Below are 72,089 nucleotides of genomic sequence, written 5' to 3'. Positions count from 1 at the left end.
CCTAGGTTGTGATCAATGAAGACATCCTCTACAATCACTGGCCAAATTTTGGGTTTGAAGTATTAACAGTAACCTCTCTGACCAAATCAGAAGGGAAGCTCTATAGAACATGTGATTACATGTTTGAAAAAACAGCCATTTGGATGATCTGCTTTGAGTTCTGTATGGGCAGTCCTGAACACCAATCATTAACAGCCATTATTTTTGGGGTTTGGTCATATATATATATATATATAAATAAAATGGAACAAGAGAGTAGACTAAGTAATGCGTGTACCTCTCTCCTCCTCGAAGGTGATGAGCGCCTGTCCTCCATGCAGCAGCACGCCGGCTCTCTGGCTGATGGCAAACACTGCTCTGATTGGCTGGCTGTCGCCATCCTCCTCCTCCTCTTCAACCCGAGCACTGAACTTCACCTCTGTGTCTGGGATCTGAGCGTAGATCTGCACACAAACAAGCGGTTGTAGCTATCATTCTCTGATTAGCATGCGTGGTATTGTTACCGATCGGTATGTAAGCCATGGCCGCGTGTGGACCTTGAACTTCTGCTTCAGTTTGGTGGACTCAGCCCTCCTGGCCTCCAGCTGATCCTGGCATCTCTTCAGTTTGTCCTGCAGGTCCTTTTTGCGGCGAGCCAGCTGCCGGATCTCGTCCTGTAAGAAACAGCTCCTGGTTATCTGTCCCCAGCTGCCGCAGATGTTACACAGGGCGGGGGGAGACTGGACCGTACCTGCACTGCATCCATGCTTTGACTGAAGTCCTTCTGACACTCCTCCTGCTTTTTAACGTAAGCCAACATCTCCTGCTGGGCCTGCGCCTTGGCGTCGTCTTCTTCCAGCTTTTCCAATATCAGCCTGGCTTTCACATCGTCAGCTCGCTCTGCTTTAGCCTGAAAACACATGAGAGTTCACAGAGACCCTGGCTTTCTAAGTCAACTACGTAGTTCCAGGTCCACATGACGACCAAGGGACCACCACATCAACAGGGACATTATTTCTGTTGCTGCTGAAGTCTGCCACACTTTTTACATTAAGCTCCATCAAAGTTATTAAAATAAAGTACATCATAAGGGATGGATTGGATGTGATGGTGTTGTAGGCTGGCAAACAGTTGTCTGGATGACATGTTTCCTCCACAGAGCTGAGCCAGGCAGCACACACCTCCTGCTAATATGGTTCAGTAATATGATGTAATGGCGCCCTTGCTTCATGTATGACAGGAGCAGACTAGTGATGCTGTGTATATATGTGCTCACGTTTCTGACATAAATATGTCAGCTGAAAGGCTAGAATGAGGTCATGTCTGACGTCTTGCTTAACGTCCGTGCACGCTAAAGGTGAAGGTTGCCCTGCTCAACACCTCCAAACACAGACCCTGGGTCAGTTAGAGGCTCACTCAGCTCTACTACTCAGCTGGTAGTACACAGTATACAGTAAGTACCACTCAGCTGGTAGCACAGTATACAGTAAGTACCAGTCAGCTGGTAGCACAGTATACAGTAACTACCACTCAGCAGTACTACACAGCTGGTAGTACAGTATACAGTAACTACCACTCAGTAGTACTACACAGCTGGTAGTACAGTATACAGTAAATACCACTCAGCTGGTATACAGTAAGTATCACTCAGCAGTACTAAACAGATGGTAGTACAGTATACAGTAAGTACCACTCAGCTAGTATACAGTAAATACTATACAGTATAGAGTAAATACCACTCAGCTGGTATACAGTATACATTAAGTAACACTCAGCTGGTAATACAGTATAAGTACTACACAGCTGGTAGTACAGTAGAAGACCAGCTGTCCTTGGCTTTTTGGTTGCATCATATCTGTTATATCTGTTATTGTATATATGTATACAAAAGGCTGACTGTAAAACAGGCTTATAGCCTGACATGAGTTGGTGGTTTGGACATTTGAGTGGTCTTTTCAACAGTTCTACGGAGCCCCCCTGGTCCCACTTTGTCAAAAAAATTAATTATGACTATCTCGTGGCCACAAGATAGTATCTCGTGGCCTCAAGATACTATCTCGTGGCCAGGACATAGTAAAGTGTCTGACACATGGAGCCTTTGTATTAAACTGGACCCTGTAGTGTAGTGCAATACTTCACATTCTGTGCAATATTCTCTGTTTTAATATTTAGTGTGCAATATAGTTTGCTGCAGTTCTACTTCTATTTAATTTACTAGTACTGTTCATCACAATTCTGTTAATACAGTAATGTAAATCTTGTAGGCTGCATATCCATAGTCCTTTATAATTATTCTTCATATTTTATAGCCTATATTTATACTTTTTACATGTATATATGTCACAAAGTGGAGCCAGGCAGCCAGAGTTTTCTTATGTTGTATATAGTGTGGTGTTTCGGGTGTTTTATTTTGTATATAGTGTGGTGTTTTGGTTTCCCTGGCACAGAACGGAAGACTCCACCCAGCGCACCTGAGGCAGATCTCACCAGGAGAGATGCTGGAGGAACACGGAACGCGCTTTCCATACAACACACCAGGAGCGCATTTTGATAATGAATGGCTGAGACACAAGGAGGAAAGAGGAGCGGATATAGAGCGAAAAAGAAACGTTGGGGACGCTACAGGAGTGCAGGACGGAGCACAGATAGACGGGCAGGACAGCGGAGCCGGAGGACAGCTGTGGATGTTTGGCGGATCGGCGCGTTGGCGCTGGGAAAAGCAGAGTGGACGTTGCGTGCTGCTGGCCCTCTTCCCCCCTCCCTCAAACAGAAAAGGGTAAAGACTGTAGTCCCTTTCTCTATAGACTGGTTGGTTGAAATCAGATTTTCTATTTTTGCCCAAATCGCACTCGCACAACGCCAATGCGCCGATCCGCCAAACATCCACAGCTGTCCTCCGGCTCCGCTGTCCTGCCCGTGTTCCTCCAGCATCTCTCCTGGTGAGATCTGCCTCAGGTGCGCTGGGTGGAGTCTTTCGTTCTGTGCCAGGCAAACCAAAACACCACACTATATACAAAATAAAACACCCGAAACACCACACTATATACAACATAAGAATACCCTGGCTGCCTGGCTCCACTTTGTGACACATGTAAAAAGTATAAATATAGGCTATAATATATGAAGAAGAATTATCTCGTGGCCACGAGATCGTAGTTATAATTAATTTTTTTTTTTGACAAAGTGGGACCAGGGGGGCTCGGCTCCGTAGTTCGCCTACTACTTACTGTAGGTTATCTACGTCAGTGTCGGGACAGAGTGTAACAGTGGGGCTAGCTGTACTGAGCCAGATGACGTAGTTAGGTTTAGGATGGCCCCTGTGGAATGTTGTAGAGACAGTCCGCCAGTAGGTAGGCCTCTTACCTTCCATGTCTCCAGCTCTTTCCTGGCCTCCTCCAACCCGCTGGCGTCCTCTTCCAGACCACCGTCCGTCTGACAACATGGGACATTGTGTTAAGCATATCTGCCACCGACATATAGGTACCGAGCCCACTCTGGAGGCTAATCCTGTTCAACAATACAGCTCACCTGGCCGTTCATCGGGCGGGTATCGCAGAAGTCAGCCATGACCTGACGGACGAAAACACAACTCGGTTAACAAAGTCCAGTATTTAACAAATGAAGCCAGTCAAATACTAACAGTAACCCGCCTAGCGTTACGACCTCTTCTGTATTTCGTTGCCGGTTTTATTTCCTGTCGAAGTGAGAAAAGAGACAAACAGAGAACGCTCGGAGCAGCTGCACTTCAAACCAAGATCAAAAGTGAAAGTTAAAACTCAAGTTGACGCAACACTGCATGACGTATGCAAGACGTAAAGTTGGAAAGAATCACACATTCTATCTCGCGGGATCAATAACTCATTAGCGAAACGTTATTAAATCACAAAGATGCATCTTTCCTACTGCAGTAAAGTAGACAGCGAGCTACAGCAACAGTGGTCTCTACGAGCAGTGCTTAGGGACCGTCTACAAAGTGCAACAACCGAGGAGAGATACAACAAAACTACGTATATAACAATTACACTGAGTAGGCTAATGTCTACAAAATTACTCCACACATAGAAGGATCCCTGCTGATTGTAGGCTACTCAAAAAACTACCTTTGAAAAATAAGCATAGGCTATGCATAGTTTCGGTGAATATTTGTTAAAAATATTTAATAATTTAAGAGGCAAAGTCCCTCCCCTTCCGGTGGACTGCCATGGGACCTTAACTCGGAAAAAATATGAATGGGAGTCAATGGGGAAAGGCAAATTATGTTTTTATCCTGTTTGAATTGAGCCATGAATTACACATATGATGTTCAGTGTAATAGATAATTTTGCAATGTCAAGAAAGTCTCAGTTTATTGTTAAACTGTTGAAGTATAAGACAGTGAAAATACCTAATTAGAAAGACTACACACTTCAAAGGGGGACTGCCCATTAGCTGCCAAAGCCGATTGGTCAGGGGATAGAACCTGTACAAATGGGGTTACATTACCTTGTGTAAGCATGGACGCCTGGCCAATAAATGCTATTGAAGGGCGGGTCTTGGCATTCGGGACCTCCGAATTAAGGTCCCATGGGGTCCACCGGAAGGGGAGGGACTTCGCCTCTCTATTACTTAGAAAAATGTCTCCAAAACTACACAAATATATTTCCATTGAAAAATGCTATAAATAATGATATACATGTTACAAATAGAGGTAGGGCCTACAGACAGCTAAACATTTACAGACACAAATCACGGTGGCACAGACACAAATCATGTGACATTTTCCAAGTCACATGCTCACTGCATTTGTAGATTTTGTGTGACAGCATGTTAAAACAGTCTCAAAAGAATCCACACAAATAGGGGGAGATTTACAAATATATTTCCATTGAAAAAATGCTTAGTTGATTTACAAATGATGATATACAAGTTACAAATGACGCAACTAAACATTTACAGACACAAATCACTCTTCATGGAGAAATAACTTGCTACGAACCGCCCGGCGGAAAGAGGACTGCTTAGGGACCATCTACAAAGTGCAACATCGAGGAGCAATACAACAACAAAATATTTAACTATTTAACAGCAAGCTCCCAGCAGTTGCACATATTGGCACGCAAACTGATCCTCAGAGCAACGCACATGCCGGGAGCCTAGCACGTTTTTATGGACACCCTGCAGCCAATCAGAATCCAGTATTCACACAGACCATGGTATAATCTAGAATACTGGTTATAAGGTGAAGCGTGGTAAAGTGGGGGACAGTTAAGCTTTATCATTTTTTATCTTTCCAGGTTTATACTTCCATTACTAAAAATACACACCGCTCATACAGCCTTGCAGTGAACAGCCATTTTTCAGACCTGAATATCTGAAAAAGACACTATTCACCTAGATTGGAATTTCATGATAGACATTTGGAACTATTAGGCTATGCAGGAAAAAAAAAAGAAGAAATAATGTATAGTAGCCTAGTCTCATTCTAATGGCCAAACAGTGTATCCATACAAGTAGATTAACCTACTTTTACTTTAAAAAAATCTTTTTTAAGTACATTTTTAACCTTGAATGTTTATGAAAACTTTTACATTTGACCTCTATTTTATTTCTAGCTGGGTTTTTTATATTGTTGTTTAGATATTTTATATTATGTAATTGTATTATGCCTCTGGGATTATTTATGTATTAAGTGTTGTGTGCATTGTGCTGTCGGTTTATTGGACCATGAGTCCGTAATAAAGTCTTATATATGTACTGCGTACCTTACCGAAAAATAATTCGGTTGGTACACGTCACGATAAAGTTGTGATTTAAAAAAAAAAAAAAAAAAGATAATGATGACGATGGTCACGTGATCCCCGTGGTGTTTGTTCCCGAAGTGTCTCCGCTGGCTACTGATCAGCGCAGGGCTCCATGTTCAGGTTGGAAGTAGAAACTGACAGGCTCACTTCGCTTCATCAATGTACGGAACGTTAACGGGAGTTTAGCTGGTTAACAGTGTCGGCAACGTTAAAACAGCTCCTAAAGATGATTTGGTTCGAGGGCTCGATCCCTGACGCCATTAACTTGGCTAAACAGCGGAGTTCCGTCTTTGTCGTTGTCATTACAGGTATGTGTGTGCGTGTCGGTTAGCCAGCTAGCTAACGCTATCCTGCATAGGTTACAAGTGATAAAGAAGCCATAGCGCTTGCGCGCTAGCCAGCTAGTCGTAGCCATTAGCCAGCTAGCATAGCCAACCAGCTGTCAAATAATTAAGACGTGTCATTACGCATGTTTAAGTAAAACGGCCCAAGAAGAAAGAGTCATTGTAACCTAAATATGATGTGCTAGCGTTCTATGTTAGCTGTAGTGTTGTGTGGCCTGCGTAACGGTGATTCTAAAACAGCGCCTGGTGTCCCTAATAGCCTAACCAGATTAATTTTACGATAGAATAAGTGGACAGGCCAGTGGATTGCTAAATGATTTAGCACGTCAGTTATTGACGTGACATTATTCACATTATGCAGTGGGTTCCCTCGCTGACAATCGTAGCCAGGTTAGTTACAACCTTACTAGGACAGGAGAGTGTCATGTGTCGGCAGTCAGCTGAAGCTAAATGACGTGTGTGTGTGTGTGTGTGTGTGTGTGTGTGTGTGTGTGTGTGTGTGTGTGTTTAGGGGAGGATGACCAGTCGGCCCAGCTGATGTCCAGCTGGGAGGATGAGCAAGTGTCAGAGGCAGCCCACCGCTGCTGTGTGGCCATCCGAGTGGATGCCAAGAGGTACTCCCCTGCTTACATCAGTGCCCAGTGCATGGGACTGGAACACTCCCCACTGGCTCCCATTAGCCAACTAGGATGTCCCACAGCACCTCATCTGTCCAGTTTCCTGCTCCAAATAGTTTTGCAGTGGACATTGTCCTTCAGAGTATTCAGTGTACAGTATTCATGATTGTCCTGTATGTCTTAAGTGGCAGGATCAGAAGTTTAATTCCAAAGTCAACATTTTAAGTTAACTTGCTATGCTGGCTTTTGTTCACGATGCACATACTAGATAATACCACTGCACTCCTATTGACCCATAATACACACCTACTGAGAGTACTCCAAACTACTGCCAAAGGAGGAAGCCATGCACAATGGATCGTTTTTGTTAAACATGAAACGGCTCAGAAATCCCAATCACCAAACCCACCAGACTCCATGTAAAAACTTTTAGCGTGTATAGAGCCAGCATATCTCCACCAGACTCCATGTAAATAATCAGGACTTTTAGTGTGTATAGAGCCAGCATATCTCCACCAGACTCCATGTAAATAATCAGGACTTTTAGTGTGTATAGAGCCAGCATATCTCCACCAGACTCCATGTAAATAATCAGGACTTTTAGTGTGTATAGAGCCAGCATATCTCCACCAGACTCCATGTAAATAATCAGGACTTTTAGTGTGTATAGAGCCAGCATATCTCCACCAGACTCCATGTAAATAATCAGGCCTTTTAGTGTGTATACAGCCAGCATATCTCCACATGTAAATGGGTGAATTAAGGGTTTATTTCAACCAAACCAGAGTGGAACAGTGGAAAGATGAATCAAGACAGCTTTTGATAGTTTTATTTTGTTTCTGTCCACTTGAATGAAGTGTGTTTTACGATGATAAAATTACTGATTATTTACATGGAGTTTGGTGATGGGGATTTCGGAGCTGTTTCATGTTAAACTAAAAGGATCTTACTCTTTAACTAAAAGGTCTATCTCTGTAGGGATCCTTTCATAATGTTGTCAGACACTTAGAATAATAATCTGAGTCGGTCAGCAGCAAAACAACTTTTAGTGGACGCTGACTGACGCTGAACATTTGTCCTATAGGGTTACATTGCAGCTTGTTTCTTGCTAAATACTGGACCAGTTTCAGAGATTGTTGTTCTCGTCAGTCATTTAGTCACAGAAACATGGGAACATAGGGTCCAGGTTGTATAAAAACGAAATTACCCTTTTAAGTAACATTTATGAAACTGATTGTACCTAAAATGGCATGTGTCCAAACTTTTAATGTAGAATTGCTTCTTAGTTTGACTGAAAACATTCCTGCCTGAGTTGTTCAGAATAGTTTAATACCAAGATTCCCATGTCGTCATCACTCATAACCTCAGACCACCTGTATGACACTGTCAGTACGCTCGCCCTGCTAGAATATCAAAATAAGATGTTATTCACACTGACTGACAATTGCAAACAAAACAACCAGGGCTCAACCTGAAGTTGTATCAGGTCGACTGAGGAGTTACTGACGGATAGTTGGACAGGTGGACTTTGAGGGGCATCCCCAGTAATACACAGCTACACGTGGATCACTCTAGCAATGCATTTAGTGCAATAGGTTTGGCAGGTGTATGATGTAACATGTGTAAAGAACAGATGTGTTGGTGTGTTTGGAGATTGAATTGTGTTGTAACTTTTTGTCCACAGCGAGCCCTGTGTGCAGTTCTCTCAGATCTGTATCTTTTTTATGTTCTTGGGTTGTGTTGGTTATTTTTTATATATATATATATATATATATATATATATATATATATATATATATATATATATATATATATATATATATATATATATAATATAAGGAAATTACTTCTCGACTGAGTCATTACATTACATGGCTGACAACTGTGTGAGGGGTTAGACCATGTACATCTTTGTCAGCCTCAATCACTAAGCATCTAAAAATATGCATACCACTAGATCACCTTATTAATGAAATGATTCAACCATTAACAATCTAATTTTATCTGGCAAATTAACAGAAAGTATCTTTTAAAGGTCCTATGACATGCTGCTTTTTGGATGTTTTTATACAGGCCTTAGTTGTCCCCTAATACTGTATCTGAAGTCTCTTTTATATAGACCTTAGTGGTCCCCTAATACTGTATCTGAAGTCTCTTTTATATAGACCTTAGTGGTCCCCTAATACTGTATCTGAAGTCTCTTTTATATAGACCTTAGTGGTCCCCTAATACTGTATCTGAAGTCTATTTTATATAGACCTTAGTGGTCCCCTAATACTGTATCTGAAGTCTATTTTATATAGGCCTTAGTGGTCCCCTAATACTGTATCTGAAGTCTCTTTTATATAGACCTTAGTGGTCCCCTAATACTGTATTTGAAGTCTCTTTTATATAGACCTTAGTGGTCCCCTTAATACTGTATCTGAAGTCTCTTTTATATAGGCCTTAGTGGTCCCCTAATACTGTATCTGAAGTCTCTTTTATATAGACCTTAGTGGTCCCCTAATACTGTATTTGAAGTCTCTTTTATATAGACCTTAGTGGTCCCCTAATACTGTATCTGAAGTCTCTTTTATATAGGCCTTAGTGGTCCCATAATACTGTATCTGAAGTCTCTTGGGGTTTTATATAGACCTTAGTGGTCCCCTAATACTGTATCTGAAGTCTCTTTTATATAGACCTTAGTGGTCCCCTAATACTGTATCTGAAGTCTCTTTTATATAGACCTTAGTGGTCCCCTAATATTGTATCTGAAGTCTCTTTCCCGAAATTCAGCCTTGGTGCAGAATTACAGCCACTAGAGCCAGTCCCACAATGAGCTTTCCTTAGGATGTGCCATTTCTGTATCCGTAGCTTTAAATGCTATTGAGAAGGAGAGAGGGGGTGCAAGGTGGAGGGTGGGGGTGTGGCCTTGACCAGCTTGCTGTCATGGTTGTAGCCATATTTCCTCATGGGCGGGCCAAATTCTCTGGGCATCTGTGACCGGTGGGCAAAGCAGAGAAAGGGGAGGTGACCTTTTCCCCTTATGACATCATATAGGGAAGATTCCAGATCGGCTCATCTGAGCTTTCATTTTCTCAAAAACAGAGCAGGATACCCAGGGCTCGGTTTACACCTATCACCATTTCTAGCCACTGGGGGACCATAGTCAGGCTGGGGGAACTCATATTAATGTTAAAAAAACCCTCATAAAGTGAATTTTTCATGCCATGGGACCTTTTTTAAAGGATCAGAACCAAAGTGTGTGGGTGAAACGCAGTAGAGTAATACATGTACGGCTTTTCTTTTAGTTGATACTGATCCATTAAAATCAAGCCGGGTCGTGTCTCTAACCCTCCTAATTCTACTTTAGAGTAGGGCTGAACGATTAATTGCATTTGCGATAATATCGCGATATGTTAAAACGCGATTTCCTAATCGCAAAGGCTGCGATTTGGTCTCGATTTGATGACTCGCAAGAGCAAATCAGTCTGCACTACGCAGAGAAAGCATCAACTTAGCACGCTAACGCTACACTGTACCTTGAGCTGATCTCTGTCATTCAAACAATTCTGAGTTGAAGTTTAAAACTTTTACAGCCATTTTAATAAAATGAAGGGTTTTGTTTGGGCTCGAGTCCATACATGCAGTTAATGGATACAGGCACGCAGAACTGAAGGCTCGGTTGGAGCGAAGCGCTAGCTCTGATTAGCGGTTAGCTCCGGTTAGCGGTTAGCTCCGTTATAAAGATATAAAGATATGGGTGGAGGAGCTGCCACTGAGAGGGGTAACAATCAGACTGATAAATGACGGTTTGGGGAGCTTTCACGCACAGCGTGGCCGCGGTGTTTCAACGGTTTTATTAGTACAATTAATCCCACGGCAAGACCACAGCAACTAACGTAACGATAGCCTCTCTGAGCAAGTGCAGTGTGGACGGTGTCGGACGCAACTTCACGAGGGGAGGGGCTGAAGGCAGCTCCTCTCTGTGCACTGTAAAAAATATATATATATGTATATATATATATATATATATATATATATGTATATGTGTGTATATATATGTATATATGTATATATATGTGTATATATATGTATATGTGTATATATATGTGTATGTGTATGTATATGTATGTATGTTTTTTTACTTATTTAACTGTCTAGTGTGTAATTGTGTGTTGTTCATACTATACAATGATTTATTGTTTGTCTTTGTTGAATAATACAGAAGACAAAGAGCTTAAAAAAATAATCGAATATCGAATCGCAATCGCAATATTTGGGGAAAAAATCGCAATTAGATTATTTTCAAAAATCGTTCAGCCCTACTTTAGAGTCAGACTTTTGAGTGTGCCTCCCATAGCATGACTACTATCATTTTGATCATTCCTTACCTGTCAGTGTCTTCCCTGACTATGGTGGGAACGCATGTAACCAGTGCAGGGTGCTGTTTCTACTGATTCTATTAACACTACACACGGTCAGTGTCTGGGAGCTTGTTCCTTAACCCCCCCCCCCCCCTGTGTGAAGACCCCGTGGTGTGCATCCCCTCCAGCTTCTTTATCGGGGAGAATGGGATCCCTCTGGAGGTCATCGCCGGCAGTGTTCCTGCTGAGGAACTGAAGAAAAGAATCCACCGAGTGAAGCAGGTACGGCAGTGGGATTAGTAGGGAGCTCATGTGTTGTATGTAGATAAAACCCCCCCGCTGAGTGGTGGTAACCATGCTAGCAGCTGCTCTGGTGGCTCTGAAATCTGTCAACAATTCTTATTATTTTCTTGTTATTTGGATTGCCATGAGATTCTGTCCAGACATGCCCAGACAAAGTATCTGACTGACTTGGCCGTATTTGAATGACAGTATTTAGAAGTGCAGATGTGAGGACGGCCCTCTAACACCGGGACTGGTTTGTGCTAATGCTGCTGTCCCTGTGTTTGCCAGATGCATGCCCAGCAGATGGAAGGTGGGGCAGTGTTACCAGAGGCAGGTGTTCCTGTGGAGGCCAGCCCAGCTGATAGCAGCGCTCCAGCCTCACCTCCAGCCTCAGCTCCAGCTTCAGCTCCAGCCAGCGCAGCTGCAACAGGTGAGTTAACCTGGATCACACAGCCTGGCCACCGCCATCTGTCAGGATTGTTTCTGTTAGAGTTGCACCAATCAACTGGCCGGGGACCGTCTGATCAGCCAATGATTGGGGTCCAAGCAGATTGCAATGAGCACTGGACTAAGATGTGTTTTTGAACATTTTGAGGTGAGCAGACCTGCCAACCTGTACGCATTTTGCGTAGTAGATACGCATTTTGACATCAAAATACGGTGATACGATTTGTCACTTTAAACTACGCGAAAATCAGGTTGGACCGTCTCAGTCTAACACTTGATGGTAGTAGGTGGCTAAAACCTATGGCTAAAACAGCGTAGCAGCCACGAGCATGCTGGAAAAAACTAAAGAAGAAGAGTTTGACCAATCACAGCGTCTGGTTCCTTCCTCTAATGTCAAGCGGGGATATCGGCTACTGATTGTAAAACGAAAGCATCAGATGCAAGTGTTATTCCTCCCTCATTCCCGTTTAGTTTGGTTGGTTTCCCCCATATATCTATGGGTTTCCCCGAGGGAGGACGGTGCTTGCAAAGGTAAACTGATTGGATGTAGAAAGGTGAAATTGTGAAATGAATTAATTTACGTAGCCTACCTGTCAACTTTGGGGAAATATGATTTATATTATATTAATAAAGCCTTGCATTTGGTATACAAAGTCTTTGATTTCGTTACAAAGGTCTTATATATGTTTTGCCTTTCCTAGGATTAAGTTCATACCGTAACAAAATTAACTGTTACTAATGTAGGCTAATTAAAAACTGACCGGAGCCCGTCACTGGACGCACCGGAGGACCAAAGTAAACACGCCTCTCTGACCGGTACTGGGGGGTTAGCGGTTAAACTGAGCTGAGGATGTGCGGAATGTGCCGGTGTCTGTCGGACCTTGGCTGGCCGCTCGGCGCTAACAGGCTAGCTAGCCAAACACTGAGCGGTAACATCTGCAAAGATTGGCTCTCTGAGCGCATTAATCTGCTCGGTGTGCGTCTTATAACAAACAGAGCGAGCAGCCGCCGGACTCTAACATCTGTTGATCCGTGCAGGACTTCACTGTGAGCGGACTGTTTACAGACGATGTGATGGCAGGTAACATTAAAGGTTATCTGCTACTGTAGCAGAGCTGCAAGGAAACGCTGAACTGAGCTGTGTGTTTTCAGTGTCTCATGTCCAGCTGTGTATTCATGCATGACTGTTGGTGGTGATTTCCAGAGGTGGAAGACTCAGGTTATGTATTGCAGTAAAAGTAGAAAAAACTGTGTTGTAGAGTTACAAATTACTTGTCAGTTACAAGTCCTGCATTCAACAACTATGTAATAGTACAAAAGTATTATCAAAATATACTTAAAGTACCAAAAGTAAAAGTGCTCATTATGCAGTGTAATATATTTTATTGGATTATATTATGATCCAATTAATTGTATTTAATATAAATAATGTTTTATTTAATTCAAGTAGCCTATTGCACATAATTATTTTCTAGGGTTTAAAATTTATACAGCTTTGACATTTAATGGCATTTTTTCCACGTGTGTGCCGCAGTGTTCATGAGCCAGAACTTCGACAATAAATCAGTAAGTTGCTACTCAAAAAAGTTTTTCAGGGTTGGCAGGTCTGGGTGAGAAATAGGCAAAGCAGTAACAGAATCTTGCTTATTTGTTTAGCGCCGTCTAGTTTGACAGCTTGATCAGAGTTTCGTGAGCCTGTAATTGGTCCACTGGGCCGTGGCTTGGTAGCGTTGCATTTCCCCGGACCCATTTCCTGGTTCTCCTTCTCCATAAACAACATGAAATCAAGGAGACACTTGGCGGGAGACAGTCTTGCATCCGATGCAGCGCAAAGCCCGACGCAAGTGTCTTTGCTAGTTTAAGACCGACGCAGTTGTCAGTTTCCCGTTCAGCGCCCATGTCGATTAAATAGCAAATGCACCTGCACCCATCTGTGGCCCCTGGGCGTGCTGGTCTTACAGGGAGGTGTGTTCAAGGGGGATTCTTGGCGTATTGGTATCTTGAGGCAGCGGGGGCGAACCGCCCAGGTAGATTGAGACCCTGCTGGTGGTCTTCCTGTGGGATTACCTGTACTGATAAACCGTAGAAACACTGCGGTCACGGCGCTGTAATAGCTCCCTGAACATCATCAGAGTCTGGTTGTTACCCCTCTCCGCGGCAGTCTCATCCGCTCCAGATCTTTATACCGGAGCTGACTGGAGCTAATCGTTGCTAACCGAGACTTCAGTAATCCATAACTTAAGGTTAAGTTAACACATATATCATTTGGGCGCTGGGTAATCAGGAATTTTATCTGCTGAACGGTAACATTTGATAAACCAACCAGATTTAATTGACAAGGCACATCATGGCTACACTTCATCTGTATCACCTTTTTAGTGTGGTTTGTTTAATATCTTTCTTTCTAAGTTATTTGTTATAGTCATTGTTTTCAATAAATGGTTCATAAACCTTTGACTAGTTTATTACTGAACCCAGCCATCACATGTTGCACCGTCGCATCCTGCACCCCCCACCACCACAAGTAAACTCTCAACCTGTGGGAAACACTGTTCACTGCGCCTCTAGAGTCGTTACTCGCTCCAAAGATAATCAGCATCACTCTCTCACTCACTCTACCACACACACACACACACACACACACACACACACACACACACACACACACACACACACACACACACACACACAGGCACACAGGCACACACACACCCTGCTGAGCAGCTTCTTTGGAGGCACACTAGATATTCTTCCAACCACCCAACCCTCGTAAACTACTTTTTAATTAGCCAGAATGTGTAATAACGACAAATGCCAGTTTAGCTGCTTTGCATAGAATCAATGAGTGAAGTATAAGTGTGGTGATGGTGGCAGCCCTATGGATGTATACATTAACCGTGGTTGGTGCTGACCTGTTGTGGATAATCTAGTTAACCCGGTGCTCTCTGCTTGTTTCTGTTCCACGTAGCGTCCGTCTCCAGCACAGCCCCAGGGACAGCCGATGCATCTTCAGACCATGCTGCCCCCATTGAAGAGAACCTGGATGCTAAGGTGGACAGGTAGGAGCCTACACACATGTCCAGCTGTGGAAAGTTAGGAGCCTACACACGTGTGGACAGGTAGGAGCCTACACACATGTCTAGTTGTGCACATGTGGACAGGTAGGAGCATACAGTCATAAGTAGCAGCCAATGGGAGGCAGAGTATCAAATGCACTATTCATCAGTATGGAACTAAACTAAAAGATGTTCCTAAGATCCAGTCCCACACATTAGAAAGGCCTTGACAGTTTCCAGCCACACCTGTCTCTCATATACATGTTACACAAACATTTCTCTCTGAAAACAAATTTAACATTAGCTTCATAAAGGTGATATTTGCTACTAATGCTGGACAATGAATCCTATTGTATTAAAGCCTCTGAACAGCCACATGGGGGATTTCACTTCTTCTGGCTGACTAGACTCTGCTCAGGTTAAAGTGGGCGGAGCTCAGATGGGAATTCATTACATCACAAATCTTTTCCACCTATAAGAATGATAAAGGTGTCATTTGTCCCTCCCTAACAGGTGCAGCAAAGCTAACAGGAGACTGAGGAAGATGTCAATCAGTCAGTCTAACCATGCCCACACAGTCTGGGAGAGCTGTCTTATCAGCCAGCTTAACTGTTCAGGGCCTTTACATTACTGACATAATTCTCACACTGACCTTATTTTATTTTTTATTGAAGTTTTCAATAGCTGGTCAGAATCCCAACTCATTAAACACAGTGAGCTCTAAGCTGAAGTCCAGTCCACACTCTTCTAATTGCTGGGATTGTAATAAATTACAAGATGAGGAAGGAAATATCATGCAGAAAATGTGATAGTGTGTGATAGTTCCATTTATCATTCTCCAGGTAAAAGTGATGTGTTATCATTGTGTTGTCCCGTCAGGTTAACCAAGAAGCTGGAGGAGAGACGAGAGCAGAAGAAGAGAGAAGAAGAAGAGGTGAGAACATTAGCCATTCCATGGGTCACGTCCCCCCACTGTATGTAACAGCTGTAATATTTGTGACTGACACTGAGGAGATTCCTCCAGAAGCTGAAAGACGGCTCATTTGTTGCGGTAAACATTCAGTGGTAGGGTGTGCTCGATGAGGGTGAATATGTCCATGCACTGATCTCAGATCTGAACCCCAGCCTCACTGATGCACATGTGGAGTAGATCCCCGGGCGGTGCTGGACAGGTGATCAGTGTGATGTCACTCAGCCCGTTGTCTTTTAAAAGTGTCTCTGTAGTAGGCCTGTGCCGATTGGCCATCGCATCGTATATATGGCCGACTGAAGGAATGATGGGTGATTGGTTTTAAGCCTATATTAAAGCCATTTGAACAAACTTAGTATCAAAACGATAATGTCTAGAATCTGAGCCCTACTGTTTACATCCTGAACAGGTGAAGCAAACCAATATGTTATAATTCTGCGAAAACCGCGATGAAAACGCCCACCACCTACTATATAAGTGCACAATATCTATCTATCTTCTATCTATAATCTATCTATCTATAATTTCAGGAACGTCTGTCTGTCTGGGTGTTAAGCGCATATCTCTCAAACAGTTAGTCCGATGGATTTCAAACTTGACATGTGTCTTGCTATGGGCACGAGTAAGTATAGTGCCAAGTTTGACGTTGTTTGGATTAAAAATGATGCTTGTTTGGATTAAAAATTGAAAAGATATCGTTAAATATATAGGTAAAAGAAGCACACATTGGCTTTTGCCGCTCTAGCCGCTGGCCCCTCCACAGAGAGAGAGAGAAAAAAGAAAAAAAAAAAAAAAAAGAGAGAGAGGGAGAGAGAGAGGGAGAGATTGATTGATTGATTGATTGATTGATTGATTCATTCATTCATTCATTCTGGTGGTTGATTATCGCAGGTATGTGCTCTTTAGCTCGGGCAGGGTGCGTAGCACACTGCCATGAGTCCATGACGCTATGTCTGATTACTCCACATTTTAATTGTGATATTTTGTGATTACATTCTGATTCTGCAATGTTCTCTGTCAGGTAAATATAGAAGCACAATGTGTTCCTCCATAGGCGCCGATTTATGTTTTCCTCCGTGGGTGCTCACGGGCGCATGTCCTTTTAAAACAAAAAAAGTAGTCAAAAAATGTTTGCATTTCAGAACCTTAGGAAACGGACAGCAGCCGATACAAACACACTATTAACTCGATAATAAAGCCGTAAAGTTTCAACTCAGAACAGCGCCACTTCTCACAAATACAGATAGGATTGGAGATGAGAAGTTTACCTGACCACTAGAGCTTAGATCGGCCCAAAAAATCACGCCCGACCCAGCCCGAGCACGTTGTGTCAGAGCACGACACATTAACTGTAATTATGAGCTCGGTATTTTCCATGGGTGCTCAAACTCGTACCCACGGTACCCACGGTATCGGCGCCTATGTCGTCCTCTGATGTAGACGTAGCCTACACTAAGTCAATAGATAGTAGGCTATACAGTGGAGTTGCATATTAAGTGGTTCAGGGTACTTCTGTAAGTCATTTTGGGGTACACTTTGGTTTTGATACATTCTACAAGCAGCAACACCACAGGCCAAGCAATCAGCCCGTTTTCAACAGGCACAGCACTAGTAATAATTAGTTGATGAAGAACGTACAATATGTGGCTCCTACACATGGGCTTCCTTTCCTCTCCCTCTTGTGTGGTTCTGTTACCCGTCAGATATACGTAGTAGTGTGTTTGAATAGTGTGCTCCCTGTGCGTTGGATCCTCGGGGAGCGTTCAGTCCTGTGAGTCGGGATGTTTACCGGAGTACGTTGTGTGTTTGTGTGTGTTGCCTGTGGTTCAGAGCGAGATCAAGAAGGAAATGGAGCGGAGGAAGATGGGGAAGGATGTGCAGGACCTGAAGAAGAAGCAGGAAGAGGAGAAGATGAGGCGCCTGCTGGAGGAGAGGAACAGGGAGAAGGCTGAGGAGAAGGCTGCCAGGGAGCGAGTCAAACAGCAGATCGCCCTGGTAAGATCATCACCGCACCGTTTGCAGGGTTAAATCTGGCGCCACATCAACGCGTGTCAAAAATACATCCAAATGAGCCGAATAACCAGGGATCTGGTGCTCTGACTTTTCCCAGAGATTGAAACTGTTTTTGTAAGAATCTCAGCTCAAACCCAGCCCTCTTTGGGGCCATTCCGCTTCACCACATTTTAACATAGAAAAATTATTTAACATTTAAACGGGTCACAACAGTTGGGACTCTATTAGGCTAAACAGGCTTTTTGACAGCTAGCATGGCATTCGCAACATCACAGTTTAAGTTCAATGCTTTTTTAAAAACCTCCTTTTGTATTTTCCAGCAAGAACACAGACAATAGGTGAGACTAACCGTTTCCATCTTGCACTTGAGACGCTCTGTTGTCAGACACAGTACGTAAAAGCTCTGCACTTGCAAATGATTATATTCAATCGGAGCGCATGGAAAAAAAAATCCCCAAACTAATGAGAAAAATTTACACTTGAACAGACATCAGCGTGATCAGACCGACCTAAAAACCACCTTTGGGGAACATTCATATGACGTGTAGTTAGATGTTTTAGGTCCGTGTCGGGGGCTTCTGAGCTCTACTGCAGCGGCCCCGCATACTAGTGCATCCATTGAGCCTTTGTGTGTTGTGGTGCAGGACCGCGCGGACAGAGCCGCCCGCTACGCCCAGACCCAGGAGGAGGAGAGGGCGTCCCGGCAGGCGGCGCTGGAGGCTCGGCAGGCCCAGCACGACGCCCGCAAGGAGTCAGCACTCAGGGAGAGGAGGTACAGCGCACGATGAATGACGATGAAAACATTTTGAAACGGTGAACCGTTGGAGATGCATCTCAAAAACAAACACTGAGAGAAGCTCAAAGAGCTGCTGAACATGAACCAGACAGAACTCAAGTCCAGTTACCAAGAAATGTTGAATATTTCAATCCGTTTTAATGCACATGTGGAAGTTTGAGTGAAGTTTCCATGTGTTATGTATCTGAAAGACAAACATCCAGAATAATAATAGTGTGTGTGTGTCTGTGTGAGCAGTACCATAGCGAGGATCCAGTTCAGGCTCCCAGACGGATCTTCCTTCACCAACCAGTTTCCGTCCCAGAGCAGACTGCAGGAGGCCCGGGACTTTGTTGATCAGGTGGGTGTCAATCAGCAGGTGGAACACGGCTTGGGTCTGGACCGGTTGTTGCTTTTACACACACACACACTCACACACACACACACACACACTCTACACTGCTAGACACACTTACCGAGTCCAGAGAGCCAATGAGAGGAGACTGTGGACACAGCTGTCACTTCCAATGTTCCATGCCATAGCACTGTCAACCATGTCCTACACAACGACTGAAGTGTTTGGTGCTTGTGTGTCTCAGGAAGTGGGGAAGCGCTATGGGAAGTTCTCCCTGGCGACCATGTTCCCTCGGCGGGAGTTCACCAATGAGGACCTGAACAGGACTCTGCTGGAGCTGGAGCTGGCTCCCAGCGCCTCCATCGTGCTGCTGCCGGTGAGTTCGACCCAGTCACTCAGTCCACACACAGAGCCATGGGGCTGCTCTCATTCACATGATGGTCACGCATGGCCTGAGGCCACTGTCTATCCAATTCACAAGTATGACCTTTCCTTTTATAAACTAGCATTTTTTAAATTCATCAGTAAAACCATTTAGAATACATATGACGTTCTAGATTAATAGCTAAGCGTTTATCAGTTCCCAGCCCTATAGAAAGTGGGTGAGACTACCTGTCTCTATCTTGCACTTGAGACACTCCTGCTGTTTTCTTGGATGAAGTCGACTAGCATAAAGACGTACTGAACCTATGTCACATACTGAACCCAACGTCCTGTACCAGAACCGTCGGGGATCCTGCACTACCCTCTGATCCTCCTACACACCCCATTTAACTGTGATGTTCACATCCGCCTCATGTCTGGGTGTTAAGGGGCGTTAACATGTTTTGGGTGCTCTCCCTCCCAGCAGTCGAGCAGGCCTGCTCACACAGTGGTCCAGTCCTCTGCCGGGGGCGTCTGGGCCCTCCTGGGCACACTGCTCTACCCTCTGCTGGCCGTGTGGAGATTCCTCAGCACCTTCCTGTTTACCAGCCCCACCCCTCCCGGGGCCGGAGAAGCACCCAGAGGCCCCGGTCGCCCGTCCAGCTCCTACACCAGCTCAGCATCGGCGTCAGGATCGGCATCGGCATCAGCCTCGGACAAAACAAACAGGTGCTCCATTTCACACATAAACACATGGGGTATACACTTTGCCTTCACTTATCTGCAGCCCGACAGACATGTACAGAACTGATACACAACCGCAGGTCCTAACCAAATGCAAACTTTACTAAGCCGTCAAATGTGATCTGAAATGGGACTGCCCGGGTCACTGCCTGAGTCACCTGTTGTTTCTGTAGCAGTGAGTGCTGTGTGTGTGTGTGTGTGTGTGTGTGTGTGTGTGTGTGTGTGTGTGTGTGTGTGTGTGTGTGTTTGTGTGTGTGTGTGTGTGTGTGTGTGTGTGTGTGTGTGTGTGTGTGTGTGTGTGTGTGTGTGTGTGTGTGTGTGTGTGTTCATGAATTCCCTGTGTGTGCGTGTCCTCTCAGAGAAACTGTCTCCAAGCACTCTGCAGAGAAGCGGCCCAAGGACTTCAAGAAGGACGGGAAAATCTGTAGGCTGCGGAACCAGGAGGACAGCGAGGACGACACCAACACCTGGAACGGGAACTCCACCCAGCAGATGTAGTCCTCTTTGACTTCCTCTGGCTGTCCCGCTGTGTGATTGGTCCGGCGGTTTCCCTTGTCCCTCCTCCTGCCTGTCGGTACTAATCAACAGCAGCTGTTTTTGTGTTGACGATGCCATGATTGTGTCCGGTGGCCAGGCTCTCTCTGTGTGCGTGTGTGTAGCTCCTCCTGTAGTTGACAGGTGTAGAGAGCGCGTGGACTGCTTGTGTCTGGCGCCCCCCAACCCCCAGTCGACAGTACACCGTCGGCCCGAAGACGACGCAATCTGAGCCTGGCTTCACATTGCGCTAAAGAGTCTCTGTATTTTGGAGACGTGTAACTTTGAAAAGTGATGGGCCGATTGCCAGTGACTCCTGCAAATTATTAAAGTGCAATGAAGATGTTTTTGTTTAAAATATATCAAATATTTGATAACACCTTGCAGCTGCTAGCTGAGGATGGAGTCTGTAGGTGTTCTACTAAGGTGGTGGTGACACACACACACACACACACACACACACACACTGGTGACTACTGTAGTTCTCCTCATCCAACGATGAAAACAAATTAAAGCAGTCTTTTTTTAAACCTTAAATTGTCTTGCTTGTTTTTGTTCTTCCACATGATGTCATCATGCTCCAGATGTTGAACATAGCTGGAGCTTTGCTATCTTAAATCATTTTTCTGTTATTTTGAAAATTGATCAATCAATCAATAGAAAAATAAATGCTCACTGGACCTAACGAAAGAGGAGCTGGCCAAAACTCGGGCAGTGATGAACACTCTACACCCAGAGGTGACAGAACATGTTTCAGGGGGAATCACCGAAGTGCATTGTGGAAAAATGTGACAAAAATATTGAAACTTATAAACGTGAATTGGAACAACAAAAGCTTCCAAAGTATGGTGGTGGTGGTGCTCTGGATTCCAGAGATGACAGTGTACCCTGGCTGTCAGGCAGGTAATCCCAGATCTGTAGCCACGCATAGGCTAAATGAAGGTATTCCCACTGTAAGTTTGTGCAAAAAAATTTCCCTGGGGGAGGACACCCAGACCATACCTGTCAAGTTTTGGATTTGAAAATAAGGGAAATTTTCCGGCGCCCACCGTGAGCAGTCCCACCACCCCAACCAAGCTCCCCATTACATTTTAAGACAGGTGTACAAGAAAGCTAAAATCACCACTTGATGCAGAATGCTGAAAACATTTACAATTTATAACATTGCTTGTCTTCACATTTACATTTTATTTTCATTCCACACATTCTTTTCATTTCATATTGATTTTCTTTTACAGTTTTTCTTTTCATTTCACATAACCTTTCTTTACTCTTTTAGTGAGTTATTGTACAAATGTGTTGCAGACTTTGCATTCTGTAAGACTGTTTTGGAAGGAGTGTATTTGTGGGCGGGGCCAGAGTGGTTCATGTTACCTGAGAGTAGAGCGCAGACAGTTCTGTGGTCTAACGTCCTCCTATTCTCTGGAACAATCTTTCGTACCATGCTAAACACCCTTTCTCAACTTGCATTGCTATGGGGAATGCATAGTAAAGCCTTCAGAAGTTTTGGCAGCGCACCGTCTCTGTCGAAGCGTCCATCATCTGTCTGTTTTTTTTTCTGTTTTTTCCCCCGCGTTGTCACTCATCATCTGACCTCACACACTAACCTCGCGACAACTGCCACCTACAGTACCTGTAGTAGGCATAGATATATGCTGTGGTAGGCTACTGCCTACTGCAGGTTATCGCGAAGCTAGTGACAGAGCTCAGATTGGGAATGTTTTAGTTTTTTTTACTCCGCTCGGGCCCGGGCTATTATTATTTTTAATAACGCAGGTTAAAATACGGAAGATTTACGGGAAAATACTAATACGGGAGGACGGCGGGAAAGAAGAGTAAAATACGTGACTTTCCCGGCCAAAACGGGATACTTGACAGGTATGACCCAGACCCCCCACTTTGATATGTCCAGTCAGATCCATATATCTATATAGTACAGTATACAGTACCTGCTAAAATACATAGACTATACCACTGGTCTGAACGACCCACACGGAGAGCTTTGGAAAGGATGCAGCGCGTCAGTCAGTCCTATCAACTAGGAAGCTTACAGACCTATCAGGAACAGTTCCACCTTGTCTGTCTGTCTGTCTGTCTGTCTCTCTGGGCCCTATCTTGCACCTAGCACAATTGACTTTGTACACCGAGCATGCCGATTTTGTAAGGGATTGCTATAACTTACAAATAAAAGAAAAAGGGACAAGAAATTGTAGCGATTGGCAAGTGTAAGTGTGCTAGTCCCCCAACACATTAAATACATAACTTGTATTCCAAACTTGCTCCACACCAAATAGTCACTGCTCCTTGGATTTCTCCTCAAATTGTGTCTTGGATTCTGCTTGTGCCAAAGTTTTCTATTTTCTACCACTTTGTTAATTCTCTCCACTTTGAACCTTCTCCTCCTCAGCTGATTCTCTCACTTGCAAAGTTTCTGCTCTCGTCCCTGCGCTTGGATTTTTGTGTTATAACCCTGTCAAAGCAACACCAATACAGCTGTAGTGTTACCAATGAAATATCCCAACCGTGGGGGCGTACTTACTTAGAACTCTGTTGGCGGCTCACTACTTAACCAAGTATATATCGCCTTAACTATTATAAGTATATGCAACAATGTGCACAGAATGTCACGCACCACCTGCACCCGTCAGAAACGGAAAGAGTGATAGGTTATGCACAACACGTAGTAACAACTAAGACCTAGCTAGCAGTCTAAAACAAATAGGTTTAATGTAAAATGATCAATATTACAAATTTCTCTCCATATTGTCCTCATAACCACTAAAACTGTCAAAATTAAAAAATATTAACTACTAAAATTTAAAAACCGTAAGCTTTCACGTTAAAGTAATCTGTGTTAAACTAGCTAACCTGGCTGACTAATAAAAAGAAGAACAATAATATATAATAAACATATGTACTTATATTATTTCGGGAATTATTCCTATATAACTTAACAAAAGTAAAAAAAAAAAAAAAAATAATAAAATCAGCTAACCTGCCACAACTGGACACGACAACCACGGCGGACAGCTATGCAGCCATTGTTAGACCAGCACGTAAAAAACAAAACAAATAACATTATTAAATAAAAATAATATACACAAAAAAAAAATAGACTTAAATGTATAATAATAAAACAACTACAGAAAGCAAGTTTTGTTTGAAAAATGAATCACCAGTGTGAGACGAGAGCAAACAAAAGATAAAAATTTAAAAAAAAATATATAAAATAAAATAACACATGAAAATACAAAAAGTTAAAAATATGTAATAATATAATACGATATGATTGTAAAACTATAAAAACAATATGGATGGTCTGCCCAAAGTCCAGATCTACAACTACCTTCTGCACATGCGTATAATCAAAGTGATAAAGAAGAACAAATATTGTTTTCTCTGTTATGGTTTAAATATAACTTATTAATACAAAAATGTTTGCAACAACCCACGTTTAAAAAAAATTTACTAATTAAACAATTAATAACAAAAATCCAAATTTATACTACAATAAACAATAAGTGGGGACAATAATATACAAAATAAGGAAGTAGAAAAATAAAAATAATATACTGTTGTCTACTAATATAACACAAAAAAAAAATGTGAGTAGGACAAAATATGCCCATATGTTGATGATGTACTACAAAATTATTTGTAGCAAAGTAGTATAGATTGTAGTGTACAAGCTACATTATGATTGTGTGTAAAGATTCTGGTGTGTTGTGACATACAGCATAAGAATGTTGTAATTAGCAAACGGAGCAGAGTTGTAGTGTAGCTACAGTAGTCTGAAGTTGTTGTAGCCTCGCAGCAAGTTGTATGTAGAGATACAGAGTACTGGAGGTTGTAGTCTGTACCACACAGGAGATTGGGCAGATTTGTAGTGTAGAGCCATACCTAGGTAGTCAGGAGCAGATGGTTGTAGTCTGTACAACATACAGCAGGTAGATCTGGAGTAGCAGGGTGAATTCAGCTATCATGGGTTGGTGATATACACACAATCAACAGGAAAACCCCAGCCCACCTGAAAAGAAAGTAAACAACTTTTATCAGTTTGCTTTGTATCAATTAACAAATAACTACTATTTAAGGACAAATAAACATAATTTCTAGATCTGTTTTATTATAGTGATAAAATTGAACTTAACATTACGTTTTATACAGATTGCTATGAATCTATTTTCAAACTAATGTTATATGAAGGAATGAGGATAAATTCTGATGAACAACAAACAACAGTGATGCAAAACGACACAAACAATCCAGTTTCTTGTGTTCTTTCATTATATTACAGTTTATGTTTTACTACTGGCTCTAACATGAAATAAAATCCAGGACATGGTTAACCAAACGAGGAAAAAATACAAAGTAGTCATCACATATACACACACTGTCCGTCATATGTCTTCAATCTAGCTAGCTATACAATAAAAACATATATTTGTTCTGGACATCAAGCAGGCTATATGCTAGCCATAGCTAGGTAGCTAGGTGCTTAAGTTATGTTACTCACCTCGTAGTTGTGGACATAACTTCATACGTCCCACTTCAAAGCTTTCTCCCGTTTCTGACGGGTGCAGGTGAAAGCGTCACCATCTGTGCACATTGTTACATATACTATAATAAAGCTATATGCGGGGGATATATAAACAGTAGGTTACAGGAGCCGCTCAACAGACTTCTAAAGTAAAGTGAACGCACCCTCAACGGGGTTGGGACACATTGGTCAACACTACACTGGCATTCTATTGGTTGTTGATTTTGATAGGGTTATAACACACAAAAATCAGCGCAGAGAAACGAGAGCAGAAACTTTGCAAGTGAGCAGAATCAGCCTGAGTCCGGAGAAGGCAAAGCTGAGACAGGAATCTGAACAACACATACTGGTCCAAGCAGAAAGTTTGAGTGCAAGCAGAGCAAATCCAATGCGAGCACAAACTTTGAGCACAAGCAGAGAAAATCCAAGCGCGACACAAACTTTGAGCACAAGACAAACAAAGCGAGCAGTACTATTTGAGTGTGAGAGCAAGGTTTGGGGAAATTATTACAAAATCTGAACGTAATATCAGTGAGAAATGCTCTCAAATTGAAAGAATCGCTCTTGATTAAAGATAGGAATATAACTCCATACAGTGAGGTTGGATGGAGCGTTTGTGAACAGCAGTTTTCAGTTCTTTCCACAGATTCTCGATTGGATTCAGGTCTGGACTTTGACTTGGCCATTCTAACACCTGGATATGTTTATTTGTGAACCATTCCATTGTAGATTTTGCTTTATGTTTTGGATCATTGTCTTGTTGGAAGACAAATCTCGTCCCAGTCTCAGGTCTTTTGCAGACTCCATCAGGTTTTCTTCCAGAATGGTCCTGTATTTGGCTCCATCCATCTTCCCATCAATTTTAACCATCTTCCCTGTCCCTGCTGAAGAAAAGCAGGCCCAAACCATGATGCTGCCACCACCATGTTTGACAGTGGGGATGGTGTGTTCAGGGTGATGAGCTGTCTTGCTTTTCGCCAAACATAACGTTTTGCATTGTTGCCAAAAGTTCGATTTTGGTTTCATCTGACCAGAGCACCTTCTTCCACATGTTTGGTGTGTCTCTCCCAGGTGGCTTTTGGCAAACTTTAACGACACTTTTTATGGATATCTTTAAGAAATGGCTTTCTTCTTGCCACTCTTCCATAAAGGCCAGATGTTGTGCGTACTCTGACTGATTGTTGTCCTATGGACAGAGTCTCCCACCTCAGCTGTAGATCTCTGCAGTTCATTCAGAGTGATCATGGGCCTCTTGGCTGCATCTCTGATCAGTCTTCTCATTGTATGAGCTGAAAGTTTAGAGGGACGGCCGGGTCTTCATAGATTTGTAGTGGTCTGATACTCCTTCCATTTCAATATTATCGCTTGCACAGTGCTCCTTGGGATGTTTAAAGCTTGGGAAATCTTTTTGTATCCAAATCGGCTTTAAACTCTCCACAACGTTCCAGTTACGGACCTGCCTGGTGTGTTCCTTGTTCTTCATGATGCTCTCTCGCTTTACACGGACCTCTGAGACTATCACAGAGCAGGTGCATTTATACGGAGACTTGATTACACACAGCTGGATTCTATTTATCATCATTAGTCATTTAGGTCAACATTGGATCATTCAGAGATCTTCACTGAACTTCTGGAGAGAGTTTGCTGCACTGAAAGTAAAGGGGCTGAATAATTTTGCGCCCACTTTTCAGTTTTTATTTGTTAAAAAGTTTGAAATAGCCAATGAATTTCGTTCCACTTCATAATTGGGACCCACTTGTTGTTGATTCTTCACAAAAATTACAGTTTTATATCTTTATGTTTGAGGCCTGAAATGTGGCAAAAGGTGCGAAAGCGTTCAAGGGGCGAATACTTTGCTAAGGCACTGTATCATTCCTATTTTGCACCCGACGCACAGCAGACTTTTCCCTCCACAGACCCACGTCGGTAAATTTGGGAATGTATTTGAAATTACGAATCTTACTATGGCCACACCAAGACCCGCCCTTCAATAGCATTTATTGGCCAGGCGTCCATGCTTACATGTACAGGTCCTATCACCTGACCAATCGGCTAACCCTAACCTTAACCACTCAAGGTCAAATCAAGGGGTTAAGCCGACGCTGACGCTGTAAATGCGTAAGTCACAACAATAATCAATATCACTTCCCCATCAGTCAGGACCAAGATCTGACCATAATTACACTGGTGCTTTCCATAAACTGTCGTTGCTTTAGCCTTTTATTTCAGTTGCAACCCTGGCAGTGGTAAACGATCGTGAGAGCAAATAAAAAATATATAAAAACATAATTCAAACCAATGTGCGCATTGGCAACACACGGCTCAAGAAGCCGACAAATAGCCGATATGTAATTCCCTCTGCTGAAAATCTATATCTTTCATAAAGATACCCATCAGGGAATGTTAACGGGGTTGTCTAAACTAAACTAAACTAAACTAAATGTTTTAACTTTTATGAGCACACCCCTCTCTCTCCCTCTCAATATCAATAGCAAACTGTAACTGAACAAAAAAAATACAAACGGGAAATGAAAAGTTGAAAAGATTTAAACAGAATAACTAATTCTTTTTCCCACCTCTGATAGACATGCGACGCGCGCCACGGTGGGATTGGACACGTGAGGGTCCGGGAGTGGCATGCGCGATGTGCTCCTGGTGGAGCGGGTGGACGGAGATGGAGTGGGGGGAGGAGGGAGGGGCACAACAGGAGCAGGTGGTGCGTTTGGAGGCCCACGCTCCATGGCTGCAGCAATCCTCTCCAGACTTGAGGAGATGCGCCCGAGAGGCCGCAGCAACATCGCCACCCGGTCAAGACGGGCATTTGTTACTTTGCCGCATCCCGGACAGCTCCCGCTCCAGCCCTGACGAGAATGTTGGTCTCCTCGGCTGTGAACCGCTCCTGGCGTGCGTCTGGCAAATTATATAATAACAATCTGCCAAGGAACAAGCGCGCCTGCTTTTAAAGGGGTGATAGAATGATTATATAAGATACCTATATAAATTCAATTTATTATTATTAATTTATTATTATTTCACATTATTCCTTAAGGTCTCCTAATAGGGTATGTAACATTGGTTGGGCTGAAAATGGCCCGAATGCTATTTTATGAGCCCTTAACTACCCTGTGAATATCGCCCTATTTGGAAGAGCTTTTCTTCCAAATATGGTATGCTCATGAATATTTAGATGAGCTGTGCGCTGATTGGTTGAGCGAACCACATACACATACATTGGAGACGAGACAGCAGGTCTCATATTTCAGACACTGCAAAGTTATACATTGTTTGTCTGCTATTTCGTTATTAAATTCACTTCTGAGACTTTTTTATGTGAAAAATCAACTATATAAAGCTCAAATATGGTCCATTTTACGAAAATGTATGGCTAATTGCAAATTTGGTAAGACGTTTTGGACTTCAGGAGCTCCACACAGTCTGATGAGAAAGCGGCAGCTTGCTGGGCTCCATACCCAGGGGGAAGTCACCGTTTCTGGGTTACTGGACTACCGGGGCTTGGGGCTCCGCGGAGACAAGGTAAAATCGGTTTTGCATTCTATCACCCCTTTAAAGCAACACTATGTAACTTTTAGCTGCAGCTGTAGTTCCAATGAGACAACCTGTAGGGGGACCAAAGTGGGAAAAGTTACATAGTGTTGCTTTAAATAGAACGTGACTGGCGCTCTGATTGGTTTATTGCATGTTACGCCCAAACCACACCTATGAGTAATGTAGCTACTTCAGACCAACCCATTTTAGATTTGTGTCGGGCGCAAGTCATTTATCCCGCAGGTATAAAAGCCGAGATACATCCACAAAGCTACTTGCGATAAAATACTGCCCTCTGTCTCTCTGTCTGATACTGATCAGTTGGTCTTATCAGTTAGGTAGCTTACAGACCTTTCAGGAAAAGTTGCTCCAAGCTAATAAATCCCTGCTCTTACTTCTCACTTTCTCCGAAGGATTTTCTGTGTTGAGGAGCTAAAACTCTTGTGTGGACGGAGCTGGTTTTTTGTCTTAGAACACCGCTTTAAAATGTAAACGTTAGTGTAGATGTAGCCTAAGTGAGTGTAGAGCATCTTCTGGGAAGACGTGATTCATACTCAGTGTGGAGGATGCAGAGGGCTCAGATGACTGACATCACGCAGGAAGTGTCTGACACACGTCCCAGAGGGTCTGATGTTCTGTCCGGCGTCAGGCCAGTCCGTCAGGCTGGACGGTTGTCACACCGTGCACACCTCCCAAAGGGATCGTGGTGTGTTAGTGTGTCTGTGTGAAAATGAATGTCATCTGTTTGAGCAGGGTGCTGGAACAGCTGCTGTGGTCCATGTGTACACTGAGCACAGTGAGCACACAGCCGCTAGCTGGCTAACATGTGGAGCATTCAGGAGCTAAAGAGCCAGGCCTGTTCTTCAATAAAAAGCACACCGAGGCTAAAAGGAGAGTGGGTACTGGATTTATTGTTGTCTGTTGGACACAAACATGGATTGCTGCAGCTCTGGGTCTTGCTTAGCCTAAATGACATTCAAATGAGGAAATTGTGAAAATATGTAATTTACTAATTTGGAATCCTTCAGAAAATCCCTCCAAGTGTGTGCCCCATGCACAGAGAAACTGCTTTCAGTGATGAGTATCGATGTTCCTGTACAATGCATCCAGTGTATGTGTGCTACACATCAATACATTCTGCACTCCTCTCCTGCGGTCTATATTGTTAGCTTTACTACAATATACCATGAGTAAATATCACAAACAATTAGCAATAACAGGCTTTTCTGGAATAATAAGTAAAGAAATACAATGAAAGTGCCGCCGTGGAGACAGCCAATGACAGATCATCATTAAAGGTGACCCATTATATAGCATGTTCAGGATCATATTTAGGGCCCGAGCGCCAACAGCGGCGAAGGCCCTATTGGAACTGAAGGAATTATTATTTTCTGCAAATGAATCACCTTTTTGAGGGGCTTAACATATTCAAAAACTCACAAAAATTGGCGGTTGCATCAAGTCTGGTGAAACTTTACGTATTTTAAGGGTTTCGGGAATAGGCACACAAAAATGGCTCACTAACGCCCCCTACAAACTTAAAAAAATGTAGCCCCTGCACTACGTTTATCGTAGACTCACGAAACTTGATACACTTATGTAGCATGTCATTATGTACAAAAAACTCATAAGAGCCCTACCCTAAACCCAACAGGAAATCCGCCATTTAGAGACTTCCTTGGTGATGGTTTGGCCTGCCCCCCTAGGCTTAAGCCACGCCCCTTTCATAATTGGTGACCCATTTAAGGTAGAGTCTTGTGTGAGGTATCATTGAACTCAGCAGGGAGTTCCCTTTTCATTGGTGACGGTGTCTGAGTGCCGCGCAAATGCAGGGTCGCAAGGAGCGGCGTCTGCCAGTAACTCCGACGCGCACAGAAGATGTGCGAGGACCCGTCCATCGCTGCTTGCAGCTTTAATTGTATTTTGTGATTATATTTAATGCTGCTGCTCCTGTATACACCCTCTGTATGAGACACTCTGTAGAAGTGCCTGTCTCTTTAAAGCTCCATTGTGTAAGAATTTCTCCCATCTAGGGGTGAAATTGTATATGACAACCAACTGAATATTACTTTATTCTTTATTATATCGTTATTCTGTATATTGTACGAGATTAATAGTGTAAGGCAATGTTTACAGCGTAGGAGAGAAGCAGCGGAGGATTGTGTTTTTAATATATTTCTCTGAGCAGTATGAACGATGTCAATGAAACTGAAATGAGCTCTTAGTATCTCCATCGTTTCCACGCAGCTGTTCTAGCTGGAGCTAGTCTGTGTTACAACTCCATGACGTGAGTTTTCTGCCAGGGAAATCACGACACATATGTTTACATTTATGTTACAACGTAGACAATCCTTTTTCATCACTGACACAAGGAAAAGTATCCTAGACGTTGTTCTAGCGTTATGCATAACCATGCTATAGTTAGCCAAGCAACTATAAAACTTTGAATTTACACAAATAGGCTGAATTACCTATATTTGTGAAAGAACAAAGTTTTTTTTGTTGCTAAGAATCAACTAAAAAAATGACACAATGGAGCTTTAAGAAGCCCAGTCGGCTCTGATTGGTCAGTGCATGTCCACAAGTCTCTGATTCTCTGCTGTGTTGTTGCACTGCGGAGCCTGAGACTGACTGCAATGGAGTATATAACAGGACTTTGAACCGGGAAAAAATCACCAATAAAGGCTCCTAAACCAAATCCTACACAACCGGACATGTCCCAGCAGTAAAGGGACCGGAACTGGGGAGAATTTAGCAAGACTGGCAGCCAAGATGACATTGTTTTCTGTTGTTAGCATGTAGCTACATGCGACATAGTTGGAAATCTGAACGTTTTACTTCAAAGGGATTTGACTAAAATTGCGTTTACCTCATTATTTTAACGTTTAACATGAAAATCCAACATTATGACATTGTAGATATGACAGGAAATACGGGAAAAACATATGTCCACTTTACGAAAGTAAGCAAAGTCCACATTAAAGCCGGTAAATAATGTGCGAATGTGGACGGACAGCATGCACAACTGTGGACTTGGGGCCTCATTCTCCACTGAAGAGGGGGTTTTCCACAGTGGTGGTGGCTTTGTTGAACAGCGGGTTGTCGGCCTGGAAACAGAAAGCCCAGCGATTAGTTTGTCTATGATGTTTTTATCTAGTTTAGTTTCAGATTACACACCGTCTGGAACATGCTCATTACTAAAGCACACAGAAAGTCTCCCTGATGCTGTGAGACAGTCCCAGCTCATCACCACAATGTAGAAGCAGTGTGTGTGTGTGTGTGTGCATGCTTGCGCGCACATGCATGTGTGTGTGTGTGTGTGTGTGTAATATGGGGGTGGTTGAAATGAAAAACAACTTGGCCACATTAGCTGACTGGACATGAAAAGGTCTCTCTCCAGTAAAAGCAGGACATGTAGTGTGTACATGGGCTGGAACTGTGAGGACTACAGAGAGTCCTCTATCTATCTATCTATCTATCTATCTATCTATCTATCTATCTATCTATCTATCTATCTATCTATCTATCTATCTATCTATCATCTATCTATCTATCTATCTATCTATCTATCTATCACTCCGTGTTCTGTTGCAGATAGGATCCTTTTACATATAATACATTTAAATTGTATGACAACGCCCAAGTTCCTAAAATGTTGAGTGTGATTATTTCTAGGTTTTCATTTTTTTAGCACTGATAATAAAAAAAGATGACGTTTACATGGCTGGTCTCACCTTTGCCCACTTGGCTTTCTTCTTTTCATTCTCGAACTTCCTGAACTCCTTCAGGTCCTTCATGTAGAGCAGTAGCTTGATGAGCATGAGCAGCAGGATGCCGATCAGAGCCACCGAGGCAATGGAGCCTCCGATGATGGCTAAGACGCTGGGGGGCTCCGGACACTCTGCAGCAACACACGCAAACCACACAGAGATCACACACACATCCACAATGCTCAGTAGAACAGGTGTCTGATCCGCCGGCTGCAGAAGCAGTGTGAACTGTGAACCTGTAGAGTGGATCAGCAGCGTACCTCTCTTTTTCAGGACCTGAGCCCTGTAGTTATCCTCTCCCACCAACTGCTCCAGGTTGAATTTGATCCAGCAGCCTTCCGAGTCCTTCTGATTGCACTTCTTTTGTTCAATGGAGAACTGATCCACCATCTCATGATAAATGCTCCCGCTGCACACCACACTGCAGTTTTTTTTTAATGGACCCGATTCAAAGCCGAGGCATTCAATGCAGTTCCTGCAAACAAAAAAGTAGTAGCATTTGGTTTTAATTTGATGAATAACTATGAAATGTTATTATATCAGGACAAACTCCTTGTAATGTATAACACAACAATGACAAATCTGTTTGTTTCAAGGTGAGAAACTAAACATTTTAAATAAGCAAAAGGATGACAACAATCAAAAAGCCCGAGACACAAAGGGGAAAAATTAATCAGACACTGAATACTAATTTGTAAAAGTAGAGTAAAGTTTGGACTGCTTACAGTTTGGTCAGGCAGGGGTCGGCACAGCCAATGCAGTTCTGGCAGCGGGGTTGCTGGTACCCCGCCTTACACTCGCAGCGGTTACACTTGCAGACGCCTCTGTTGAAGCACACAGAGTCGTTGAGGGTGCGGCAGCCCTCCTCTGACACCTTACACTGGCAGGCCGAGCCCTCGTAGCCTTTGAAGCACTCACATTTCCCACACTTGCAGTTCCCATTTCCTACAGATTGGGAGCAATGGACAGGAATGGATGCTAAGTATCTGTGAGGTGCACCTCAGGGACATCACCAGAGTGACACAAAGAGGAGCTACGGAAAGAATGACTAATTAAAGGCCTTGTCAAACGGAAGTCAGAGCGCTATTTGTTTCCGCATATTTACGTATTTCGGGAAAAAAACGAAGCTAGAGATGGAACTTGTTTCAGATATTGATTGTCGTTTCCATGATAGGTAACAGTTGACAGTGACCTCCTTTCCACCACAGCTTCAACTGTCTCCTGTTTGCAGCCAATAACGGAGCCAGCCTTCCTGCTAAGGAGTGAGGAGTGGCAGCATTCGCCTAGACCAGCAGGGGAGGGTGTGTAGCCACTCCCCCTCCTTAACTCTGCTTCTCTTCATGATGTCAGATTCATCTACCAACCCTTTGTAAGCCGGCTCAGGTTTGCCTTGGACCATATCTTGGTTACGCTACTATAGTTTTAGACTGCCGGGGTACTACCTTTGACACACTGAGCTCCTCTCTCTTTCCATCTGTGTGCATTAATGTCCCAGTACTAGCTCTGGGAGTTTATTCCCCGGAGTCCTTATGTTTTCTCGCCTCACAGTTTTCCTTGGATTGGCGTGGTACCTAAATCATGGTTGCAGCTGCTGCCGCGGTCCTGCTCAACATCCTGCTACACCCTGCACTGCTACAACTATTATTTCTTGTCATAGTTCTTTTATCTTTATTGTTACTATAATTGCCACTGTTCATCTTACCAACTGCTATAATTATTATGAATCATATTTCTCCTTATGTTTTTATCTGTATCAGTGTCCCTGTGTCCCAACCGGCAGATGGCCCAAGAAGAGTCAGGGTCTCTCTGAGGTTTCTGTCTGTGTAAAGGACATTTTTCCTCATCACTGTCACACTAAATGCTTGCTCTTGGGGGAATTGTTAGGTCTTTGTAAATCATAGAGTGTGGTCTAGACCTACTCTGTAAAGTGTCCTGAGATAAGTCTTTGACAATATAAATAAAATAGAATTGAATTGAATTTTCAGTCCGGTGTGCCGACTGGGTAACAGGCAGGATCTATAGTAATGAGGGCTGGACATTAAAACTTGATAAAACGTTTTCATTGGACATAAAATTTGGAAAACACCCGAGTGCAGGATGAGTCATCAAAATTTTAATTTTCTTTCAAATATTGGGTATAGAACAATAGATAAATGAACATGTATCATAGTGCGCTGCATTAGGACTGCTGCATTAGGACTAACAGTTTGCTGCATTAGGACTAACAGTGCGCTGCATTAGGACTCAGTGTGCTGCATTAGGACTAACAGTGTGCTGTATTAGTGCTCACAGTGCGCTGCATTAGGACTAACAGAGCGCTGCATTAGGGCTCACAGTCAGTGCGTTTACATGCAGTTTAAAAAAAAAAGATTATATTAGAGTTAAGGCAATGTCCGTTTTCTCAAACGCCATGTAAACACCTTACCAGGGTTAAAATTGAAGTTCTAATAACCCGGTTAACAGAGGTAGAGCCGGGGTATCCCTCGATGTGTACACCTTAACCGGGCTATAATCGGTTTAAGCGTCTGCGCATGCTTCAACTGCCCCTGTTCGAGCTTCATGGAAAAATGTTTTTTAAAATGCAGATAATGTAAAAATGAGTCAAACTCTACCTCCACACAATTGATTGCCGAAAACCTCGCAGTGTTCATCATCACACTCGCAGAACTTTCCATGGTAACTGCTTCCACTCTCGGTGTTGTGGCACTCGCACCTGCCACACACACACTCGCCCTGACCCTCACACTCGGTGCCATTATCCCTCTGGCAGGACGCTCGCAGGGTGCGCTCGTCCTTATCGCCAATGGAGCACTCGCAGAACTGACCAATGAAGCCTTCACTGCAGCTGCATAAGATATGTTAGATAGAGCAAGTAACAACTTGAACAAAAACACATCTTTTCCACCACCATTCCAACCTCTATAATACATTTCATTACAAAAAGTTTCTTTGATCAGTTTTGTGAGCAGAACCCCATTTTCTTATCCATCACATAGATAGATTTCTTAATTTTCCATTCTTCTAGTAATCCACACAGCATCCCAAGTCACAAACAGAACAGCAACACCTAAATGTCACACTACAGCCACATGAAAGTTTGTAATACTGTTTACATACTACGTACCGTGTTTAATTAACCTTTATTCTGTTTGTATATTGTTACCTTGCGAACAGCTATCCATTGCTAACGCTAACGTTAAATACATTGTGTAGGAGGTGTGAAGCTTACCTGCAAATACCACAGCTGACTTGTCCCTTGTTATTGCAGTGTGGGTGGCTGATGGAGTCTGGGTCTTTACAACTACACTCACAATTTGTAGATAAGGTCACTGTCAATGTGTCTTTGATGCCCAGTGGTCTAATAGTGAAAGACTTGTCCTTCATACATGAGTCAGCTGTCACTGTGACGTCAAAAGAAATCTGAAAAAAGGCAGTTAGGGATGACGAGTCAGAGGTTATTACATTTATTACAACATTTTAAAACAGATTATTCAGCGCAGTTCTTCCTAAATCTGAGCTTCTACAATCAGCTGGATCCTCACATCCAGCCTTGTGGCATTATTTTTTCCCCGGAGCCTGAACAATGAACGTTATACCCCAATAGTTTGAGCACACACTCTGGTCCCCCTACACCATGCTGGCCTGCACAGGCGTTGCCCTTGACCATCATGCAACATCCAAGAGGCGAGCCTTTACAGCCCAACAAAGTCCAGAGACTTCTGCATCTCAACCCCTGATGCCTTGCCTCGGAGGTTTTTGACTTCCTCAGTCCTCTACCCATTGGTGAACCTCAGATTCGATAGAACCAATGAAGATTCCTTTCTGGTTGTGGAGCAGTGGATCAGCTCTTTGCAACTGCCAACATACTGGGAGGGGAGTGCAGGAGTGTAGGTGTCATTACTACAGCCCGTTTGGTCCTTGCATAGCTGGAGTGAGAGCTGTGCCGGCTTTCTTGGCAGGAAGTCAAGCTTATTCTCAGTTTGTGTTGGGCTCTGCCACCTTCGGAATGAGTAATTACCACTCAAGCGAAAGAGTTCAGGTATCTTAGGGTGTTGTTTATGAGACAGGGTAAGTCATTTTCTCAGGTTTTTCAGAGGTATATAATAAAAGTCGTAAAAGAATTGCCTAAAATAACCTGATTTAGGAACTCAGACATTTGAAGAGAGCTTGGTGGAGCTAATGTGAGCGTGTCACACAGGGAGGAGAACATGGTGAAGGGATTTACCTGGGGATGGCTTAGGCTCTCGGCAGAAGAACTGGAGGAGGGGGCTAGTGAGAAGAATGTTGGGGCTACGTTGCTTAGCCTGATGCTACAAGGGTCTGGGCGGATAGATGACTTGTTAATGAGACGTACAGTGTGGACATGAGGAGCGCCCAATACAATTCTAAAACCGGAAACTGATGTAACAAGAACTACATGCATTAGTTAAATGAACATCACCATGAAAACTAAAAGAAACTCCAGAAAGAACTGACCTCCTTTCCCACTTGTACATTGTCACAAACCCCTCTGCTGTCCCCTTCTCGTATTGGATTGTCACATTTAGGGGTGTAGACCACTCTCACGTTGTCAGGCAGGTTGTCATGGGTTATAGTTACTTTGGAGGACAACCTCTGTCATGGATCACACATTTGAGAGGGTTGTGAGATATAGACAAAAACTGCAAGGGAGAAAGTAGCTACATTTGATGAATTGACAACTTACATTGTAAGCGTTCTTAATCAATTCAACCACATTTTTAGAGTCCGATGACAGAACTCCCACCTCGGATTTTGGAATCATTTGAGAGAGTTGCTGAGGACAAAACACAAGGACAAAGAAAAATCCATCAGAGTAATCAGAGCCTATAATGGGTGCTTTATAATTAAATACAATTATGTATAGAAAAGAAAGGTAAATTAAATTTACCTTGAACACCATCGACACATTTTCTGTCACTGCAAATATCGGCTGAATATTGTTTTTTTCCAACTGCACAGCTAGTTGTCCGACAGAAGGGTAGTCCTGCACACAACGCTCAGAGGAATCAGTGAAGTTCTGTGAGTCTGATGTCCATGTTACACCACATGTATATAAACTCACTATCACTATTAGTGGGGGTGTTAAAGGTGCTCTAATCCATGTTGGGTGACGGCACTTCTTGTTGACGTTCAAAGTATTTTCAAACAAAATGAGACTAGCTCGCCCCTCCCTCCTCCTCATCCCGTCCCCTCCCCCTCCCTTCCGTGCTTCCGCGCACTATTTAAAGAACGATTCAGTTCAGTGTGGCAATAATGAATGATGATGGATAGTTGCAATTCATTCCAGCATAGGTCTTATTTTCCTAGTTTAGCCAATCAGTTATTATAGCATGGCACTGCAACCTTTATGCGCTCCCATACATACCATGTCACTGCTCTTGGTGTAAAGGTTGCTCTCCATATGGCACCGTTCATCATTGGGTTCCAGTATGCCAGCTAACTTTCCATCCCCGGCCATGTGGAATCCAGCGTCAGTGGTGAGCACAATCAGCCGGGTGCTGCTGTTCCTCCAACCTATTTTGTCCTAAACAACAATATGCCTTAGGGACCACTTAAGCAAGGGAAACTTAAAGGCATCGACTTTTGAATAATCCTAATATCTAACCTTAATCTTAGCCAGGCTTTGAGTTGTGCAAACATACCCATGCACATGCTTTAGCTGCTCAGAACAGACATTGTTCGAAGTGCAAGTGAAAAATGTTGACAGTGGTTTTTACAGATTTTTTATAGTAAACCCATGCTTGTTTTGCTTGTGTTTCTCCCGGTACAGTTTGGATGTCTTTGCTTGAGTCCTTACCCCGCACACGGCCGCCTGCATCATGGCGTCCAGACTCCCTTCTGGAGAGTCCAAGTTCCCAGAAATGAACTGCTCTTTCACTTTGTTTTTGAACTCCTCTTCCCTTGACGTCAAACTAAGCACATGTCTGTAGCCGAAGGCCGCCTGGCACTGCTGGTCATCCTCATCGCACGGCTTCAGCAGTTTCTCCTTGTTGGTGTTGGTGTAAGGAAGTACTGTCTTGTCAACAAAGGCACCAAACCCTGCAGTTCGACAAACAACATTCAGTCCTTACTCTTCTCTTCTCCTTGTTAGGTATCAATTCTTTAAAGGTTCATCAAACATTTCAGACCATTTAAATGCATAAAGACATAACATACTGAAATAAAAGGCAGCACATTAGAATATGCAGCCTGTACATGCTGTGTAAATACGCTGTGTACATTTAAACCGATTTTTATTAATAAATGATAATGTTCACAATAAAATAGGCCTCTAATAAAAGTCACACAATAACACTAACTAACTAAGCGATGGAGTAGCATTGGAGGCAACTCCCATCGTGTTGTGCAGGGTAGAATGTCAAAGGAGTCTGGCGGCTTTGAAGAGAGCAGAGAGAACGGCTTCAGTTCCCCGTGGTAAAGCCATGACACTATTCTAAATATAGCAAACACTTAAAGGGATACTTGGGCGATTTTAAAGCAGCTTTTTGTCCTGGCAGTGTGTGCAGACCAACGGCTCCCCTCCCTTAGCCACTGTATGCGGTTATTATATCACGGCTATGAACCAATCAGATTTCTTGATTTGAGCTACCCGTTTTATTATTTATCGTTTACAATATTTTCCAGGGAATAATGCCTCCGTCAGCATTTTGTTTTGTTGCTAAACTGTTTGTAAAATGAGCGATGACGTTAAATCGTAATGTTATTCTAAGGTACTGTCTATTTGCCGGATTTTTCCATAGCGATATATAGCTAGCTAGGAAATAAGCCCACTGACGTCAACGTTATTGTTCATATTTTGGCACAATGTTTATTAATGACAGTAGTAGTGGTCAGACTCTGTAAAACACATTGCAAAATGTGTTATGTATCTGGAATTGTTCATTAGCTATGTGTGATATGTGTGTGAGGCTGAACGGACTCAACAGTAGTACAAATATTTTATTCTGATCCAAAGACTCTTTCTGTGAGAGAAAGGACACTGGCTATATCCTGGAATGTAATGGTAAGAAATATGATGCTTTTGAGAAACCATTGCACATAAAGCTAACTGTTGCTAAAAAGGAACTACACGCTGTAATCACTTAGGTAACGGTACCGTTGACAACTTTTTCCAGCTGTTTCAGGATAATGTGTTTATATGGGACCCATAACAGCTCATATCTGCACCCCCACTCATATCTAACCCTGGGATCTTTTTCTAACATCAGTTTGGATCGTCAGTGGGATCCCATCACTGAATTACTCTTCCCCATTTCACAAACACACTGCACATCTGAACAGATAGCCCACCCCATACAAGAGGATCCACCTTATTCTGGGACCGAGCCAAATGTTTTGTTTGCCAGTCACAATAACACTCCATATTTAATAATGTATTACTATGTAAATAATAACATAACTAATGTCTCTTGTTACTGATTAAAACTACTACAATACCCCCCCACAATTACTAAATCCATCCTATAGTTTAAAATACTTGCAATGTCAAGTCCCTCTTGTCTTCTTTCCTTGTACCTACTAACAGTGTGTGTCCCGATAGGTATTCATTGATATGTGATACACAAGATAAATACTCTGTAAGTTGTGGCTGTATTCTAAAGAGTAACCAAATAATAAATATCAGTATTTCAGGTGATTCAGGCTATATTCTTACCTATTTGAGCAAATTCAGTGATTTCATTCAGAGCTGCAAAAAGATCTTGTCCAAGGTTTTTGACAAATTCCAAGTCATCTTTCATGGAGTAAGACAGGTCCATCAGGTAGTAGAGATCAACTGGATAACCGTTAACTCTTTTAAAAGAAAGCGGGAATGTGGTGGGAAGCCCTGGGAACACAGAAGAGAAACAAACTAATGAAAAAGAAAGAAAACAAGGAATACTACCACTGTCATGTATGCATAATTGAAGTTCAATGACAGTAAGTGTATACAGTTCTCAAATTTAATTTGATGATAGATTGAAAAAATTTGAAAACATTTAGAAGAAGGAGTTAGGGCCGTTACAGAGTCAACGCCTCGGCCGCCATTATGCGTCGATGCGTAGCCAAATGTGTCGTCCCAGTATTTGATACGCGACGCGCCGATGCGCACAATACTATGCGTTGTCGGTGGGGGCGACAATGCACGTATTGTACATTGAAAATATTGAATCAACATGAGACCCAAATGTATCTATATATTTATAAAACCTGCTAAACCATGTTTAAGCCACCTTTTATCAATGTATTGGTCAGTGCTACCCAATCGTAGCACACTGTACTGGTGGGGAAACACGCCAGCATCTGATAAAAAGAAATCAGCCAGCCAGCTGCTCCCTGACAAGAGCCATTCTCCGGGAGGGTCTGGCTCTGCCGACCGAACACCGTGGAGCACTCTGCTACCCCCTGTTGCGTGGGCGGTGTATTGCATTTCACGCATCGCCCGCTTGTTCGCGTTGCTCGCGTTGACTCTGTAACGGCCCTTAGTGTTCTTAAAGTTAGCACATCCAGACAGTCGTCCTAGAACACTCAGGTGACGGCTCTGGTTTGACTCTTCTCTGGAAATCAAACGTTCCAGATGTCCAAGGCGAGCGTGAAGTGATTGCACTCACCGGGTCGCAGGTTCAGTCTGATCCTCTGTGGACTCAGCTGGACAGGCTCCACTCTGGACAGTTTGTTGAAGGACGTCGACAGAGGATCGTTCTTGACAACTCTTTGATCGTTCATTGGGGAGATGATTTCCTCCCTCTTGCAGCCTCTCTTTGTCAACTTTGCTTGGGTGTCACAGCGTACTGCTTCCTGCTCACCTGGTTTGGTGAAATTCTGGACAAAGGGAATGCAAAAAACACACATAGGCACACTGTTTGATGTCCTTATCATGTTCAGTCTGTGCTGCTTCACTTGACTTTTCTTGTCTTAACGACTACTCCAAGCGCTTTAACATAGTACAGGAACCATTCACACACATTCATACACTGTGGCCAAGGCTGCCGTACAAGGTGCCACCTGCTCATCAGGTAAACACTCACACATTTACACTCCGATGGCGCAGCATCGGGGGCAACTCAGGGTTCAGTGTCTTGCCCAAGTTCGGCATGGAACTACAGGGCCAGGGATCGAACCACCAACCTTCCGATTGGCAGGCGACCTCTCTACCACTTAGCCACAGCCGCCCTGTGATAGATGATGAATGATAACCCTTATCCCTGAAATATTGAGATTTAGTTTTTTTGCAAGTCTAAATGAACGCAACACTGAGCTGCACAGTTGGATATCAGACATGACAGAATGTAGGGGTTGGCACAGTGACGGACTGGGATCAAAAAACGGCCCTGGTATTTGCAACACACCAGCCCTATTTTTGTCAATAACCTAGCTTGGAAATTAGTAACTCTGCCTTCCGAGTGTATCTTTCCACGCACTTTGCCACAGCACAATCTTGAATATCTGTGGCTGCATGCATAAAATAACTTATCAAAATGAACGAAAGACAAATTATCAGGTCCAGAACTCAGCCGCCCGACTCATCACCCGCTCCAAATCCTGGCACCACATCACTCCAGTCCTAAAACAACTCCACTGGCTTCCTATCTCCCACCTCATCACCTACAAAATCCTGGTCCTCACCTACAAAGCCCTCCACCATCTGGCCCCCTCATACCTCACTGACTCTCCTCTCCCCGTACCAACCCTCACAGTCCCTCAGATCCACCTCAGCCGGTCTCCTCTGCATCCAAAAGTCCAACCTGCGCAGTTTTGGGGACCGATCATTCTCCAGGGCAGCTCTCAGGCTCTGGAACTCCCTCCCCGAAGAGATCCGCACCTCTGAGTCCCTCACCATCTTCCAGTCTCGCCTCAAGACCCATCCCTTCACCAGTGCCTATCCCTAGCCCCACGCCCCTCCCCTTTTCATCTGGGCCTGAATCTTGTTTGGTTTGTTTGTCTTTATTATCTATACCCTGTAAAGCGACTTTGAGTTTGTGAAAAGCGCTATATAAATTCAATTTATTATTATTATCAGTAGTGGCCCACAGGGTCCATAGGGGGGCCCTTCTGGCATTTGGCCAAATTCCAGATGGCCAGTCTGTCACTGAGTTGGCATGATATGCATGCTTTGTTATCCTGAGAAGCCTCAGAGTTCTTTACACCTGGCATACTTTAGGGATGTCACAAGAACTGATCCTCGGGACCAAGTCGATACCAAAATTGTGAAAACATGACGGTATTCGTTTTTCTACAGTACCGTATAGGTTACCGGGGGATGCAGTCCTTCTGGACCTGACGTCGGCAGTATGTACCCTTAACGTCGCTGCTAAATGCTGAAGAAGAACGGCGACCAGAACAGAAAAACAGAGAATATCCTCTGGTCTCCGTGCACGGTGCACACTGATGGCCCCAGCCAGCCTCTGGCTTTACCGTAACGTTACATCTACAGCAGCGGGCTGTGGGTCCAAAGACTGACGTTTTCTCCACATCACATGGACATCACACTCTCACTCAAAGCCCTGCACTCCACAGTGACAGAAAGTGTAAACTGGAAAAATCAGGACATGGTTGTTCATGTTTGTGTATCTTGTTTGTTGAAGAAACCAATAAAAATAATTGAATAATAATAAAGGAGGACATGGGTTTCAGTTTTGTTTTTTACTGCACATTATGTGACATCTGTAGTTGCCACTGTGTTTTTATTTAAATATTAAAATGTTTAAATAAAGGACTTAATGTTTGAGTATTATTCTTCTTTGTATTTTTTTACACGACTTATCGACTTTGGTAAAGTATCGTGTACTTTTGGTAGTATCAGTACCGACTACTAGATTTCTATCATGGTGACACCCCTACATACTTTATGTGAGAAGGCTCTGGTGTTTGGCCTTGATGGTGCGCCTGACTCCCATGGTAACATGTTTCATGGCCTCCTCCCTGTTGGTGTGATCATACAGGATGCTACCTGGGACATACTGGATAAAGCTGAGCAAATGCAATGCTAGGTACGTTTTTGGTATGTCTTCTGTGATGTCAGATTTGTGTTGTAATACATTTTTATTTTTTCTCATTTGGTGTTGCTTGCAGTGTGGCTGGTGTGTTTCTGTTTTTCCCCCTAACGTCATTTTCCACAGTGTGTGGACACGCCTCCTCCTGCTGCTCTCGTCCCACACCTGGCATCACTTCACAATCAACTCACATGAGACTCATCAGTTCATCACCTGCCTTTTAAAGCTGAGTGTGACCTTCCTCTCCCTGCCGGATTGTTACCTACCCCCGAGTATGAGGCTTCTGCAGCTCTCATTAGTGATTTCCAGTTTTGGTTCTAGCCTCATGCTACGTTTACACGTGGCTGGCTATTTTCATAAACGGACATTTCAACCTCTCCGTTTTCAAAAATAACATGGTGCACAGCTGTGAGTTTTCAGAAAAGTGTTCGTTTACATGTACCCGTGTATATATGCCGTCGATGCCGTCAAGAGCACGCCACACCTGTAGGTGGCAGTGTAACGAGAAGCTCAAGCCCACGTTAGCCAATCAGAATCCTGAAAATAGCAACAACAGCAACCAATCACTTCCTCTTTCTCTCTCTCGGCTGCCTGAACCTCCGTTGGTCTCAGTTTACATGCAAACGAAGTTTTCCAAAATCTCCACTCTGGCCGGAGGTTTTAAAAAGAATCGTTTTCAGAGGCGAATTCTCCGTTTGCGTGTAAACGAAGGGCACACACGAAGGGAAATGTCTTTGTTATTCAAAATAGCAAAATAGTCTGTTTCCGTGTTCTAGAAGAATACTCACCTTCAGCAACTACCAGACCTTGGACCCAGTCATCTCTACATCAGTCTGCAGCCTACCTCACACCCAGTTTCCTTCACCACCTCCACTGCTAGTCTCCAGCCTACTACAAAACCCTGAATCCCTCGCCATTCTCAACTGCCTTTCTCCAACCCACTACGGACCAGATTTCCTCCACTACCAGTACTCATTCTGAATCAAATAAATATTTTTCTTTTGCACCACTACAGTTTCTGCATCTGAGTTCTGTCCCCTAACCTGTCAATTGAATGTTATTGCAGAGTAACCAGTGGAGTAAAACTCCCAGACTGTCTGTGGGACAGGGGCAACAAAGCAGCTACATGCAGTGGGGCAGAAGGTTTTTTAGCATGTAGGTCAGCCTACATGGCATCACGTTTGCACTCTGCAGGTTGCCGCAGTGTTCTTGATGGTAGGATAGGCTTCATGTTGACGCTACTGTGGTATTTAGTAAGACACTCTGACAGGAAGTTTGCATTGTGTTATGTTGGGTTTTGGGGCAGAGTTTTAAAGATGTTATCTGTGTGTGTGTGTGTGTTGCAATATAGGGGAAAAAGAGAGCTGGAGAGAAGCTTTGAGTTAAAACGTGTCTTCAGACTGACGATGGCTTCTTATTCTTGTTCAGTTTTTATCATTACAGATGTTGGTCCTCAGTGGATGGAAACAGTATGTAAACTGTTGGAGTAATGGTTCTCTCTGTAATGACATAAAGGCCCCAGCCACAACTAGAGACTTTATGGTATGCTCCATACCAGTGGGAAGGGTTTATACCATTGATTAAAAAAAAAAGAGACAGAAGGGTAACAGCCATATATGGTTCTTTTAAAATGTCAAACAGAGCATTGAGCCCAGAATGTATATTTTAAAGTGAAGAGTAAAAGAGAGGCACTATGTCAGCACAATGTTCTTTAAGTTACTGAACGTCTGTTCAAGCTGGAGATTGATATTTTGTGGGTAAATCCTGAATCTGCAACATAGCCAGTGACATTTCTCCGTCACGTAAATGTAGTAGGACAAGGTTTTCCTCTGGAGTAGAAGTACACAGTAAGTCAGTAGTACACAGCGGGATTGTTTTGGGGGCCTTCTGTGAGTTATTTCGGGGAAGTGGACATTCTCAGCGCTCCGCACCGCTCACATGCTCTGTTAACAATACATCACTGATTGGGATAATTGAAGTGCCCATAAAGTGTGGAGCTGCCACTGATTTGAAGGCCCGAGTTGGGAGAGTTTAACGGCTTCTCACCAGCTGTTGGCACCAGGCACAGTACGGCCCAGATCTGATACAGTCATCACACGAGTTGATCACCGACTTCGAGCAAACTTCCTCTTGACACAACCCTGCAAAGAAAAACACAAACTACATGTAAGATATCTACAAGTAAGACACAAGATTCTAAACTTATTATTATTATAATGTGCTGTCGACACAAATAATTAGAATTAATTTTTTACATCTACCTCTTCTAGAAATGACAGATTCTGTAGAGGTGGGCAGATGGACACCTGTACTACAATTTGTGTTAGGCCTCTTCCCCTATACAAGTTTTGGGGCTTCAGAATTTCAGTGTTCAATTTTTAATATATTCAAAGCTTCAACAACGGCAAAACATTCAATTAAAAATTAGGACGCCGGTTACCGTGGCAACGTTCGAAGCTTGGAAGCATTTGGACCAGCCTTACATCGATACTAGAGATAAGTTTGCCTGTGTGTTTCTTTTCTTCTTTTGTATCAAGTTCAACGTCCAAAACGTGCTGGGAAACATTTAAACATTTCCTGCTACAGCTAACGCTAGCGCTAGGTAGCTAGCGTGGTTGGCAGAATGCTGAACAAGACATTTTAAGGCGACCAAAATGTTCTAATTAACTTTGCTGAAATGAAAACACACGAGTTTAAGATGAAAACACGGACGACAGCCAATGCTGCGTTCCACTGTACTTGGAACGGAACGTTAATCGGTCGGGCGGCTACGTTTCAGTACTGCTGACTTACAATGGCGGACCAACAGACAGAGAAAGCAGACCGTTCAACTACAAGTCCAAAGAAAAAAAACAAAAAGCTAAACTCCAGTCTGTTCTTCTGCAAAGAATTACCTTTTCTCCATTAAGGACCAACATTCAGGAAATGACAGCCAGGCTGTAAACCACCCGTAAACCTCAGCGCCGCTGGGCTCTCATCGCCGCCATCTCAGCAGCGACAAGCATAAAGCTGCAGTACCCGAGGCTGCACTTTCAGGACTGCAATCCTAGGACCACATTTCTAGGACTCTAGCTTTTCGCGACTGCGACTGTGGGGCCGCATGTTCTCTTAATACATCCATGCATGTAACGTGTAACGCTAACGTTGAAAACAATTCTGGTGTCTTGAATTGGACAGCAGTATTTCTGGTCCTCCAACACTTCTAGCCCCTGATATGGGGGAGGAACGTGTTGGTGAGGACAGACAACCGCACTGCCACAGCCGACATTAACATTAGCACTGTGGAGTTCAGTCCGCTGCACTGTTTGGGATGGCAGAGACACTGTGGTTGTAGACTGCGGAGTACCTGTTATCTCTGAGGGGTCTCCACGTTCCTGGACTGGAGAACAGGGGCGCCGAGCTCAGGTCGAGGGGCGGACAACCTGCCAGACAAGTGGATGCCAGATTTGGACTCATGTCAGGAAGGCGGAAGTGGATTTGTTCGCCAATCAGCGGAACACACTTTGACCCCTTCAAGGTTAGGCCGTGGCCCACCACCCAGCTCACTTGAGTACTACCTAGGTGAGTAGAGGCCCCTTACTTCTTCGCCGCGGCGCTTTTTCAGAAGACGGCGGGCTGCGGCGCATTAGTTGACCTTTAGTTGGCCAGGATCGGTGTGGTTGGGTCGGTGTTATGCCACAAGAGAGCTCATACATGGGGCTCCTAGTTCTACAAACACAGGCAGAGCCCTCTATCTAGAGGCCCCGTCGCTCCTATGACGTCAAGGAAGAGAGCGTAGGATGTCAGACAGCAGTGATGTGGCCTTTTATGCTGTGCTACTGCACGGTTTGAGTAGGCATGTCCTAATTGGCCGGCTACGTTTATCCAAAGTTCAGTGGGCGAACACATGCTCAGGATTGGAGCAGGGTATTACCCATAGAGTCCAATAGAGGGCTCCGACGGTGCTTATAGAACTAGGGTTATAATAGCATTACCTTCGTTCTATGGTGACATGCAGCAATGGCCTGCAGGTTGGACTGAACCTAAAAGCCTATCCTTGCATGCATGTTGTTCAACATAGTGTCATGCCATATAATAATCTAGATGGCGTGGTTATGTTCACTCACTCTTCCTCCTCTTGGTACCTTCAGTGGTGTAGTACTGTCTTCATTATTCCTGCTCTAATGAAGAGTCTGGGAGCTTCAAACCGTTTGACATTTGAAGCCATTATGCCCAGCTAAATAAAGGCTTTTAATAATGTATTTCTCCTTACTGTGCCTAAGCCATACCTGTCAAGTTTTGGATTTGAAAATAAGGGACATTTTCCGGCGCCCACCGCGAGCAGTGCCACCACCCCAACCAAGCTCCAGTATCCCTTACATTTTAAGCAGAGGTGGGTAGAGTAGCCAAAAATTGTACTCAAGTAAAAGTACTGTTACTTCAGAATAATATGACTCAAGTAAAAGTAAAAAGTAGTCATCAAAATTGTTATAGCTAACACTCGTGAAACATCACCGTCTAAAACGGCGGGCCGAAAAAAATATCGGCTATTTGCCGGCTTCTTGAGCCGTGTGTATATCGCTAACGGTTTGAATTATGTTTTTATATTTTTGATTTGCTCTCACGATCACTTACCACTGCCAGGGTTGCAACTGAAATAAAAGGCTAAAGCAACGACAGTTCATGGAAAGCACAAGTGTAATTATGGTCAAATATTGTGCCTGACTGACGGGGAAGTGATATTGATAAGCGTTGTGATGTAGGCTAGCCTACGCATCTACAGCGTCGCCTATTTATTTATTTTTTTGCCAGCTGTCCTCCTGTTTTAGGAAGCAGCGAGTGTATTGCGTTTTGTCTGTAAAACCGTGTCTGTGTTCTTCATATTTATGTAGAATTATAGTTTGCTCTTCTTATGTAAAATATGTGGCTATTGGTCATGTGTTGCAAACATCGCCTCTTTTATGTGAACACGCGCCGCTAGATTGGGAAACCCTGATGGTTGACTGAACTAGTTGTTAACGACCGTTATACAGGTCAGTGGTCGTGACACAGCTTGCGGGACCGCGGTGGTTAGGTTAGGTGAAGCCGGGGAACTGAAAGAGATCCAGGACATGTTGATCTGGCCTCTGGGCTGTTCCTCCTCATCTGTGTCTGCATCGCTGATGGTTGATTCTGACATTGTCATTTTTGTTTTGCTGCGACTGTAAAGCTAACCCGGCCCGCCCATAGACAGTATATAAGGTCCCGCCGATGAGATTGAGTATGGTCACGTGACGAGACTGCACAACTACGTTTGATTGGTGAAACACAGCCACGTGGTAGAGCCTTTAGTGGAAGTCTCTCTCTCTGTCAAAATAAAACATTAAAATGAGGCGTACGCGGGGGGGATAAAAACAATGATGCGTAGAATACCAAAGAGGTAAAAAGAAAAGTAACGAGCTCATTGTAGCCTAATGTAGCGGAGTAAGAGTACAGTTTCTTCTTCACAAATCTACTCAAGTAAAAGTAAAAAGTATAGCGATTTAAAACTACTCCTGGAAGTATCATTTTTTCAAAAACTTACTCAAGTAAATGTAACGGAGTAAATGTAACTCGTTACTACCCACCTCTGATTTTAAGACAGGTGTACAAGAAAGCTAAAATCACCACTTGATGCAGAATGCTGAAAACATTTACAATTTATAACATTGCTTGTCTTTACATTTACATTTTATTTTCATTCCACACATTCTTTTCATTTCATATTGCTTTTCTTTTACAGTTTTTCTTTTCATTTCACATAACCTTTCTTTACTCTTTTAGTGAGTTATTGTACAAATGTGTTGCAGACTTTGCATTCTTTAAGACTGTTTTGGAAGGAGTGTATTTGTGGGCTGGGCCAGAGTGGTTCATGTTACATGAGAGTAGAGCACAAACAGTTCTGTTGTCTAACGTCATCCTATTCTCTGGAACAATCTTTCTTACCATGCTAAACACCCTTTCTCAACTTGCATTGCTATGGGGAATACACAGTAAAGCCTTCAGAAGTTTTGGCAGCGCACCGTCTCTGTCGTAGCGTCCATCATCCGTCTCTGTTTTTTTTTTTTTTTTCCCTGGTACGTTACTCATCATCTGACCTCACACACTAACCTCGCGACAACTGCCATCTACGTACCGTAGTAGGCTAGTTATATGCTGTAGTAGGCTACTGCCACTGCGGTTATCGCGGCTAGTGACAGAGCTCAGATTGGGAAATGTTTTTTTTTACTCCGCTCGGACCCGGGGTATTATTTATTAATAACGCAGGTTAAAATACGGGAGATTTACGGGAAAATACTAATACGGGAGGACGGCGGGAAAGAAGGGTAAAATACGGGACTCTCCCGGCCAAAACGGGATACTTGACAGGTATGGCCTAAGCGTGCCTGAAAAACATTTTATTTTATGTAACTATTCTTTGCAACTTGAAGAACAAGGGTCCTGGAACTCACTGCAATTGAAACTGAATGATCGATTGGTCTGACCATTATTTATTACTGAAATTGAGTTCTTTTTTGGGGGCCTTTAATCATTTTTAACCCCCTGCTACCCAATGACAAAATGCCGTCACATACATTTGGTACATAGCCTATAGTTTACGACAGAGGTCTTCAACAGGGTGTCCTGTTCAAATAAATGATGTAATGTTAACTTTTACAAACTTACCATTTGCAGCCATCAGCAGGAGCAGAAGAAACCGCAAACACAGAGCCATTTCCTGATGAAAAAACACAGACAGATATTGCATTGGAGGGCTAGTGCATTCCAAAGACTCAGAATTTATTTTATGTTTTTCCTCCTCAAACTTCTGCTCTTAGTATGTGCTTATATACACACAAACAAACATATACATATCCCCCATAAACATTTGTCCAGTAGTACATATTCACATCTTTACATAGACTACATCTGCATGTAAATACATACACAATTTCTTACATACACATGTATCCATATTGATTGATTTTACTTAATATTGTACAACATATATTTTCCCAGTTAAAACTACCAAGATTATGAATTTGTATTGCAGGCTTATAATTGTATGAGATAATCTGTGTCATGTGTATATTTAATTTATAACCCAAATAGTACCCAGAGGTTATCAAGCAGGAGAGTAGTTTAGGCAGACTCAAGTCGGGCTGGAAAAGAGTGATTAGTAGGTCATCCGCAGTGTTGGGCAAGTTACTTCCAAAATGTAATACATTATAGATTACTAGTTACTGTCATTTGAGAGTAATTAGTTATATTACATATTACTGTCTCTGAATTGTAATGCTACTTTTGCATTACTTTTGAGTTACTTTCACCACAATAACAGCGGAAGTTTGATTTGGCAGCTACCTTGTGAATTTCCCCACTGGATCAATAAAGTCTCATCTTTATCCACTTTAATACATCATAGAATAACAAGAAATTCATGTTGTTTAGTTTAAAACAGTCTAAAGGAAATGGTCAATTATAGTGTGATTAAAACTCACTACTACAATACTTGATTTACAGCTGATATGTGAAAAGGTCCACAACCTTATTTGTTTAACAGTAATTTAGTTTTACTGCGAACCGTCACAGGAAGTGCTTTTATTTTGAAGTAGCCTACACGGAAGTTGTCTGTTGTGTGAAATGTCTTTGTCACTGTCAGTGTCAGTACCCGATCCGTTCCACCTGCACAATCCGTTCTGTGCATGTGCAAGATGACACGTATGCCATGACGTAGGCGCAGATGATAATGCTGCGTTCATGCCACCTCGAAATAACAGGCACCGCCCCACTGGTTACGTTGTTTCTGCAGCTAGATTCAGTCTAAAATAACGTTAAGTCAAACTTAATGGGAAAAGCAGGCTACAGCTAAATTAAGACATTACAGTAATAACAATAAAGACAAGTATTGAGTGATTGTATTTTAAATGAGCACAAGTAAAGTAGAACTGACGTAACAGCTGTTATATATGTTAAGTTTTATTTTAAGGGTCTTTTAAAGTTTACATGCTGTCTCAGCTAGCGGTTAGCCGAATTAACCGTTAGCTAAACTAACGTTAGCTTCCCGGGGGAGGCTAACGGCAGACCGCTATAATCACCTAGCGGTCCGCCGAATTAACCGTTAAGCTAAACTAACGTTAGCTTCCGGGGAGGCACGGCAGCCCGCTATAATCACCTAGCGGTCCGCCCGAATTAACCGTTAGCTACGCTATAATCACCTAGCGGTCCGCCGAATTAGCTATTAGCTAACTAACGTTTAGCTGGAGGCTAGCGTGTGAACATCTTGCGCATGCGCAGAACGGATCGTGCAGGTGGAAGCGGTGCCGTTATTCCAAGGTGGTGGTGGAATGAACGCAGCATTATCATCTGCGCCTACGTCATGGCATACGTGTCATCTTGCACATGCGCAGAACGGATTGTGCAGGTGGAACGGATCGGGTACTGACAGTCACTACCCAAAATGAGTAGAGTGCAGCTTTGAGTTGCGCATGCTCAGATTTAAACGGTTTACGGCATAACGTGTCATACCCGATGTTAGCCGAGTCAGACCGGCTTTGGTCGAGTGCAAATGTAGGTTCGCGGTGGTTAATTAAACTGTTTACATATGCTTACTAAATTTGTGAAATCTGTAAAATAATAAACTTTTCTCTTTACATACAATAATTCGCATGGTCAGATTTAAACTGTTTACGGCATAACGTGTCTTACTGAAATTTGTGAAATCTGTAAAATAATAAACTTTTCTCTTTACATACAATAATTGCGCATGGTCAGATTTAAACTGTTTACGGCATAACGTGTCTTACTGAAATTTGTGAAATCTGTAAAATAATAAACTTTTCTCTTTACATACAATAACAGAAGATGGAAATCATTTCTAAAACGTTTTAGCTATCTATGATTGTTTGGTTGCTAACGTTAGCTCAAAACGCCATTAAATTGACAGTCTTTGTGTCTGATTGCTAACTTGTAGCTAGCAGTCATTTCAAAATCGTTTTAGCTCTATATGATTGTTTGGTTGCTAACGTTAGCTCAAAACGCCATTCAAGTGACAGCCGATGTTGTGTTTGATTGCAAACTTGTAGCTAGCAGTTATTTCAAAAACGTTTTAGCTATTTATGATTGTTTGACTGCTAACGTTAGCTAAAAACGCCATTAGCATCTAGTAGGCTAGCTACTTGATTGCTAACGTTAGCTAAAAACGCCGTTAGCATCTAGTAGGCTACTTGATTGCTAACGTTAGCTCAAACCGCCGTTAGCATCTTGTAGGCTACTTGTCGCAAAGTGACGCATGCGCAACTCACATCTGCACTCATCGCAAAGTGACGCATGCGCAACTCAAAGCTGCACTCTACTCATTTTGGGTAGTGACAGTCTTCACTAGTTATTGCTTCAGTGTACACCTTCAATACTCTAGGAGGAAATCAGGAAACTCACAAAAAAGATTGACGCACACTCCTCTGTTATGGTGTGGTGGCCATTTCAGTAGATTTACTCACTAACGTTGTTGTGGAAATACAATAAGCATGGAAACTATGCACAATTCCTGCATTACTGCATTACTTAAAATACTAAGTTACTCCTCTAGTAAACTAGTATTCACATGAAATAAAACAATAAAATATTGAGACCATTCAGCAAGGCACTCTGGGTAACATTCAACACACAAACTGGTTGCTATGGACTCGTCACTCCTCCACTTCAGCAACAACAATTGGAAAATACATTAGAACAAAAAATCAAACAATTAACAAATGAAATATCCCGCCATCCCAGTGAACCAAGAAAAAAGGAATTAAAAGAACTTAGAATACAACTTGATGATATTATACAGAAAAAAAACACTATTTCAAATCCAGCAACTGAAATATAATGGTTTTCAGTACAGTAATAAAGTAAACAGTAAATATTTAGCAAATCTACTCCAACACAAGAAAGAGAAATCAATCATCCCAGCCATCTTGGACTCTTGCTAGCTTAACGTAGCTGCTGACCGTGAGTCGCTAGATGCAAAACGTGTCCGTCAAGCTGAAGTTGTTCGGTCCAGGTACCGTTCGTTCATTTGTTTTTGCTGTCACATATGAAATCGAAAAAACGAGAAAACAACTCCTTTTTCCGTTTTTTTAGAAAAACGAAAAATCGAAATTATGACTTGATTTTTGGTTTTCCCGTTCTTGCATGGAAATCAGAAAAACCACTTGATATTCCGATTTTCCCCTGTGGGTGGTGCTAAATCTGATTGGCAGGATATGCATTTATTGTTTTTCAAATTAAGAGTTTACTGACACTTTATTTGTTAGCCTGTAAAATTAATAGTCTATATGTAAAATTAATAGTCTATATGCATGCTTTTTGTCACCCAATTATTTGGCTTAACTGACTGAAAACATCTATTGAAATAGCCTAAATGTAAACATGTTCACGCAGTGACAGACAAAAGGCACAATCTATTTTTGTGTAGGATAGATAGATAGATAGATAGATAGATAGATAGATAGATAGATAGATAGATACTTTATTGATCCCCAAGGGGAAATTCAAGGTTCCAGTAGCTTAAAGACATCACACACAACATACACATACATCACTAACAGGATCATAAAAAAAGCAACTCCACATGAATAGCATGGACAATGAAATAAAAAATACTAAATAAATAACAAAAATCCACATGAATGTACTAAGGGATGTATAAGCATGAGACGCTTGCAGTGATAGGGCAGGGACTGACCCTGTGATTCAGTATGATCGTGTGTCATGGTGGTAGTGCAAATAGGTCCAATAGTGCAAGGATAAAGTCTAGAGACCAGCATTAAATATGGACAATATAAGAGATCAAAAGTCAATATTAGAGGTTTGAAGTAATAGGGTTACAGCCATTGTTCATGTATTAAGTTATGTTAGACCTCAGTCCAGGCTGGGCCAGACAACTCTACAATGCTTCACTAAAGAGAAGAGGAGAGAGAGACTTCTCTGCATAGTCTGTCTGCCTCTCCTCCCTCTGCACCACTTCCACTACCTCCTACAATAACAGTTATGTACTGACTGTCCACTGGCCCACTGTTTACTGTTTACACTGTTTACTGGCTATATTAGCCCATATATGCACAATCCCTCCCTCCCTCCTCCCACCAGCCTGGACTGAGGTCTAACATAACTTAATACATGAACAATGGCTGTAACCCTATTACATCAAACCTCTAATATTGACTTTTGATCTCTTGTCCATATTTAATGCTGGTCTCTAGACTTTATCCTTGCACTATTGGACCTATTTGCACTACCACCATGACACACACTCTCATACTGAATCACAGGGTCAGTCCCTGCCCTATCACTGCAAGCGTCTCATGCTTATACATCCCTTAGTACATTCATGTGGATTTTTTAAATTTATTTAGTATTTTTTATTTCATTATGCTATTCATGTGGAGTTGCTTTTTTGCGATCCTGTTAGTGATGTATGTGTATGTTGTGTGTGATGTCTTTAAGCTACTGGAACCTTGAATTTCCCCTTGGGGATCAATAAAGTATCTATCTATCTATCTATCTATCTATCTATCTATCTATCTATCTATCTATCTATCTACTATCTATCTATCTATCTATCTATCTATCTATCTATCCTACAAAAATAGATTGTGCCTTTTGTCTGTCAATGCGTGAACATGTTTACATTTAGGCTATTTCAATAGATTTTTTCAGTCAGTTAAGCCAAATAATTGGGTGACAAAAAGCATGTATATAGACTATTAATTTTACATATAGACTATTAATTTTACAGGCTAACAAATACAGTGTGGGTAAACTCTTAATTTGAAAAACAATGAATGCATATCCTGCCAATGAGATTTAGCACCACCCACAGGGGAAAATCGGAATATCAAGTGTTTTTTCTGATTTCCATGCAAGAACGGGAAAACCAAAAATCAAGTCATAATTTCGTTTTTTCGTTTTTCTAAAAAAACGGAAAAACGGAAAAAGGAGTTGTTTTCTCGTTTTTTCGATTTCATACGTGACAGCAAAAACAAATGAACGAACGGTACCTGGACCTGGTCCACTTTCTTGTTTGTAAAACAGCAACATATTGAACAGTAAATGGTCACAGTAAAAGACAAGCGTTTTTGGTCGTCATTTGAAGCCATTCCACTACAGGCATACTTTCCACGGCTGATAAAATACAATGATATTACGTGTAGCAAGCCTAAACATTAATTCCCGACATGTTTATATCTGTCAGCGGCTCGGACACACTGCTGTCCGCACTGACGTACCGTTACCTGTCGGGACACAGATGTTGACCCTTACCGTCTCTGGTTCTGGCTCTGACCACGGGGAACAGAGACGGGACAGCTCACTTCAACGCAGCGTAATAAGTTCTGAAAATAATATCCATCTCGCAAATGTATCCGTCTCTGCAGTCATCTCAACCATGGAAAACAACAACAGGAAAGGACTTTTTTTTTTTCCCGTGAAGAAATGTTTCGCGGTGTTGGTGATTTCTTAAAAAAAAAAAAAAAAACGACACTAAATGCGTTACAATACTGTTGTAACTCACGGTACTGAGATTGTAACGGGTATAATATTACCGACATTTAATTAGTAATGCGTTACTGCGTTACAGCAAAAAGGATACTGTAATTGCGTTACTTTTGTAACGCGTTACTCCCAACACTTGTCATCCGCATAAAGGCAGGTCTTAAATTCAGTCTTTTTAATCCAAATACCTCTTATTTTTTCCATCTTCTCTAATTAGCTGAGCGAGAGGCTTAATAAATAAAGCAAACAGAGCTGGGCTTAAGGGGCATCCCTGCAGCCTATTTTAAGAGGCACAGGGTTAGTTAGGCTGCCATTTATTTTTATCTGGTTAGCCAGAGTTAGGGGGTTAGATAAAAAACGTATATTGCTACCCCATATTTTTAGAAATAAAATTACTGATCTGTTAAAGCCAAATCGTTGCAGTGTTAATATAAATATTCCCACCGGACAGAATCAAATGCCTTTTCGGCATCAAGGTTGAGAACAATGGATTTATCCTATTAAGTACTCAGACCTGGTGCCCGATTTCTGGTGTATGACTTTTAGAAAAATAAATAAATTAAAAAGTCCACATGGGATTTGTTTTAATGCGCTGGATTTAACCAATCATCGAACTACGCCAACCAATGAAACGAGTTCCATCACCAATGAAACGAGTTCTAGCCAATCAGATGCAAAGTAGGGCGGGTCTTTGCCGAAATGTCAGAGTGCAGTGCCTGGTCTCCGTGGTAACGCGGCTAAAAAAAATGGAGGCAAAGTTTATCAAACTTGGAGCATGTAGATACAGGCAGCTTTAGTTGAGAAAGGAGTTAAAACAAATGGCGCTGGGCATGAATAGAGGACAAGAGGAAAAGGCTGGAGAAGGGAAGCCGTTTAGCACTTGGTGCCTCAAACTGAGGGAGCCGGGTGCTTGCTTCAGCAGCGCATTACCAAGGAAGACACTGGACGGAGCAGCGGTAAGACAGTGCTGGCTAGTCAGTAGATGCTAGTCCCAAAGCTTCGGTCCGTGCACTCTGTCATACGAGTACGTTACCGGCAACGACAGCTACAGCTGCGACTGCGACTGTTCCTTCGCTGACCGACCGTGAAACAAACAATACGTGTGTGCACGTTCACTGTAGCTATCTGAAGCCCAAACTGCCTTGACAAAGCTGTCTGTTTGGACTCAGCATGGCAGCTATTTAAACATAATGGCATTGTCCCAGAGTTTAGACGTCTAGCTATATGAAAAGATAAACAATGCAACGTTTTTAATAAATGTAAATAAAGCAGCTAATATCAACATGGACAAAATCTTGAATGTACTAATTCGCTTTTTTGATGAGAACCTGGCCAAAGTAGTAAATTTTAGTTTTCACAATGATTCATTGTAGGATTATGATATTATTGCAATATGTAAATCCACATAGACTCTTTATTTAACATATGGTTGGAAGAAGTAAAAATTGATTGAAAACTTCTTAGTTTTTAAAAATTATGACTTTTATTATTGTGTAATGTCAGAAGGACTTTAACTGTTTTGCCAGTCAAATTAACTTTAATGAGTGCATATTGAAATATTACACTGTTGGTTGGCAAAAAATGCATCTCAAAATGCATCCGATTGATGCTTTAAAATATGGAGTATTTAAAATTTTCTTCCGGGGGAGCATGTCCCTGGACCCCCCTAGAGGGGTAATATCCTTCTCACCTTTTTCACCCCTGACCCGTTTTCATGCCTGACTTTAGGTTCTGGGACATTAGGATTCCTGTGTTGCAAAATGGCATGTAGTTCAATTAAACAATGCTGTGTGGCAGAGGAAATGACAGTATTACCGCTGTAGAGTATAATTATGAGCCATTGTATGATTTACAATTACTCTCTGACGTATCACCTGGTGTTTCCCCGGAAGTTGGAGCAACTGGAGGGTAACGGGGATAGGATGCCATTTACACGACCAAATGTTATGGACCCGTTACAGTTGTGAAAATTACATTCCACATTCTATGGACCGGACTGGATTAGAACGCAAATTTCGGCTCCTCATTTCGGTTCCACGTAATGTGTCAACTGAAATATTTTTCCTCTGGGCTCACCAAAACAGACGGAAAAGCATATTAACCATTCACTGCACGTGATTGCTAGTAAACATATTACATCTTTGATGTCATTTTTCAGTTTTTCAAGAATCGGCATCGGAATCGTAAAAATCCAAACGGTACCCAACCCTTGTCAGGGCTGGATGAGTTGGCTGAAAGATGGCTGTCGGGGTGATTCCAAAGAAACTGATTGGTCAGACGCTGGAGATCCTGCCCTATTCCCTTGCAACTCGCCTGTCACATTTGCAGCATGCATATCAACATACAGGGGCGTTGGACTGGGGGGAAAAAGGGGACTGAGTACCCAGGACCTTCATGTGATGAGGGCCTTTCTACAGGGCCCAGAATTTTGTGCTACGCCCCTGGTTGACAACTGTGAATGCGAGTTGTGTGTGAATGTGAGATGTTTGATAAGATATTTTAGAGCACCTTCTCAGGTAGTGCACCTAAATCTCATTGTATCTATAATGCAATGACAATAAAGAAATTGTATCTTATCCTAAATAATCAGATTGGTCGGTGTTGGAAGTGGGCTCTGCACCAAGGAAACGCAATTGTTAGCTGTTAGCTGGTTAGCTGTTAGCCGGCCCCCAGAAAGTGATGCGAGCCGCCCAAAAGTTGCTCCTGTTGGCCGCTCCCGGAGCAGCAGCCTATGCTGGGTTATTGGGAGCTGCTTAGAACTTAACCATAGACTGTACTGTATAATATTAATGGACAGAGCACGTGTGACATCAGCCATTGGTTTGTGGAGTCGTCGAGTTTACCGTTACAGGCGCACCCATCCTGGTTGCAGATGTGACGATTTTAGACGAGAGGGAGGAGTGAGGGAGGAGCCCTTACACTCTACGTTACGTTACACACTTTCACTGGCAATCACATCATAGCCACGCCCTAAAACACCCCCTGCTTTATCGCCGATTTTAAAATCAGCGAGACCATAATTCAAAAAATGAACATCATTCTGTGTTGCAGAAGACTTAAAACTAGCGATTGAGACCATAAACTCATTATGAAAATGTTTACTGAGGTAATAAATCAAGTGAGAAACCGACCTCCTTTTGCAACCGAACGTGTCTCCCCCTGCTGGAATGGGCTCTGTGCACAGCGTCATGACGACCGTTCGAATATGACAGGAAATCGGCACCTCCACTTCCGGCAAAACATCACTCACGTTTCGCCGGAAGTGGAAGTGCCGATTTCCTCTCAAATTCGAACGGTCGTCATGACGCTGTGCACAGAGCCTATTCAGATAGGATGCAGGTTTAAGGAGTCTCCCCCTGCAGGAATTCAGGCAGAATGCAGGTTTAAGGCAGTTCCGCATTTGCAGCACTTCACTGAACCGGATGCCTCTTCCATTAATATTATACAGTCTATGAGCTTAACTCATAAGGCTTTAATGTGGAGTAAATTCAGTTAAATTGTATATCAACACATTGTTGTGAAAATATACAGAACAGAGTGGAATATGTTGCACACGTTGCCTGTTGTCCATTCATGATAATCTCTCTTCTCTTCATTTTAATACTTAATAATATAGTATGTTGTTAAATGATGCTGTGCGATAAATACCTTTATATATGATGGTAAACCAATGACGAGTGACTCAAAAACATTTGATGTTAAAATATTAAAGGTCCCTTAAACATCATGCAGTCAGGGGAGTACATATGGCGGTCATTTTGTTGCTAGGTGTGAAACCTCCGCCCACTGCCAGAGCTCTGGCTGACATGGTTTCCTGCATACCATAACAGGTCAAAGAGAACAGAGCCGTGTTGTCATCTGTATATTTCCGCTCTGTGACTCAGGCTGAAACTATGTAGATTTTTTTCAAAACGTCCATTAGAAAACAGGATAGATTTCTAAGCAGTAACTTCAGTGTGTGTGGTTCTGAGGCAAAGCAAAGGAACCAAAGACGTAGAAATAGGATGTGTCGACATCTCCCACCTTTGTTAGGTCTGCAGATGGTACAGCCATGGTGGGGCTCCTGAAGGGGAGGGAACCACATTACTGTAAATGGTGTTCTGACAATTTCCTTAAGGTCAATGTGACTAAAACAAAGGAAATGGTCATAGATTTTATGTGTACATTGACATGGCTCGCCGTAACGTAAAAAACAAACACTGATATTGAATCGTAATCTGCTAGTGACAACAGTGAGAAAATAGTCATGTCATTGTTCACAAAATGGTAACAGACACATAAAAACGAGCATGGACGTAGCTCTTTTTGCAGCATTCCTCAACTGTTGGTGCTCCAACATATCGTACCCTTTAATCAACACGGTACATATTTCGGGACACAGCTACTGACATCACACGGTAAGTTCAGAGAGCCTAACATCAGAAAACAAAACAAGTAATCATTAAATGATGATTTATGGACTTTAAAACCATGTAATGTTTCTGGTTTACCGAATGTGTGCGTGTGTTTTTTTATGTGTGTGTGTGTGCGTGTGGGTGGTGGTGTGTGTGTGTGTATGGGTGTGTGTGTGTGCGTGTGTGTGTGTGTGCGTGCGTGTGTGGGTGGTGTGTGTGTGTGTGTGTGTGTGTGTGTGTGTTTGTGTGTGTGTGTGGGTATGTGTGTTATGTGTGTTTTGTGTGTGTGTTGTGTGTGTGTGTGTGTGTGTCTGTGTGTGTGTGTGTATATTAGTGTGTGTGTGTGTGCGTGTGGGTGGTGGTGTGTGTGTAGTGTGTGGGAGTGTGTTGTGTGTGTTTGTGTGTGGATGTGTGTGTATGTGTGGGTGTGTGTCTGTGTGTGTGTGTGGTGTGTGTTTGTGTGTGAGTTTGTGTGTGGTGTGTGTCTGTGTGTGTGTGTGCGTGTGTGGGTGTGTGTGCATGTGTGTGTGTGCGTGTGTGTGGGTGGTGTGTGTGTAGTGTGTGTGTTTGTGTGTGAGTGTGGGAGTGTGTTGTGTGTGTTTGTGTGTGGGTGTGTGTCTGTCTGTGTGTGTGTGTCTGTGAGTGTGTGCGTGCGTGCGTGTGTATGTGAGTGTGTGGGTGTGTGGTGTGTGTCTGTGTGTGTGTGGTGTGTGTCTGTGTGTGTTTTTTATGACTGTTTAGTGCACATGTGTCAAACTCCAGGCATGCGGGCCAAATCCGGCCCGAATATCAATTTGGGTTCACAATAAGTTTTGGCCTGCCTAGTTGTGCGCCAAACCAAACACTCAGGGAAGTGTTTTTTAAACTGCAATTACCTGACATTCAAAGCAGAATATGCGACAAAAAGTGTACAAAAATGTCGGAAAAAGCAACAAATTTACAGAAAAGTAACAAATGTTTGAGAAAGCCACAAAAAAGTTCGAACAAAAACAACAAAAATGAGAAAAAAAGCTACCCAAATGTTAAAAAATAAAAGTGACATGCAGTAACAAAAGCATGTCAATAAACTCTACATGTCTGGCCCTTGGTGTGATTCTCTTTTTCCAGTGTGGCCCTCTGGGAAAATGAGTTTGACACCCCCGGTTGAGTGTGTCTTTGTGCATCTTGACCACTCCCTACCTCGGCTGAGATAAAGTATGAGTGGAGCGAGTGACTCGGCTCAGCTGTGTGAACAGGTCCTGGGAGTTGATGTTGTGCTGCAGTGCCTCTGTCCGTCAGTCTCTGCTATGTCACACACTCTACTCAGAACAAAAGGGAAGCGGGCTGCCACACCCTCTCTGCACACTTCCTTTAAAGGCCTTTGCACAACCGTCTGAAATTTTCACACGTTTAAAAATAAATACAACCTCAGGTTTACTCGTCACCTCAGAAACTTTCTTCTTTTTTTTCAGTTTTTGAAACTGGTTCCATTTTCTGCATTTCAAAAGGCTTTAGCACTAAAAGGGAAATAGCCCACACCATTTAACATTGTGCTTAAAGAATTATTCTGTCGTTGTTATCGAGTTCTCTTCAATACCTATCCTGCACATGCCTATATTTTAACATTTGCCTGATGATGGTCTAACAGAAACGTTGCCAGCTATTACATTTATTATTGCAAGTTAGACAGTGTGCAGGAATTTCTTTGCAACTTAAGACCTACGTACTTGCTGACCTCCGACACACCTGTCTCAGGTTATACTGAAGATGTGCAACATATTTTTCTGCACATTCCTAAAATTGCCATAATGATAGAATAATGTAGGGTTTTCCACTCAAACAGCCCCATTTCTTCACCAGAGCAGCGCTGATTAACCTGCTGAATGGATGCATATGCATGATGAACATACAGCACACGGAGACACTGAGACAGGTGGAACCGAGCTGATAAGGTGCCTTGTGCGTCGGTATCTGATGCTGAGAGCATGACCAAGCATCAGGATGGGACGACTTGGGAGTGAAAACAAGTTGATATGATATATATGATCGGCTCCCTCCTGGTGGCCCCCCCCCTCCATCCAGTGGGCTACAGTGCTGTCAATCTGACAGTTAACATTCCCATTGGGTCAGAGTACTGTCACTTGGCTGCCTTTTCTGCCAACAGATAAAAGAAGAGACAGCATAATCACCACATCTCTCTTCATGGTATGTATGAACTAATACTCTGGTGGGGAATATCGAAGTGTGTTAGTTTGCTCGTAGCTAGTACTTAACCAAAACGGCCGCATCCAAAAGGCACAATCCATTTCTCCAAGATAATGTGATAAACAGTTCTGGGGGTTTGACAAGGTTGAGAATGCAGTGCGGTGTTAACGTTACCATTACATTTGTATTATACAAAAACATTTTGGGGTGTGTAGTGGGACAAATGAATCCCCTGAGAGTTGAACATATGTAGCCTACTTTATTTGTGTCGTTACTATTGAATGGTTGTACCTTTAAACACACCAGAGCTATCGGTTATAGCTTTGGGTGCTGCTAATATGATAAGTTAGTGACTTAATGTTTTCTATTTAGTTTTTAAAGAGATATTTTAATTGAATAAAGAAATGAAAAGGAACAGTACGGCACAGCAGCATGATATTGATGGTTTCTTTACAGTAAGAAGAAGTAGTGAGACTGATGGTGTGCAGGCCAACCTTGTCGTCACAAAGACTTACAAATATCTTGGTGTGCTACTTGATTCACACCTTACATACCAGGAACACATTTCTAACTTAACAAAAAAGATGAATCAGAAACTACTAACTATGTGTCTAACAAGATTAGATCTTATCTTTCCTTTCCTGTTTCTGAAACCTACATACACGCAACTGTGTTTTCAACAATGTCCTACTGTCTTCTTATCTGGTCTCTTACCAATAAGGAAATTACTGAACCAATAGCACGACGATAAAATCGAGCTCACCAAAGTGGTCTCATCATTGCATTGCACTCGCACGATCAAATGCTCTGACTCACGCTATTGCATTTTATTTTCAGTTACAAATTGGCACTTCACCAGCACTTGCTGTTCTTCTTCCGACACACAATATGAGACCAGTACGCCTCACTAGGTCAGTTTCACAGGCATTCATTACAGTCCCCCCATACAAAAACAACTATGGCCAGAAATCCTTTTTTGTATAGATACACCAAAATTTGGAATGACATTCCCCATCACATCAGAACACTACCATCCATCACATATTTCAAAAAAGCATACAAAACTGTTCATTCAACAGTTACACTTGCACACATTGATTTGTTCATGTAATGTCCAAGTCGGTATTGTTGTTTTTAGTTGTGTGTATCTGTCTAGCCCGTGCTAATGTCCTGTACATGTACAAGTGTTTCTGTCTTCATGTGCCGTAACTGTATTGTTGTTTCATGTTTCTGCAGAACAGGAACAGTCAGTCAGGCCCGTTTTAAACTGTAACTTAATGTTACTTTTAAAAACCTTTCCTGTATAATAAATGAAATGAAATGAAATGAACCTTCCCCCAGTCAGGGCCAAACCAATAGCCATGGACCTGGCAGCAGAGAGTAGAGGGAACCTTCTGGCCTTATCACAACAGATAGAAAACATGACCCAGGAATCTTATTTATGTGACTCATTTGAAGCAAACATTCACCATAGGCAGGATAGGCATATGCTCAGGGCGCCAGAAAAGTTAATAGATTCAAAAAAGGACAAACATGTCAACAAAAAGCAACAAAAGTGTTGAAAGAAGCGTCAAAAACCCATGCTAAAGGGTTAAAATGTCAACAAAGCAACAAAGATGTATAAAAAAAAGAGAAAAATTTAAGAAAAAACCCAAAAATCTCGGGAAAAAAAGCAACAAAAAATGTCTAAAATGTGAAAAAAAGCAACTAAAATGTGAAAGAAAAGCAACAAGATCAGCTGAAATGTTGCTTAAGGCAGCACACTGGTTGGCCCTGCTCTGGTTATCCAGGGTTCTGTCCCCTCCCTCAGACAGAAGCATACACGTGGCTTGTTTTATAACGGACGTGGAGTAGTGCCAGGAACTGAAGGACACAGAGCAAATAAGGCCACTGTTACTGCAAATGATTTTTACCACTAAGTTCCCAAAAGCTTTCATCCATTTATCATTTATGTTATATGAATGTAGAAGCGTTAATGGATAATACGGAAGATAATAGAAGATAATACGGAACACTCGCTAGCTGTCTGTTCCATGTTGCTGATGAGTAACGCCAGCTGTGACCAACTACAGCCACCCCCCCCCCCCCTCGTCATCACCACCCACCCAGACAAAAATCAAGAAAAGATGACACAGTAACTCAATATTCCAGACCATTCAACAAATAGTAACAAAGGAGATTATAAACCATAAACCAAATAAACATGTATAAATGACACCATAAGCCCATCATACATGTCTCTCCCCAGCACAAAGCTTCCTAGGAGCCCTCCAGAAAGTTCAGATACTTTCCCCATTTTCTAGTGTAGACATCCAATCTGGCAAACCGTTTAAGTGACATTTTTTCAAACGCCGCCACCCTAGACGTCTCACAAGCCCACTCCTGGACTGACGGCACCCCTTCTTTCTTCCATCCCCTTAAGATAATCTGTCTGGCTATCATTCAAACTAGTCTGGACCCAGCTTCTTATGTGCTTATCCATCCCCCCCAAGGATTGACCAATCTACCTGAACAAATAATCTTGGGCTGAATGGAACCTGGGTCCCTGCAATCTGACATATGGCATCATGTATCCATAGGTGGTGCCAGGGAGGGGCTAGGGGGTGCTGTAGCTACCCCTAGGATTGCCATAGCACCCCCTTAGCACGCCCAAGAAATTGCTGTGGTTGATTTATAAATAAATAAAAAATGGTTAATGTGTAAATAGTATAATTTATATTTGAAAAATGACTAAATAAATTAATAAAACAAACACATTATTTTTAGGCTAAAAAACACAGGTGATGTTATTCGGTCAAAGGGTGCAGCACACATTGAACTTATCACAGGACAGAGAGCATCCCTTTTCATTAGACACTAGAACCATCCAATGAGCATACTGTATGGGAGTTTCTGTTTTTCTAGGTATGGTTTCAAAGAGCTGAAGTGAGAAAGCAGCGGAGCTGCAACAACTAATCCATGAGAGTTTACTGAACAACTAATCTGTTGAGAGTTTACTGCGTGCCAACTCCAGTAACAGGTTATAGCTAGAGTTATCAATGATAAAGGTGTGGGAACTAGACTCAGAGTCAGGGAGCCTCTTTTACACCTTTACATTCACCCCGCTTGATGATTTATGCAATAGCAGCAATCGGCACAATGACTATTATCCCCCATACTTATTATTATTCCGTCACATTTTTGTCCCACTACTAGTCATGGAGCGTTGCCAACACATGCACACAAAATACATCAAAACGTGCGTTATGATCGGAAATGGTGTGCTATGACTTTTCTAACAGATTTGCTGTGCAGTTTTCACGAAAACTGCATAAAACGGCGCAAAATTTCCCATGGACTTTAATGGGATATCGCTTAACATAGCTCAAAACAACCCCTCTTTGGGGCCATACTGTATCACCATACTTTAATGTAGAAAAATAATCAAAGGTTTAAGCCGAAGACAAGACTTTGGCCTTTATTGAGCTGAATGGGCATTCTGGTATCAAGCACGGTTTCTACCACATCACAGTTTATGTATCGTCCAGTTTTCAGACCGTTTCAGATTTTCCAGTGTGTGTGTATGGGGCTGGAACGTTGAGAGTTAGAGGGGAGGACAGAGGGGAGAGCAGCAGTACAATTCTCTGAAATTTTTCAAAACAAATTGCTCTCTCCCCTACAGTTTTCACTCTTCATACATCATGGTTGGTCAAAATGTAGGGAATTTTGTGCCGGTCGCAGACATGTAACTATGGAATGGAAAACTTTTGGCTCTGTTCATACCAACTGCCGATGGAAACAATGAAAAAAAAATATCTGGAAGGACGTAGACGATTCCCTGTTTGTTACCTGCTCTGTGTCGCATATGTTTGATACCACAAACATCCTTGCCGTTTGGACCCACAGTTTTTGAATTACAGAACAAACTTAAGACGTATAATTATCATTAAATGGACATGTTTGACCCATTAAAGATACTGTCTCCCCCTCCCTCCTTCCCTCCTTCACTCCTTCACCGCGGAAATCACCAAAGCAACAAGTTCTGACACATATACCTATCATGGAGAGTCTTTACTGCAGGCCGTGTTGTCCTCTCTTTGCAGGACATGTCAAACAGCAGAGTAAAAGGGAGCTCAGATCAGCTGTTAATAATGATATTAACTATATACCTGTAGTGACGATGGCCCTCAACCATTGTCAAATCACTTTAGCAACACGTACTGCCACAGGAGGAGTAGAAGAAAATGAGTGGACAAGAAGAGTAGTGGAAGAAAGGAGGAGGAGACGAGATGAAGAAAGGAGAAGAGGTGTTATTTGTCAGCTAACATGATGTCATGATGGACTAACTGACCAACTGACTGACTCCTAACTGACTTCAGGCCTCAACGCCAACAGCTGTTTTCACAGAGACGAGCGCACCTTAGATTGTCCTGCTTCTAGCTCAAAAACCCTAACTCCTATCACTAAATGTTTAATACTGTGACAGATATCATGACACCCTGCTGAACATCCTGTGCAAGAATGGTGTGTGTTGCGTAAGAAATGTGAGGACAGTAGCTGTCCGAAAAGGGCCTGTTTCTGTTCTCCTCGTGGTATTTCTGGTATGATTTACTGTAATACAGGAGGCAGTTTGGCAGTTGGTGGAAACCGCTTCACTTGGAAGCTCACTGTGCCTCATGTGAAAGTATGTTTGCCTCCCTAAGTACATTGTTAGAAAGGCACGACATTGTAAATTTTTCTCCCTTCATTTTTTTGACCAAAATGTAGAAATATTTGTGCCGGTCACAGACATGTAACCATGGAGTTTACCGTACTTAAACTTTTGGCTCTGACAAATAGGATAGATTTAGATATATGCTGTTTAACATGAAAGTGAAAGGGGATTCTTTATCTTATCAAAGCTCATTTGTATGTGTAATATGATGTGATGTAGGAGACATGAGTTCATAGTTAATAATTCTTTCACATAATATAGTTAAACAGGATTCAGATATCAAATAGAGAATAATTGAAAAAAGCTCTCTCTGTCTTGGTCAGTAGTTAATTCAGTCCACTTCCTCTCAGAAACAAGAAGCTTGTCTTCCCCAATATGACTCCAAAACTAGTCTTGTCGCAAAGACAATTCTTTCATATTCCTGTCGTCTGCTTAATAAAATAGACTTCTTCACAAAATGTTTGATGATGATGTCAAATACAGTTTCTTTTGTATTTCATCAGACGTGGTTTGAAACACATCACCATGTAAGAACATTTAAAAAAGAATAAGTGAAGCGTTTAAGAGTAAGAACACATTTATTTGCTAAAACAAAAAATATTTAGTGATAAAACAACCTTACCAGCACCAGGAAGACGTTGGTTGACAGCTGCGCAGAGGTATATCTGGATGGAGTGACAGCACCCACAAGACAGGAAGTGTGGAGTAAGCAAACAGTGTGTTAAGTAAGATAACAGGAAGGGGTGTCACACATAGTGACATTAAAAAAAAATGGCTCATTACACAAGCAGCCCCAGGCACATTATGGCTGAATCCCATTTCTCTGTCTTACCCCGTCCCCTTCCCCTACCCCTTCGTCTTACCCCTAGCCCTCATCCCTCATTGCGACTTACAATGACTTACAAAGATACATCACAGCTACAAGTGGACAGGATTTACCCTATTATACTTTATCAACATGAATAGATAGGTCAAACAGCAAACAGCCAGCCACAAATAGTCAATAAACAAAGTATCAGGTTGTCTTTGAGATTTCACACGAACAACGGTTAAAGTTACTCAGGCTACCAAAGAATACCAGAATTCATCCGTTCAATTAGACCTTAGCAACGCACCCCAAGCTTCCATCCTTAACAGCCATGTATATGGGTTCTTCCAGTCTCTCCACTGCTGGCTGTTCCAATTTAACGGGAGAGAGGAGCAAGAGGGGTCAGGATGGTGACCGGCCTCTGACGAGCTGTTACCACCTCCATCTTCAGCCAGAGAGGACCTTATTTCTTCAGCTTCTTCTTGCCTTGTCACCCCGGTGGGAGGTGTGCTATTAACATCATCGCTACACAATTTCTTAGTAAAAACCTAAATGAATTAAACGGCCTTGTTTTCTTTTTGCCATGGCTATATGATGCTTACTGCAGAATGGATTTCAAGGACTTTGCGCGCCAATTAATGGCCTCCAACGTTTATATTTATATTACGAATCTTGTACTAAACATGAGTTGAATTTGCACCGCAGTGCCGCCATGCCTTGATGCTCATGGCAAGAATAGCATGTATCGTTATCTTTATTGAAATTAGGTTTAAATCGCCGTCATGCATGAATGAATGATATTTTTGCAATTTTACACATTATAATCCACAATGATCACGTTACACAAAACTGAAATTGCACGTCAAAGTGACACATTGTCAATATTTTTAGAGACCCCCCCCAAAATTTCACAAATCACATTTTCAGGGGAGCCCATGTCTTATAAAGGGGAGCCGAGCTCCCCCTAGCTCCCCTGTAGTTCGCACCCTGCTCACTCCCATAGTTGCTTTGCAGCATATTTTGATTTAAGAAACTTAAAGAAACTTTAAGAAAAAGTGAATCAGCTGCCAGGTTTCCTGTGTGATACAGGACGGTATATGTAAAGCACATATCGATGTTTCCAAAGAAGGTAGTGTTATGCACTGATCAGATGGATTGTCACATGGAAATTTGAATATAGATAGAAGCAATATAGAACTCCTACCAATGTGAAGCATTGTAAGTAGCAAAGCATGGTTTTGATCCATCAACCCCTGGGTTTTGGGCCCAGCAGACTTCTGCTGTGGCACTCTGCTTTTCAGGACCAGGGGCTTGAAAATGTGTGGTTCATCTAATACGGAAATGTTTGAGACCTGTGGCAACCAAGATTTCAGCAGCTTACGGGTTGCAAAGTTAAGCATTTGATGGACCTTGCAACAATCTTTTTTGTGAGTTTCCTGATTTCCTCCTAGAGTATTGAAGGTGTACACTGAAGCAATAAATAGTGAAGACATTTCACTTAGGACAAACTTGTGACATTGGATACTTAATCTTCTAAAACATGGCAATGTCATCAAATTCAATTATTATTAGCAGAGGATAGTTTCAATCAATCGACCTCTGTTCCACTCCATGATAAATGCTAACATTGGACACTAGTGGCAATACATGCATATTTCACATTGAACACTTGCGATTGTGTGGTCTTTTAAAAAAAAGGGCAATGTGAGTACAGATATAAATGAAAGAGTGTGGAAGGAGGATACCAAGTTGCCACTTATCATTTTAGTTGTTTCAGACAAGTTCAACAAGCTATGTTATAATATTTCTGTGAAGATTATAATTATGTCAAGCCATAAAGTTAGTCACTTCACCAGATATGTGACTTTCCCAAATGGCAGTGGTGGGATTTGAACCCACACCTCTTGAGAGACTGGAGCCTTAATACCTTAGACCACTTGGCCACACTACAAATTTAATTCACACCCTTCACACAGTGACACACAGGGACTTTAATTTACGGTCCGCTTGTTAATGTCAGTGCTATAAAACCTTCACAAGTAAAAAGCCAATACTTTATTAATACAAGTTATCAACACTTTTCACTCCTTGCCATATTTCTCTGGCATAATTTATCTTACGGTATTGTAACCAGCAGAAAATGAGCAGGTTTAGGTGTGTGTGTGTGTGTATGGGCCGAGCATTTACCTGGGCTCAACCTGTGGACAAGACCTTTTGCATATTCACTGTAAAGAGCCAGCACCCATCCCACCACCAACAATTGTTCCCAAAACAGTAGGATGTACATTTTCATATTGTAAATTAACTGTCCAAAAACAATGAAGCTGATGAAAAGGTTTGTGATATGAACATATGTAAGACTTTACTGATTAACAGCAAGTGATCAAAGTCAGAATTGTCAGAATGCAGGGGCCCGTTTCAGAGCAGGTTTAGTGAAAACTCTGAGTTTGTTAACCCTGAGATGAGGGAAACTCTGAGGATAAGTTCCCTCTCTTTCTGAAACAGAAAACCCAGAGTTGTAACTGACTCTGTGACCCTAACCTGGTTGGGAGCAGGTTTTCTTCTCTCAGTCTCCTCCCTCTGACACAGCGCTCTTTCATTTCCTCATTCATTCATTCAGTCTGTAGCAGGCGCATTTCAGTGCAGTTTGTTATCTGCATGAATAAAAAGACAGGGTCGTTTATTAACTGTTTTAGGCAGACTATAAAACTTTTTTTTTTTCTAAAAACATGGCATTTCCTTTTGTCAACGATCCCATTGATGAAGAAGCTGTATTACTTCGTAGGTAGTTAAATATATGTCGGGAGATGATATTGAGGCCTCGACTAGATGTATTTTTATTTCCAGATAACTATCTATTTGAGCGGTATCGTTTTTCTTCTCAGTCCATCAGATATGTACATAACCTTATCGGTCTTCATATCACTAACATCCCCCATCGTGGACATCCTCTACATCCCAGCAGATTATTTGTGTCACATTACGTTTTTTGCAAATGGAAGTTTTCTTTACAACATTGGTGATGCGGAGCATATTAGTAAAGCCGCTGTAGCAAAGCGCCGTCAGAAGAGTGTGTCTCGCCCTGAAAACGTTTTTGTAGTGTTCCCTGGACACAAACCAGTAAGAGACATTAAAAAGGAGTTCCACAGTATTGCAGGTGAATAATGGAAAACCCTTTACAATGAATAATTATTAATTATAATTTGGTTAATGACATGGTGCTGCAGCCTCAGAATGGGATTAGTAGGCCTTGTGCTTTTTCGCCCGCAGGATTGCACCTAAATGAAATAGATTATATATGTTCAATACCATTTCACCAGTAATATTATACTTATGATTAAATATGATATACACTATATTGGAACTTACACATTTACTCTAGCAGCTATTTTCTCCCACTCAAATTCTCTCTCTTTTGCAGCAGCCGCTGTGTTGCCATTTTAACTAAATACATGTTCAAACTCGCTGTATGTGTGCATGAGTATTTCCGCCAACCAGTTTGTTTGTGGTTGTTGCCATGGTGAATCGTAGTATCATGGCTCCATTCATGCTGCCTTTTTATTGTGGTGGAGCATGCGCCTAATTCAGAGTGAACCTACTGTGGGCCCTATTTTAACGATCTGAAACGCAAGTATCACACGTGAAACGCAAGTAGCTTTGTGGGTGGATCTCGGGCACTGTTGCTATGATACCGGCGGGATAAATTACTCTTGCGCCCGACGCAAATCTAAAATGGGTTGGTCTGAAGTAGCTAGGTGTGGTTTGGGCGTAACGTGCAGTAAACCAATCAGAGCATCATCTCACATTCCCCTTAAGAGCAGGCGCGCTTGTTCCACGGCAGATTGCTATTATGACGGCGGATTTGCCTGGCGCACGCCAGCGGGAGCTGTCTGAGATGCGGCAAAGTAACAAATGCCCGTCTTGACCGGTTGCTGATGATGTTTAAATACAAGTTAGTGTATTGGCTGAATAACTTGGTTGATTGACTGACTACATTTTGTATACAAAAAAGACTATCTAAGGTCTCACCCACCCCTTG

General features: G+C 42.5%; 3 protein-coding genes across 8 annotated transcripts in view; 1 reads left to right on the top strand and 2 right to left on the bottom strand.

The window, feature by feature from the left end:
* Window positions 1-3,873, bottom strand: part of nmi (N-myc (and STAT) interactor) — a 10,339-nt gene extending 6,466 nt beyond the window's left edge. The window contains exons 1-6 of the mRNA XM_039817879.1: window positions 3,643-3,873; window positions 3,508-3,549; window positions 3,343-3,411; window positions 731-889; window positions 537-653; window positions 278-443 (exon numbers count right to left, since the gene is read on the bottom strand). Coding sequence (XP_039673813.1) covers window positions 278-443; window positions 537-653; window positions 731-889; window positions 3,343-3,411; window positions 3,508-3,546 — 550 coding nt within the window. The 5' untranslated portion in view covers window positions 3,547-3,549; window positions 3,643-3,873. The remainder of the gene's footprint in view (window positions 1-277; window positions 444-536; window positions 654-730; window positions 890-3,342; window positions 3,412-3,507; window positions 3,550-3,642) is intronic.
* A 1,941-nt stretch (window positions 3,874-5,814) lies between these two features.
* On the top strand, window positions 5,815-21,145 carry ubxn4 (UBX domain protein 4). 4 transcript variants are annotated; one of them, XM_039817878.1, is made up of 13 exons: window positions 5,815-6,067; window positions 6,615-6,717; window positions 8,405-8,433; window positions 11,230-11,348; window positions 11,640-11,781; window positions 14,767-14,857; window positions 15,734-15,788; window positions 17,655-17,819; window positions 18,482-18,609; window positions 18,871-18,973; window positions 19,212-19,343; window positions 19,818-20,059; window positions 20,434-21,145. In XM_039817878.1, the coding sequence occupies exons 1-13, from the start codon at window positions 5,986-5,988 to the stop codon at window positions 20,570-20,572; spliced, it is 1,530 nt and encodes a 509-aa protein (XP_039673812.1). In that variant the 5' UTR covers window positions 5,815-5,985; the 3' UTR covers window positions 20,573-21,145. The 4 variants fall into 4 exon arrangements, with proteins under 4 accessions (XP_039673812.1, XP_039673810.1, XP_039673809.1 ...); XM_039817876.1 differs by having other exon boundaries at window positions 17,643-17,819; XM_039817875.1 differs by having other exon boundaries at window positions 17,643-17,819; window positions 19,815-20,059.
* Window positions 21,146-29,585: 8,440 nt separating this feature from the next.
* On the bottom strand, window positions 29,586-67,942 carry itgb2 (integrin, beta 2). Of its 3 annotated transcripts, XM_039818145.1 has the most exons (17): window positions 67,865-67,933; window positions 59,995-60,034; window positions 50,119-50,170; window positions 45,502-45,596; window positions 41,074-41,284; window positions 40,140-40,310; window positions 38,283-38,524; window positions 37,851-38,009; window positions 37,374-37,469; window positions 37,170-37,259; window positions 36,941-37,078; window positions 35,694-35,884; window positions 35,077-35,309; window positions 33,190-33,409; window positions 32,725-32,939; window positions 32,429-32,595; window positions 29,586-31,801 (listed from the first exon to the last, which is right to left on the bottom strand). In XM_039818145.1, the coding sequence occupies exons 2-17, from the start codon at window positions 60,022-60,024 to the stop codon at window positions 31,736-31,738; spliced, it is 2,376 nt and encodes a 791-aa protein (XP_039674079.1). In that variant the 5' UTR covers window positions 60,025-60,034; window positions 67,865-67,933; the 3' UTR covers window positions 29,586-31,735. The 3 variants fall into 3 exon arrangements, with proteins under 3 accessions (XP_039674079.1, XP_039674080.1, XP_039674081.1); XM_039818146.1 differs by lacking the exon at window positions 59,995-60,034 and having other exon boundaries at window positions 67,865-67,942; XM_039818147.1 differs by lacking the exons at window positions 59,995-60,034; window positions 67,865-67,933 and adding an exon at window positions 55,741-55,841.
* Between the last annotated feature and the right edge of the window lie 4,147 nt (window positions 67,943-72,089).

This window comes from Perca fluviatilis, chromosome 12 (genome assembly GCF_010015445.1).
Source record: "Perca fluviatilis chromosome 12, GENO_Pfluv_1.0, whole genome shotgun sequence".
In the NCBI taxonomy this organism is placed as follows: Eukaryota; Metazoa; Chordata; class Actinopteri; order Perciformes; family Percidae; genus Perca; species Perca fluviatilis.
The sequence above is the reverse complement of the archived record's forward strand: the minus strand, read 5'-3'. Positions and strand labels throughout refer to the sequence as shown.

Excerpts from the sequence above, each read along its gene's own strand:
- ubxn4 (XM_039817875.1), top strand. The coding sequence starts at position 5,986 with ATGATTTGGTTCGAGGGCTCGATCCCTGACGCCATTAACTTGGCTAAA. Across the intron at positions 18,610-18,870 it reads TCAGCACTCAGGGAGAGGAG|TACCATAGCGAGGATCCAGT; the intron begins GTACAGCGCACG and ends CTGTGTGAGCAG. Across the intron at positions 19,344-19,814 it reads CCTCCATCGTGCTGCTGCCG|CAGTCGAGCAGGCCTGCTCA; the intron begins GTGAGTTCGACC and ends TCTCCCTCCCAG.
- itgb2 (XM_039818145.1), bottom strand. The coding sequence starts at position 60,024 with ATGGCTGTACCATCTGCAGACCTAACAAAG. Across the intron at positions 33,410-35,076 it reads CGGCAATCAATTGTGTGGAG|GAAATGGGAACTGCAAGTGT; the intron begins GTAGAGTTTGAC and ends CCCAATCTGTAG. Across the intron at positions 32,596-32,724 it reads TCAGGTCCTGAAAAAGAGAG|AGTGTCCGGAGCCCCCCAGC; the intron begins GTACGCTGCTGA and ends GTGTTGCTGCAG.